This window comes from Castanea sativa, chromosome 4, assembly GCF_040712315.1.
Source record: "Castanea sativa cultivar Marrone di Chiusa Pesio chromosome 4, ASM4071231v1".
NCBI lineage: Eukaryota > Viridiplantae > Streptophyta > Magnoliopsida > Fagales > Fagaceae > Castanea > Castanea sativa.
The window spans coordinates 38,854,990-38,927,078 of NC_134016.1; the positions used below are offsets into that span (position 1 = coordinate 38,854,990).

The following is a 72,089-nucleotide window of genomic DNA, read 5'->3' on the forward strand; positions in this document are numbered from 1 at the left end:
ACACAACACAAAAAAATATATAAATATCAATATGTATCAAACTAACTCTTCCCCTAAGTTAGTTACATAAAAAAATTTCTTCCGTTTAACATAAAGTTCTCCCCCTAAGTCTATTACTCCCCCTAAGGAATGACATTCAATTCTCAAATTTCTCACCATTTTTGACACAATTGTCAAAGGGCATAAAAACCAAAAAGACTTGACCGGGGATAGACAGTAAAACTCGATATAGAGGGAACAAGGAATCATAGACCTATAAGAAAAAGAAAAACAAGATGCTATGGACATTTAAAGAAAAAAAAATGCAAAAGCAAAAGAAAAAATGAAATGCATGCAAGAGGATCTTGATGGATCGAGAGGCGTCGAGATGCTATTGAGCCAACCTCGATGGATCGAGTAAGCTATCGAGGATCTATCGGCCGGACAAAAAGTTTCTCGATGGATCGAGAATGCTGCCGAGAAACTATTGAGATTGTGATAAAAAAGAAGTTATGAAGGAAGTTCGATAGATGGCCTAGGTGTCGAAGAACCGTCGAGATTGCTTTAAAAACGGCTTTTCAAGAAGAGAAAAACACGTATACATGAATGCAATCAAACATGCAACTCAACCAATGATCTAACCAACATTTTAAGCTCTCCAAAATCATCTCTTCAATCAAGAAAAATGTCAAGCATTTAGATCCAAAACACACACACACACACACACACACACACACACACATACTAAACAAGTCTAACCAATTTTATATTTTAAAAAACAAGTTAAGACAGGTTTAATAAGCATACATTAACACAAGTATTCCTTGTGATGAACAAATCACATTGTACATGCACGTGTATCAAAAGTAGTAAAGAATATTGCATGTTGTGTGTGAAAAACATCGCAAGATTGCATAAGTATCTACATGTTATGACGATTTGAGATATGAGCAACGGAAATCAATTTAACTCACACATGATCATAACTCGCTTGATGGAGACTATCACCTTCGAGGTACATCCTATAACTCCCACGTCTCCTAGAATACACACGCTTTCAATTATATTTTAAAGTATTTTGATATTTTTTTGCTTTAATTTTTTTTTTTTTTTTTTTTTTTTTTTTTTTTTTTTTTGCATATTTTCTTTTTTATCATATCATGCATGGGCTAGGGGGTGGCAATTCGTGTTCGCGTGTCGGGTTCATGTCGTGTCAAGTCATGAGTATTCGACTACATAAGTCAACACTAACCCGAGCATGTTTATGCTAAACGGGTCAAGATTCCTCAACCCTAACACGACCCATTTATTAAACGGGTCGGTCGTGTCGACCCGTTTATCGCATTTTATCAAAATGAAAAATAAAAATTAATGAAAAAAAAACAAACAAATAAATATTTTTAATATAAAATTCAAAACTAACGAGTAAATCGCCCCATCACAAAATAATCATTCAAAATTAAAGCATATCCCAATATCACAAATAATCAATCACAATATGTCGAAAAGAAAATAAATCACAACAAATTAATAAGTTTATATACCTAGAGTTTGAAGGGTATATTGGTAAAATATCATTTAATTAAACGGGTCGGACGGGTCAAACGGGTTACTCGTGTTCAACACTAACCCAAACTCATTTATTAAAGGGTTAGTCATGTCAACTCGAATATGACACGAACCCATTTAAGCCTCAACCCATAACCTTTTTGCTAATTTCGTGTGTCGTGTCGTGTCGTGTCGGGTTCCCGGGAATTCGTGTCAAATTTTGCCACCCCTAGCATGTGGCATATAAAAGAGAGAAAAAAAAATCCAATTATGTTAAGTTTTTTTGACATTGCACCTTTACTATGCCGAAGTATATAGATGTTATTTCTTGATTGGCGAGCAACGGTGCAGTGAATTAGTTATTTATGCATTTTTTTGAGGATTTTTTTGTCATTCCCCGTCAAAAAGAGTGATATGAGTGTTAAGTATAAGAGATTACTTAATCTTACCCATCACAAACAAGAGCCACAATACTCACTTGCTCACTTGTTTAGTTGTGCATAGAGATACTCATTTTAAGCTACAAGAGATAAAGTTTAGAAAACTTTGTTTCATTGGCCATTCAAAGTAATGTTAGGAATATGAAATAATCCCTTTAGTTAGTTAGTTAGTTGAGATTAGGATGAGTTAGTTAGGATTTTAGCACATGTAGCTCATGGAACTTTCTTAACATGTGGTTTAATTCATAGATCACATGTTGAATTAATTAGCCAATTATCTTGAGCCATGTGAGCCAATGAGATTATAGCTAGTCTCCTATAAATACATGATTGTAATTCAACATTAGATATCAATTGAAGGATAAAACCAATTTCTTAGTGCATTAGTGCATCTCTACTCTCTTTCTCTCTTAATCTCTCTTTTTTTCTCTATGGAGGAGTGACTACCTCGAATTAAGTCAATTTTCCTACAATTCCTATCAATCCCCATACAATTCATACTCATTCCCATTACGGAACCCTCTAAGTTCCTAACAAGTGGTATTAAGAGTCGTTGATCCGAAGACGACCAATTGTGACCAAAGAAAACTTTTGAAAGAAATACAGCAAATGTTGAACATGTTAAGGACATATTTTATGTAGTTGGCTAATCCTTTGACAAAATACACTTTACTTGTATTTGGATTGATCTAGGATATGTTTAATACTTCAAAGAACATGTTGTTCAAGCCTAGTATTAAAGCCATGAAGATTGGACCAAGAAACAAGTGAAGAAAAGGTGTTTACTAAAGGCTGGACACTTACTAGACACCTCCCTAGACATCTCTCTTTGGACACCATGCGGACCAAGAGTTGCTTGACAGGATAGCTATCTATCGAGGTTTAATGAGGCCTCGACGGATGCTATCTTCATCGAGGTATCTATCGAGGTTACGAAAATCAGAATTTTCAAGTTTGATTTTTGGAAGGCCGGAGTTTTGTATTTGTGTAGGGTTTCTTTTCTAACAGCCCTAGACATATATAAGACTTATTTTAGAGGCCGTCACATAAGAGAATACAAAGGGAGAACATATGCAAAAGGGTGACCAAAGCCTTATTCTCTCGTAAAGAAGGCTACTTTGCTGTCTTTACGCCTTAGGGTTTTGTAACCAAGTGCTTCTTGGTCTTTATTGTTGATGAAGTGAAGAACTTTGCAGCCAACATCTTCTTCTCTAGTTGGTGATTGAAGTCGTGTACTGGGATCCGCGCAATTGGTTAGTCACGTACTGAGATTCGTGCATCAAAGGGTGGCGTTCATATATTGAAGAGTTCAGAGGTTCTGAAGCGGTAGAAGGTTTCTGCTGTGAGTTCATCTACGGGGATTGTAGAGTCTAGGGACAAAGGTTTTGTACTAAATCTGAAAATTCTCTTTACTATAGTGGATTGCCTTTTTGGGAAGGTTTCCCCCCATGTTTTTTACTGTGAAACTGGTTGGTTTAATTGGTTTTCCTAGGTCATCATATCTTGTCTTATTTATTTTTCTGCTGCACTTAGTTTTGACATGATATTGATGTTTTTTTGTTTTAACAAGTTTTATGCATAATAAATATAATTAACAACTTGGGTTTAAAAACTTGTTAATTCTATCAACCGGGGTCTAAATTTCCCAACTGAACAAAGCCTTAGAAGAAGTCAAGGATATTTCCAAGAAGATGAAGGCCTTGGCTGAATCTAACATGACCATGAAGGAAGAACTTTCAAGAGTGCAAGAGGATCTTGAGAACATATTTGAAGAAGAGTTATAATCTCTTGATTCAATGGAATTCGAAGAAGAGATACAACTCCTTGAAGGTACAAGTGACAAGTTAAAGCTTCATGAATCAACTGAACTTACCCATGATTTTGAAGATCCATGGGATAATCTTTGTTGTTCATTAAGCAAAAGTCCTGAGAAGCTCAAAGAACAAATAGTGGTTCTTGAGAATAGTAAATCGACTGCGTTTAGTGAACAAAGAAAATTGAATAATAGTTCCGTCGTGGGTTATCATTTTGGTATAACTCAAACATTCTTCGTCAATGCGGATTACTTAGAGATCAAAATCACACCGGGTGCTTGTGGTCCATTGCATGGGAAGGAGATTTGTTCAAAGGTGAGAAATTCAGAACCTTGTGATATAGTTGGTACTATGGAAATGTTTTGGATTGATATGTACTTCCCATTCACCAACCATTCATTTGAACACCCCTTGGCATTGAGAATGATGTGTGGGTATGAAGTTTTTGAGAAGTTGGCTTTTGTAATTACAAAATGGAGTGGTGAATTTGTTTCAAAGGACAAGGAAATATTGGCTACGTGGAAAGGTATAAAATGCTTCAAGTTCCTTGGTGCTTTGGCTATGGTCTACGCAAAAAAGAAGAAGATGATGTGTACTATGGACAACAAAGAATGATAGAATTTGGTCTTATTGGTCCAGAGGAAAACACTTTCTCATATGTGATGGTGTACTAGTAAACTTTCTTGTTGGGGTTGTTGTGCATGGCTTCAATCATCCAACAAATCAAAGGTCAAGGTTTTGCTAGGAGTGTTCATTTGCTGGTCTAATTTGAAATGAAGCCTATTTACTCTAATTTTGGGTTGTGATTAATTGCTTTGGAATTGTTGGTGTGTTCAACGGTCAAGATGCCTTGAGGTATTGGTGTAGTGGCCGATCACCCCTCATGAAGATTACAACAACACCTTGTGGGCAATGTATTTTCAAGGGGAGGGAAATGTTAGGAATATGAAGTAATCCCTTTAGTTAGTTAGTTAGTAAGTTGAGATTATGATGAGTTAGTTAGGATTTTAGCACATGTAGCTCATTTAACATGTGGTTTAATTCATAGAACACATGTTGAATTAATTAACCAACTATCTTGAGTTATGTGAGCCAATGAGATTATAGTTAGTCTCCTATAAATACATGATTGTAATTCAACATTAGATATCAATTGAAGAATAAACCAATTTCTTAGTACATTAGTGCATCTCTCCCTCTCTCTCTCTCTTAATCTCTCTCTCTCTACGGAGTGTGACTACCTCGAATTAAGTCAATTTTCCTATAATTCCTATCAATCCCCATACAATTCATACTCATTTCCATTAGGAACCTCTAAGTTCCTAAAGGTACACAAGTTCCAATGTACATAAACACACTGTTTTTGTATTTTTTTATTTTTCAATTTTTTTTTTAATTTTGAAAACAAAACAAAATAAAAACTAAACAACTAAATAAAAACAGACAAACAACATGAAAGCATGAAAGAAAGATACATATGCATGAAATCATGATTCCAAAAGCAGATAAGAAATCAAGCAAAGAGAGTCCTACTTTAGATAGGAAGAATTAAAGTAGAGAGGACACCGAAAAGACAATTAAGTCTTAGACTCTTTTCTCACCCACACCACACGAGTCTTTGGCCGTGAAGATGAAAAGACACGTGTCTTAGTATGTCTACTAAAGGATATAGAAGAAATATAATTCTTTTGCAATTGGGTTAAAAAGCTCAAAAATTTTAATAATTCACCGGGAATAGGTACGAGCCTTTAGTCAAAGGATGAGACCTATTTGTCACACAACTTGAAACAATTAGGCTGAGTGTGATTGGAAGCACCACAATGATGACAAACATGAGTAGTTTTCGAACTATTATGCTTCCTAGAAGGAGGTCTAACCTTAGAGGTTGACAGATACCTCAACTTAGGACAATTTGGCCTAATATGACCAACAATATGACAATGATGACAAATTTGGACAAATTCAGATTTTTCATTCAACCTAGGAGGAATTTAAGACATAGGTTTAGAAACTTCAGCGTTAACATCAAATTGTTTACCTTTGTCTATCCTAGCAATATTTGCTTTCAACTCTTGATTATTCATTTTAAATGGAGGAATATAAATTTTTTTTTCTTTTGAGTTAGGCTCGAACAACAAGTTTGACACTAGTTAAATTTTCAACTTCAGTTTTAAATTCAACTAGTTGCTCTTCCAAACTCTTAATTTTTGTCCGCTTGAGATGAAATTTGATTTTTAAATTTCTCATTCAAATTATTTGCTTCATCCAATTTTGCAATCAATTCATCTCTTTCAAGTTTGACCTTTTTAAAATTAGCTTTTAATTTTGTAGAACATTCAAGAAATTTCACACAAAAATTATAAAGCTTTCAATAAGCATCTTGAATATCATCATCATCATTCAACACAAGATCATGCAAATCAAAACGATCAAGAGATTCATTGACAACGGCGGCCAATGGATCACACAGAAAAAATTAAAACCTAATCAGAGTGTGTCTGCTCTGATACCACTTGATAGATCAAAAACGTATTGACCCCTTATAATGGATTAGTTGATTAATTAGCCAAGTTTAATTAATTAATCAATTTAACATGCAATGCACGTGGTAGCACAAACAAATCTCCAACTAAATAAATATGCGGTGGAAAATAAATTGACATGGTGATTTGTTTACAAATGGGAAAAACCTCCAAAGCAAAAAATTTCACCGGGTGATTTTAAGGTCACCACTCACGAGAATCCAATATTTTCAAAACAAGCGGTTACAAGTAAAGGAATCCTAGTACCTTATACCAACTTACAGTTGAACCCTTATACCAATATAAAATTGGACTTGTACTATAGTGACAATCTCTCCTTGTATTGCACGGCTCCTAGAACGTGACTAATCAACCCCGATGCGCGGATCCCAATACACGGCTTACTCCTTTGCATGAATCGCGGTACATGACTAATTTCATAGCAACCCTTCGATTATTGTAGTTGGTTTGTAGCAGTTTCACATAGAAACACCAATAAAATCTTCAATGTTGGTGTAAGAGACTTTTCTTGGTTAAGCTGAACCCAAAGGTGTACAAGAAACGTAGCAAAAGAACTCTTTCTTCTAAATTTATGAGGAGGCTAGAATTTCAAAAAGAAAACCTTATCAAGCTTTCTAGGGTTGGGTTTTTCTTTTTCCACCTCCTTTAAATAAGAGCTTAATAGGCTCTCTTATTCCAAATAGGTTTACACGAACCTTGAGCTTTCCTAGTCCAATAAGGATTATACAAACCCACAAACTTTGGGTTTTCCTAGTCTTGTAAGGATTATACAAACCCATAAACTAATAGCATTTTAGAATAAAAACGTTGCTGGCTATAGTTTAAATCCCGTAAGATCGATAGATCGAGACATGTGTCGAGCTATAATGAATCTCGACAAATCGAGCTTCTGTCAAGAAAGTATCCAGACCTGCTGATTGCACTTTTCTTGAACAATTCTTGAGTAATCTTCATATCTTCAATTTAACTACTTGTAATGATCATCTTGAACCTACTTAGATTTACCTAAATACAAGTAAAATGTGTTTTGTCAAAAGATATGCCAATTACATAAAAATATGTACCTAACACTCTTTAATTCCAACATGCCACATCATTATATAAAATCTCATTGGCTTAAGTAAAAGTTCTCCAAAATCACGCAATACGTTATAATGAACATTATAATACATATCTCAAAGTGTTAGGCACAGCCTGAAGCCAAAATTTTCCAGATACTTTGGTAGCAACACATTAACATTCCACATTACAGAAAAAAAAATTATTTAGTCCTGTAAGATTAGTACCTGTTTGCCGTTGTATTTGGATTGAGGTGGAGAGGAAACTCATTCTAAAAACGACTCCAAATGTATCTCAAAATGTTTGCCGTTGTATCTCGAAATGTATTTTTATTACATTTTGGGTTTTCTTAAATTTTTCCTAAAATAATCAATTGACCGACTCCAAATGTGAAACTCTCAATCTAGGTTATAAAGTATATTTATATTGATTATACATTTTGAAAGCTCAATGTTGACTATTGTATATGTTGTATTTATCACAATGATATAAAAATTTTCTTAGATTACAAGGAAGATTATTATCCTCATTTGAAAATTAGCTTTGCATAGACTTGGGCTTGTGAGTAGTCACTATGAGATTGGGATCCGATATATCTTGTAGTCTCTATGAGATTGTTTTTATGTGACAAAATTAATGGATAAAACTTATGTCCAGTTCCTTAATTGTATGTTAGGTTAGGATGAGTTTGGAGATAATGGAAAAAGGGGAGTGGAAAATAGGAGGAAAAATTAGTGGGCGGAGTGTTGGTTGAGAGGAGGAGAGAAAAATGATGGGATCCAACTATTTTTCTTTGGACCCACCAAAACTTAATCTCCCCAAAATTGGAAGAAAATAGGAGCGAAAATCTAGTGCAAAATTTTGGATTAAAATGCCCACCCACTTGTCAATGTTCACAACATATATGTTGCTTTAAGTGTGTTTTTTTTTTTTTTTTGGTGCCATTTGTTTCTTATAATATCCTAGGTGCTATTCGTTAATTCTTTTTTTTTTCTTCCCATCCATTATGGGTTTTTTTTTAGAAATCAATTTTGGTTTCTTGAAATTTTTTGTGCTTTTAAAAAAAATGAAGTGCCCATTCATATATATATATATATATATATATATATATATATATATATAAAAGTGTTATATTTGGTTTATCTAGTAGGTACATGATTGTAAATTTATACAAATCACATTTTATATCCTTCTATATTTCTTTTCTGCCAAACAAAAATTTCTATCTCTCTATTTTTCCACTTTTTCATTTAAACACAAATGAGGGAAACTAAAATCCCTTCTATCATTTCACTTTTCCATCCTACGAACCAAATGAACCCTAAATGTTATACCATAGATTTTCCAATTAAATCCAGACATATAATTTCTTTGAATTTAATTCTACTTGAGAAATATAATATTATTTGTGCAATTTTGGTCTAAATCATAGCCCATAGACAATAAAGTATTAGCAAGCTCACCTAATTAAAAAGGCTCTTTATTGTTAGGAAAAATATTCTCACATTAGTTTATGTGTGCGTTTGGGTTGAGCTGAATTTTTCAGCTTATCTCCACTTTTAGTTTATTTTTGCTAATATTCGTAGGTTTCACCGTACTATTAGACTAACTTTTAACTTTATCAACATTATTTTCAGCAAAAATTTTTTAGTTTTAGCTAAATAAGTTTTTCTCAAACGGACACTACATCTACTTTTTCACACATTTATCCACAATTGATGTGAAAATGTTTACATTTTAATACATAAAATTGAACGTGAAAACAAAGATGTGAAATAATGGGTGTGAGAGAATCAAAATGTTTCTGTACCCCATAAATAGTAAATCTGAGTATATTCCATAGCCCTAATGAGTTCACAGTTAAAAAAAAGAAAAATATAATTCATTGGTGCATAAAAATGTAATCCATAGGTTCAATCAGCCTTTGATGGAAGAACAAAAATGGTTGCATTCATATGCAAGATTAAGAGTTTGCTTGGGAACAATTTATTTAATTTTTGTTGAAAATATGCTAAAATATAATTGTACCTTGAAAAATTTAGAAAAAGTGAGAAAAAAAAGGGGGAAAAAAAGAGGTTTTAAAAAGCTGTACATAAAAGTTAAAAATTAAAAGCTAATGCCAAATTCATCCTAAGTTTCTTCTAGCGAAAGTCCATACTTGTCCTATAGCCTCATTCACTTCTACTTAGTGCATGTGAGTAATTCTTAAGTTTTTCGGGAGTACGGAGAATGACGCTCTCCTCTCACATTCATGGTAGACCAACTATTAAATTCATGATGAGTCCATCATGAATATGAGAGGAGGAAGACACCGCTTTTCTTCGCGCTCCAAGAGCACCTAAAAATTTTCAAGTGTATGTTTGGATAGTGTTGAAAAGCATTTTTCATCGCTTGCGTCCCACGTTTTACATGTCTCGTGCAATCGTTCACGAGAACTGCAAGATTTTTTCCTTTAAAACAACTTCAAAATTGAGTTTACGACACTATTCACATATTTAAAAATCATTTTGTTATAGTGTTTCGGTTTTCATTTTCATAATAAGCCGCTATTCAAATACACCCTTAAAATCAAGAAAATTACAGAGTATCAAAATCAAATGAATTGGATACAATTCTTTAACGAATGGGTTAATTAAACTGATTAACAGAATTAGTTAGATTATTGACCTATAAGATGACTACAGCTGGATTAATCACCCACATGCAAAGCACGTGTCACAACTAACTTTGCAAACCGATAAATATTACATAGGAAATACGACAAGTAGCACAAGTACGCAGACTAACAAAACGATTGCAGTTTCTGCAGTATAATTTAAACTGCAACTATGTTCATCTAGGATAGCAAAAGTAAGATTAAAAGAACCCGTTTTTCATTTTCCGTTATTATTTGTTAATCGTTATACACAAATAAGAGAGAGAGAGAGAGAGAGAGAGAGAGAGAGAGAGAGAGAGAGAGAGGCTGTCTTGTCACTAGCTTTTGCTAATTAAAGAAACTTCCAAGATTCACCATGAAGATAATTTCCGAGAGGGGTTTTCCACAAGATGACTATGGCGACTATGATGATACACTTGAAGAAAATACTGAGGAGACTTGTGAACATCTATGTGTTTATAGAGTAAAGTGTGTGAGCTGTGAAAGGCTAGCATTCAAGAACGTTCATCAGGGTATGTGGTTGTGGCTTAACAAAGAAGAAATGGATCGGATTCGGAAGGTCGAGTCAGAGAAATTGTTATAAGATAAGAAGACAGTTTTGGTTCTTTATCTAGATCAATCTCTGATTCATTCAACGGAACAAGAAAAATATCTGAGAACCCCTCAAGAACTCTTGCAACATAACTTAAGGGATAGCCTATTCCGTCTGAGTCCACCTTGGGAAAAGATGATGCTCAAGTTGAGACCTTCAGTTCATACTTTTCTGAAAGAAGCGAGTGCCATGTTTGAGATTTATTTGTGCACAACGGGTACACGAAGTTATGCGTTGAAAGTGACTGAGTTTCTTGACCCTGAAAATGTTTACTTCAAGTACTCAAGAATCATTGCACGTGAAGATTTATTTGAAACAGATGAAAAGAGTCTTGATCTTGTGCTAAGGGAGCAACGCATGGTTCTTGCTCTTGATGATACCAAGAGCGTGTGGAGAAAGAATGAAGTAAACTTGATTCTTGTTAAGAAGTATCATTACTTTGATTCAGATGATGACTTGAGTCATGTATCTCTTTCTGCATTGGAAACTGATGAAGATGAGACTACTGGCACCCTCCCCGCTGTTCTCGAAGAACTTAAAAGTAATACACAGACTGTTTTTCAACCCAAAATTTGAAGCTGGTTTAAGTAATAGAAATGTTGGATTCATATTTACTCGCCGTAGCGTTCTCTGAGGGTGTACATTATCCTTCAAACATATTTTCCCTTCAGATTTTATGCGTCAAAATTCGCGTCTCTGGTTGATGGCGGAGGAGTTAGGGGCCAAATTTTCAATGGATAATTTGTTATACCCCATAACACATATGGTCACTTGGTTTGCCACAGCGGAGGAGTTTCAGGAGGCAGAGCGGGAAGAATTTATTTTGGTCCATCCAAAGTGGCTACATGCTTGCTACTATGCAGTCAGTAGGGTATCTGAAAACGATTATCTGATTAAGCCCAAAGATTAGTAGTTGAGATGATCTTTGTTCACTTCTATTAGCAGCACAGGTATAATTTCCACTTTTTTGCAGTTGGTGAAATAGGGTTTTTTTTTTCCTTGACAAAGAAATTCAGGGTTCTTTACTTTTAATTTTTAGAGCTTGATTTAAGTAGTTAATGCTACGTGAGGAATTGAATTCTTCCTCAATAGTTATGAGGAGACATATTTACAATGGTTTATCTCCTTGTTGATGTCTACAATTTCTTATGTGAATGTGGCCTTGGAAATTAAAACGATTCTACCCTGTTGGATGTATCCAAATTTTGCTATTGTTAGATGGAAACTAATTTTGTATCTGCAATTACATGAATTGTTGGAGTGGAAGAGTATTTAGCCAAGTTAGTCTAACATTATGTGGTAAATGGATCTTGAATCATAGTTTAGCATACATAGAAAGTGGAAGCGAAAAGTGATTACTATCACCAAAAGTTAATAAACAGTGAACAGAAGCCACAATGCACCAACACCAGGTTATGCCGAGTGAATCATCATATGCAAGAGACAGCACTGCCTTGGCCACTGGTTTTTCTTTCAATACTAATGTCGTTCATAAATTTTTTAAACTTGCTCATCATCCATCGATCCCTAGCACATGGCATGTCATAGGCTTAGTAATCATATATGTAGTTCACTCTAATCCCATGCACCCCGTGGCCACCATCCCAAACTGCTTGCTTGTTAATTGAACCAGCCCTAGCACTGCGTACACACAAACTAATCCTACGGTGCCCTTTGACCATGGCACTCGCTGCATGCCTTACTCAAGCTGATGCTGCTAAAATGGACATCTATTTTTAGATGTTACTGTAACTACATGCAATTTTTTTTTTTTTTTTTTTTTTTTGCATTTTGCGTAACCAGATTTTAGACTTTTTTGTTGATTTTTTTGTACAATAAAAATTAAAATTTATTAAATTTGATGTTTCATTACCAGATGGTAAATCCAAAAAGCACTTCAAAGACTAGAGCGTGTGAGTAGTTATCGCCTTATCCGATTCTCCTGTATCTCTTAGGATCTATGAGATTTTTCATGTAGCCAGGATTGTAGGAATTATTTTTTAGCTTCCATGATGTCTAATATACAAAGTGTAGTCCTCGGGTGGGTCAAAGGCTGGGTTGAACTATTCAGCCAAAAGGAATAAAAATGGTTCTTTTTGACTTGGTTCCAATATCTGAGATGTAGTACATTATATACTGCAATTGAATGTAAACATTTTGTTATTATTTGTTTTTAATTGGTTAATGCAACTAAACTAGGTATTGAATGTGTGTATATATATATATATTTTGTAACTAAGTTTTACCCAGTAATATTCAGTTTTATATCCTATAATATATAAATCTTTTCATAGTATAAAAAATAATAGATATATTAATAACGCCCATAAACCTAATCCATACGTCCTGCCAACGGCAAGTAAATTTTTTTTTAAAAAAGGTCACAGTCAAATACAAGATTAAAGCTTCTTCTATCAAAATGAAAAAGAAAAAGAAAACCAAAATTTTCTTCAATCACAAACATTATACTTGTCTAACCTCATTCATTTGTATGGAAATTTAATTTAAATGAATATGGGGTGTTATCCATCTATATCTATAATATCTAAAATCTGAAACATAATAATTATTATTGATATGCTCCTCTTGAACCATATCAATGTAGCATTTAGGTTCCTTTAGTTCACTTTAGACTACTTCGGTTCAGTTTGCTCCATTCAGTCCATTTTAATTCAATTTGGTCTAGTTTGCTCCATTTTGGTCCATTTCGGAGCATTCGAGCAATCATAATATTTCCTTGAAAAAAATTGCAAAATTTAAAACACTTTCAAATGAGAAATATAGATAGATTAATTTAAAAAATCTAATATATTATAACAATTATATTTTGTTAGAAAATAATCGCATCGTTTTAAGAAGAGTTTGAGACTAATATTTTATTATAAGAAATACTAAGTAAGAAGAGAAATAGGAGAGAGGTGGGTTACGACAAGAGATTGTCTAGTGATTTTAAGATAGATTAGGGAGGTCCAATTAGAGAAAGAAGAAGAAAAAAGAGTTAAGAACACAAAAGAGAAGAGATATATAAAACATAATTAAAAAAGACATGTTGATCACCACATTAATAGTTTGTAAAAAATTTTGTAGAAAGTTTGTATTCTAACATTACTTTAACAGAATTAGTTAGATAGTTAATAACCTATGAGATAAATACAGCTGGATTAAACACCCACGTACACTGCACGTGACACAACTAACTTTGCTAAAATATAAATATAACATAGTAAAAACGACAAGTAGCCCAAGTACACCGACTAACTAAACGATTGCAGTTTAATTCAAACTGAATCTATGTTGATGTGTGCGTGCAGTCTAAAATAAGGTCTCCTTGCAGTTTTTCCACCATTTCCAATATAAAAGTAAAATTAAAAGAAATAATTTAAATATTTAATCTCAATTATAGAATAAACCCATTTTTCTTATCGGTAAATGAATCAATTCTAAAAACTGAAAACTAAAAAGCTCGAAAACTAAAAACTGAAAACACTGTAGAAAATAATTTTTAAATGTGTGAATAGATCGTAGGGCCCATTTTTAATGAAAAAGTTATTTGAAAAGTGAAATTTGTAGAAGTGAACAGTGCACGAATGCACTGTTCATAGAAATTAGTCAATAACTACGGCTGAAAAAAAAAAAAAAAAAAAAAAAAAAAAAAAAAAAAAAAAAAAAAAAAAGAGCTGAAAATGCTGAAACGCTGAAACGCAGGGATAAGTTGAATCCAAAACCCCCTCTAAGTATACAGGAGAAAAAAAAAGTATATAAGAGTGCGTTTTTGGTTCTCTAAACTATCACACTGTCCAGAAGTATACATTTATTATTCGTTTCGTTACAAGAGAGAGAGAGAGAGAGAGAGGGGTTGTCTTGTCACTATCTTTTGCTAAAGAAACTTCCAAGATTCACCATGAAGATAATTTCCGAGAGGGATTTTCCACAAGATGATCACTATGACGACTTTGATGACACCCCTGAAGAAAATACTGAGGAGACTTGTGCACATCTATGTGTTATTAGAGGAAAGTGTGTGAGCTGTGAGAGGGTAGCATTGAAGTACGTTCATCAGGGTATGTGGTTGTGGCTTAACAAAGAAGAAATGGATCGGATTCCGAAGGTAGAGTCAGCGAAATTGTTAGAAGATAAGAAGATGGTTTTGGTTCTTGATCTAGATCAAACTCTGATTCATTCAACAGAACAAGAAAAATATCTGAGAAACCCTCAAGAACTCTTGCAACATAACTTAAGGGATAGCCTATTCTGTGTGAGTCGACCTTGGGGAATGATGATGGTCAAGTTGAGACCTTTTGTTCACACTTTTCTGAGAGCAGCGAGTACCATGTTTGAGATTTATGTGTGCACAATGTGTACACGAAGTTATGCGTTGCAAGTGGCTGAATTTCTTGACCCTGAAAATGTTTACTTCAAGTCATCAAGAATCATTGCACGGGAAGATTTACTGGAAACAGACGAAAAGACTCTTGATCTTGTGCTAGGAGAGGAACGCATGGTTCTTATTCTTGATGATACCAAGAGTGTGTGGAGTAAGCATCCATTCAACTTGATTCATATCAAGAGGTATCGTTTCTTTGATTCAGATCCTGATAGCTGGAGTGCTGATGAAGTTGAGTACGCTGGCCCACTCATCACCCTTCTCCAAAGACTTAAAGTAATCCACAGACTGTTTTTCAACCCAAAATTTGAAGCCGGTCTTCAGTATAGAGATGTGAGATACATATTTGCTCGCCGTGACGTTCTCCGAGGGTGTGTATTATCCTTCAAACATATTTTCACTCCCGATTTTAGGCCTGAAAATTCGCGTCTCTGGTTGATGGCAGCGGAGTTAGGGGCCACATTTTCTATGGATAATTTGATAAACCCCATCACACATGTGGTCACTTGGTTTGCCACAGCGGAGGAGTTTCAGGAGGCAGAGCTGGAAGGAATTATTTTGGTCCATCCAAAGTGGCTACGTGCTTGCTACTATGCAGTCAGTAGGGTATCTGAAAAAGATTTTCTGATTAAGCCGAAAGATTAGAATTTGAGATGATCTTTGTTCACTTCTATTAGCAGCACGTCTAATTTCCAGTTTTTTGTTGTTAAATGTTCTTTGCAGTTGGCGAAATAGGGTTTGTTTTCCCCTAGGCAAAGAAATTCAGGGTTCTTTACTTTTAATCTTTAGAGCTTGATTTTAACTTGTCAAATCTACTTGAGGAATTGAATTCTTCCTCAATTGTGATGAGGAAACATAGTTACAGTGGTTTATCTCCTTGCTGATGTCTACAATTTCTTATGTGAATGTGGCCTTGAAAATTGAAACGATTCTACCCTGTTGAATATATGCTATTGTTGCTATTTGTTTGATGGAAACTTATTTTGTGTCTGCAATTACATGAATTGTAGGAGTGGAAGAAAATTTAGTTATTTTAGTCTAACATTAAGTGGAAAAACTGATCTTGATTCATAGTTTAACATACATAGAGAATGGAAGCAAAAAGTGTTTACTATCACCAAAAGTTAATAAACAGAGAATAGAAGCCACAATGCACCACCACTAGGTTATGCCCAGTGAATCATCATATGCAAGAAACAGCATCCATCGATCTCAAGAGCATGGCATGTCATAGGCTTAGTAATCACATACGATGATATGTAGTTCACCTCAAGTGGGCCAAGAATTGTGTGTCTTATTCCTGAATGAGGTGCCGGCTACCTAATGCGATTGCAGTCTCCTCAAAGAATTACAGGCAGTGAATTGGTGTGTTAGGTTACTTCTCCAAAGACTATTGTCAATGAAGTCTTTCCGAAATGTTGAAGTTGCTATGTAATTGTGTATGATGATTGCATGGTAATTAGAAGTATAAAATAGAGAGCACACATAAAGGTTTATGTAATTCGGTCTAACTGCTTATGTCTATAGTAAGAAAGCCCTTGACAAGTACATGAACTAACCATAAACTAAGTTAAAGTTAATATGCTTGTTCTACAAATACATAAACTTACAATTGGTTTGGGCCACTTGGGCCATAACATGCTAACACAAAAAAATTCATTGGCAATGGAGGTCATTACAACTAAATAAATCATCCTAATACTTTATTTAATAGTGATCATCAATTAAAAAAAAATGAAAATGACTGATTTGCAATGCTAAAATTATAATTTTGGGCGACTTTCTAGAGGAATTGAGCCCGTAGCCTGTTCAATTCAGCACATGGCAAGTTTGCCAATATCTGAGGCTAGTCTTGCACGTAGTGTTTTCAAACTATGGATGCATAATCTAATGTAGAACCTGTAGATGTCCCAAACAATTCCTAGAGCCTCTTTTTAATAACAATACCAGATTTTCAATTCAATATGTCAACTTATAATTTAAACGAACATTAAAATAATAATAATAATAATAATAATAAATCTGAAACAATAATCCCAGAAGTCTTTGTTCTCTTCCATCAATGAATAATCTCTTCCATCAAATTTTGCGAAGAGAGACCACATTTTGCATGCAGAAAACCTGAAAATTTGTGTGTGGGAGCATCATTAGTCTTTGCAAAAGCACCGACCCTTATGCTGGTAAACCATCAATTTTCCATCTTTGTAGCATCATTTTCTCATTATATATAGCACTATTTTCATCAGACAAAAACCTTTAACAACATGAACTGAAAAGTCACACAAATAAAATTGTATTCTTAAATTTTTCCTAAAATAATCAAGTGCTGACTCCAAAAATAAATTGAGTATACATTTATTTTTATATTGAGTATACATTTTGAGAACTCAATGTTGACTCTTGTCTAGGTTGTGTTTTTCACTATGATAAAATTTTTCTTAGAATACATTGGAGACCATTATTTTCATTTGGAAATTAGCATTGCAAAGACTTGGCTTGTGAGCACTTATTGGGCTTTGAAATATATTCTAGTCTCTGTGGAATTCATCCTTTGTTTTTTACTTTGTTGAAGCTGAAGAATTTACTTTAAAAATAATGTATATATAAAAACAATGCCGGGAATGCTACAGTCAAAGCAGCTAATTTAATCATTTGTTTTTTCCTAGGTTTTTTTTTTTTTTTTTTTTTTTTTTTTTTTTTGGTGACAAAACTAATGGATAAAACTTAAGTACGGCTTTATTAAGTGCTATATCTTAGATTTCTCAACTAAATCCTAACACATATTTGCTTTGAATTTAATTCTACTTGTAAAAATTAATACTATTTTTTTAGTATTGGTCTAAATCATACCCATAGACAGTAACAATAAGCTCAAGTTGCTCATCTGATTGAAAAGATTATTTATTGTTGGGAAAAATATGGTTTCACACAATCCTATCTAGGTGAGGAAAATGCATCCTTCTGTGATCTCATTTCGCTTTCCTCCAAACTCCAATCTTAGACAAAAAGGGGCATTCTTATTCAAATCGCCTGAAAATCATCGCTCGAGGCAGCCCCTCTCTCACATGCTAAAGAAAATTTTTCCACATCAACTTGATTTGCAAATCAATTCTTCCTTTATGAAAAAAGAAAGGAGGATCGGCTATGTTTGGTATACTGATGACATGATCATTGCTAAAGCGGGGTCTATTCAAAAGAATAATATATGATAAGTTTTAGAATTTGGTTTACTTCTACTATTTCACACACATATCTATAATTGATATGAAAATGTCCACGTTTTAACACAAAAAAGGAATGTGAAAAAAGAGATGTTAAATAGTGGATATGAAATGTCCATAAATATGTACCCATAAATGGTAGTCTCAGTATAATCTATAGATCTAATGAGTACATAGTAGAAAAAAGGGTAATTCATCGGTGAATGAAAATTTATTCCATAGGTCCAAGTAGCCTCTAGCAAAGGCAGCCCCACTTGAAGCCTAGAGGTTCAAGAATAAAAAAAAAGAAAAAAGAAAAAAAGGTCATATACAGGATTTAATTTCTTCAAACGAAACTCCATAATTGTCCAGCCTCAATAAATTCTACAAAGAATTAAGAAAACGGAAATTGAGAATCAACATCTAATGAATTGGATAAAATTCATTAATGAATTAAATAAATACATTGGCCTCTGTTTTATATATACAACTAAAACAGAGAATCTACACTTGATCTTAGCGAAAGGTGCTGCTAATTCTTTTGACTTGTGCAACTTCCCCCCCTATGTTAGCGATATTCAAAGGGTTGAGGCCAGTTTAGCATTTTTGTTTGTAGGCTTGTTTCTTGCTTTCAATAAGATCTTTCTTTTCAGCAAAAATAAACTAAACAAAGAATCCAACCAACTTAACAGAATTAGTTAGATAGCTATCCTATAAGATGACTACAACTGGATTAATAACCCACGTGCACTGCACGTGACACAACAAACTTTGCATAGGAAATACGACAAGTAGCCCAAGTAAACAATGTAACTAAACGATTGCAGTTTATGCAGTATAATTCAAACTGCATCTATGTTGATCTGTGTGCGCTTCCTATAGCCTGCTCTTCTGAGATAGAGAATGAACCCATTCTTCTTAGAGAAATGATATGTCCACAACATTTTTACAAAAAATCCTACGTGGCAGATTGTTACTGGTTATTATTGTTGGGGAAATTAAGTAATTTTAGTATTAGATTCAATTTTGAACTTATAATAATTAACTACCTATGATTTGTTGTAAAATTGTTGTAAAAATATTGTAGACGTAAGACCTCTCTTTCTTATAAGTAAAAGAACCCATTCCAAATATATAGGACTTAAAAAAGTACATAAGAGTGAATTTTTGGTTCTCTAATTAAACCACAACACACTCCAGACGTTTCAGTTATTATTCGTTAAGAGAGAGAGAGAGAGAGAGAGAGAGAGAGAGAGGTTGTCTTGTCACTATCTTTTGCTAAATAAACTTCCAAGATTCACCATGAAGATAATTTCCGAGAGGGGATTTCCACAAGATGACTATGAAGACTTCGATGATACACCTGAAGAAAATACTGAGAAGACTTGTCTACATCCATGTGTTTTTAGAGGAAAGTGTGTGAGCTGTGAGACGGTAGCATTGAAGTACGTTCATCAGGGTATGTGGTTGTGGCATAGCAAAGATGAAATGGATCGGATTCGGAAGGTAGAGTCAGCAAAATTGTTACAAGATAAGAAGATGGTTTTGGTTCTTGATCTAGATCAAACTCTGGTTCACACAACAGAACAAGAAAAATATCTGAAAAGCCCTCAAGAACTCCTGCAACATGAGTTAAGGGATGGCCTATTCCGTCTGAGCCGACCTTGGGAAAGGATGATGCTCAAGTTGAGACCTTCTGTTCATACTTTTCTGAAAGAAGCAAGTACCATGTTCGAGATTTATATGTGCACAACAAGTACAAGAAGTTATGCGTTGAAAGCGACTGAGTTTCTTGACCCTGAAAGTGTTTACTTCATGTCATCAAGAATCATTGCACGTGAAGATTTACTTGAAATTGACGAAAAGAGTCTTGATCTTGTGTTAAAGGAGGAACGCATGGTTCTTATTCTTGATGATACCGTGAGTGTGTGGAGTAAGCATGAATCAAACTTGATTCCTGTTAAGAAGTATCGTTACTTTGATTCAAATCATGACTGGAGTGTCGTATCTCTTTCTGCATTGGGCACTGATGAGGGTGAGACCACGGGTGCGCTCACCACCGTTCTTCAACAACTTAAACTAATACACAGACTGTTTTTCAACCCAAAATTTGAAGGTGGTCTTCAGGATAGAGATGTTAGAGACATACTTAATCGCCTTAGGGTTCTCCAAGGGTGTACATTATCCTTCAAACATATTTTCCCTTCTGATTTTAGGCCCGAAAATTCGCGTCTCTGGTTGATGGCAGAGGAGTTAGGGGCCAAAATTTCTATGGATAATTTGATAAACGCCGTCACACATGTGGTCACTTGGTTTGCCACAGCGGAAGAGTTTGAGGAGGCCAAGATGGAAGAAATTATTTTGGTCCGTCCAAAGTGGTTACGTGCATGCTACAAAGCATTGGAAAGGGTATCTGAAAAAGATTATCTGATTAAGCCGAAAGTTTAGAAGTTGAGATGATCTTTGTTCAGTTCAATTAACAGCACAGGTATAAGTTCCATTTTTTTGCTGTTAAATGTTTCTTGCAGTTAGTGAAATAGGGTTTTTTCCTAGACAAAGAAATTAAAGGTTCTTTACTTTTAATTGTTAGAGCTTGATTTTAAGTAGTTAATGCGACGTGAGGTATTGAATTCTTCCTCAATTGTGATGAGGAGAAATTGTTACAGTGGTTTATCTCCTTGTTGATATCTACAGTTTCTTATATGAGTGTGGCCTTGTAAATTGAAACGATTCTACCCTGTTGAAATATATGCTGTAGTTACTATTTGTTAGATGGAAACCTTATTTTGTATCAACAATTACATGATTAGTTTCATCTACTATTTGGTAAAACTGATCTTGAATCATAGTTTAAAATACATAGAATAGAAGCCACAATGCACCATTACTACGTTATGCTCAGTATATCATCCTATGCAAGAAACAGCACTGCATTGGCCACTTGTTTTTCTTTCAATACTTAGTGTGGCTCATAAATTTTTTAAACTTGCTCTGCAACGATTGATCCCAAGCGCATGTCATGCCATAGACTTGTTAATCACATACGATCATATTTAGTACACCCCAAACACAATTTATAGCTTTATAGGCTTAATAATCACTTACGACGTTATATATATGTAGTTCACTGTAATTCCTTGCACCCCACCACTCTAATCTGCTTGTTTGTCAAAAGAAACAGCCCAAACACTGCGTTCACACAAATTAATCCTAACGTGCCCTTGACTATGGCACTCATTGCATGCCTTACTCAAGCTGATATCATAAATTTAGGGGACTTTCTAGAGGACTAAAGCACCTGGCCAGTTCAATTCAGCACATGGCAAGTTTTCCAATATCTGAGGCTAGGCTTGCATGTAATGTTTTTGAACAATGGATGCATAATCCCAAGTCAATTAATATTAAAAGGGTGAAATACAATTAACATTCATGAGGTTTGAGTTATTGATGATCAAGTTCAAGATATTTCAAAACTGGTAAACTTATCTTTAATCACCGATAGAGAAATAGAGGAGAAGAATGAACAACAATTTAGGGACTAAGTTGGTCTTAAATTTGACTTATATTAGTTTAAACTTTAAGGGTGTTGACTTTATTTTACCCAATATTAAAAATATGAAAAAAATCTGAAACCATAATTCCAACAATTAATAAATGGTATTCTTGTATGGAAAATGTGAAACAATCCCAAGGTAAAAGAAATCCTGGTGTTCGTACCAACTGCTCCACACCAACTGCTCCAGGTGGTATAACTGAACTCAATCTAATGGAAATTTATTGGGCGTTGAGCATTGTAATGTGGTGCTCATTCCTTTCGTATGCATGGTATATCCCATATTGAATTTAATTAATAAAATCTATTATGAATGTAAAAAAATAGATCACTTCATCACTATATTCAGAAAGAAACTAATAATTAATTTTTGTAAAACTTTATGTAGTCTTGTATCAAATCAATTAGCATTGAAAATTAAAATTCGCCATCCAACTTCACCGAGTGAGCTCTACTTGATTTGAAACATTTGGTAGTGCTCCAATATTTTATGACTTATGACCAAGCAACTATAAGTCTTCTCTGGTGAACAACATACAATCTGTCTCTGGTCCTCCTTGTCATCAAATTACCAAAAGGCTCTGAATCACTCATCCCTAATGAAACATCCTACCGATCATCAAGGACAGGGTTGGTTGTGGAGGGCTTAAACTTAAACTTAAAAAATAAAATTGAACAATAAAATAAATAGTAAAACTTTGAAAAAAAAATTTAGGTTATACATATCGTGAAAAAGAAATTGTGTAAGACCAATTTTTTTTCTTATAAAACAAAAAATTATAATATATTTGAATAATAATATAATGAAACTCCTTATAAATTTTTGGAGAACTTGAGCAAAAAAACGTTTGAGATGAAAGGGTTAACTATATGTCAAATTGGAATGCTTTAACTCAAAATTAGTATTCCGATAGGCAGACAAAATGAGGAAATTGATACTCTCTGAGCTTTTGAAGCCTGATTTTGACCATGTTGCTCAATATTTTGTTTTTCGTTCTTACCATTTTTTTGGATAAGTATGAGGTGGAAGAGTTTATATCAAAGTCTTAAGTCTTTGAGACCTCTTCCATCTATATATAAGGCAAGAACCAACAAAAAACATAACATCAGATTTTGCAATGAGTAATTTTGCGAATAGAAAACCTGAAGCTTTCTCTGTGTTAGGGTACGTATTAAAACCCACGACCCTAAGGACCCTTAGGTTAGTAAAACACCATCTTCATAGCATCATTTTCTTATTACATAAACCACAAGTTTCATCGAACATAAAGCTTTAACCACATGAATCGAAAAGTCACTAAAAACACGTTCTAGTTCTCATCCTAGCTTTGTGTTCATCTAAATTTCAAGAAATTCAACCTTCAACCCATCATCAACTCCTCAAATTCATTAGTTTCAAGACACATCAAGATCATCTCGAACATAAAATGAAAAAAGTTCTGAATTGGGTCAGATTGAAATCCCTCCAAATCATCATGAGGTGGTGAAGGCACAATTCTTTCATTAAAAGATAGGGAAAGAGCTTGTGATTTGGTAATAGAGGAAGTAGCAACACCATCTTCTGTATAGCTTCATCCATCCTTGAAGATAATCCACCACTTGTTTCTTTACAAGAGGTAGTGAAGGTGGATATAGCACCCTAACATTTTTGCATTATTTAATTTTATGCATACAACATGTTTGGATTTGATGATAATGAATATATAGTTAGATTATGAACCTGACATGATGAAATATGGTATGATGAGATGATATGTGATGAACATGGTTGGACCAAATTGGAATGTAATTATCTGTGATTCTGGTATGAAAAGTAATTTCATGACAAACATGATAGTATGACGAACATGATTCTTGTTTATGAATGTTGAAGCTCTCTTTAATGATATTTTGCATAATGATGGCATGAAATAGATTGTCTGTTTATTAGACTGTTGCATGCTATATATAACCATTAAATTTTAGAAGTTTGACATTCGAAAAAAGGTAAAATGAGTGCGTAAACCCTTCACATCTTGTGAGAGGCTATAAGATTAGATTTTGGGTTCTTGATTAGTTATTTTCCAAAGTAAATTTATGTTCTTAAAATTAGTTTATATATATATATATATATATATATAAAATTTTTTCTTTAAATTATAATTAGGAAAATAAACCATATAATTATTTGTTTAAATGTATTTTCATTAAAGACATGTAGTTTTTATTCTTATTCAAATAAAATTGTATTTTTATTAATTTTCGGTTTTCTTAAAAAATTCCTTAAATAATCAAGTGGCAACTCCAAATATAAAACTCTTAATCTAGGTGGTAAAGTTTCTCACAATGACATGAAATTTTTTATAGAGTAAAAGGAAGACCATTATTTACATTTGGAAATTAGCATTGCATAGACTTGTGTTTATGAGTAGTTATTGGGCTTTGAAATATATATATATATATATATATATATATATATATATATATATATATATATATATTGTAGTCTCTATGAGATTTTTATACATGATAGAACTAATGGATAAAACTTATGTACAGGTTCTTTAGTTTTATACCTTAAATTTTTCAATTAAATCCAAATATATAATTCCTTTTAAACTAGTTCTACTTGAGAAAGATAATACAATTTGTGTAGTATTGGTTTAAATTGTAGCCTATACACAATAAAGTATGAGCCAGCTCAACGGTTTAATTAAAAATGTTATTTACTATTTGGGAAAATATTTTTTTCACTCTAATACGTATTGGCTATTTCACACATATTTCACACACATATTTTCAATTGGTGTAGGAATATCCATATTTTAATATATAGAAGTGGATTTAAAAATTAGAAGATGTGAAATGTCCACAATTGTGTACCCGTAAATCTAACCAACGGAAAGAATAACTAACTAATAACAGAATTAATTAGATAGCTAACCTGTAAGATGACTACAGCTAGACATATCACCCACGTGCACTGCACGTGTCACAACTAACTTTGCTAACCAATATTACATAGGAAATACGACAAGTAGCACAAGTACACGGACTAACTAAACGATTGCAGCTTATGCAGTATAATTCAAACTGCATCTATATATGTTGATCTGAGTGTGCTTCCTTTAGCTTGTTTTTCTGAGATAGCGTTCCCAAAAAAAAGTGAACCCATTTTTCAGTTATTATTCGTTATACACAAATAAGAGAGAGAGAGAGAGAGAGAGAGAGAGAGAGAGAGAGGGGTTGTCTTGTCACTATCTTTTGCTAAAGAAACTTCCAAGATTCACCATGAAGATAATTTCCGAGAAGGATTTTCCACAAGATTCATCCATCAACGTGGATGTCGATGACGACAATGATGATACACCAGAAGAAAATACAGGGGAGAATTGTGCACATCTACGTGTTTTTAGAGGAAAGTGTGTCAGCTGTAAGAGGCTGGCAATCAAGTACTTTCATGAGGGTATGCGGTTGTTGTGGGTTACCAAAGATGAAATGGATCGGATTCGGAAGGTAGAGTCTGTGAAATTGTTACAAGATAAGAAGATGGTCTTGGTTCTTGATCTAGATCAAACTCTGATTCATTCAACAACAAAAGAAAGATACTTGAGAACCCCTCAAGAACTCTTGCAAAACAACTTAAAGGATAGCCTGTTCCGTCTGAGTCAACCTTGGGAAATGATAATGGTCAAGTTGAGACCTTCCGTTCACACTTTTCTGCAAGAAGCAAGTACTATGTTTGAGATTTACATGTGTACAATGAGTACACGAAGTTATGCGTTACAAATTGCTGAGCTTCTTGACCCTGAAAGCGTTTACTTCAAGTCAATCATTACACGTGAAGATTTAATTGAAACAAGCGAAAAGAATCTTGATCATGTGCTAAGGGAGGAACGCATGGTTCTTATTATTGATGATACCATAAGCGTGTGGAGTGAGCATGAATTAAACTTGATTCATATTAAGAAGTATCATTACTTTGATTCAGACGATGACTGGAGTGTTGTATCTCTTTCTGCATTGGGCACTGATGAAGGTGAGACCACTGGTAAGCTCACCACCGTTCTTCAACAACTTAGACTAATACACAGACTGTTTTTCAACCCAAAATTTGAAGGTGGACTTCAGGATAGAGATGTTAGAGACATACTTGATCGCCTTAGTGTTCTCCAAGGGTGTACAATATCCTTCAAACATATTTTCCCTTCTGATTTTAGGCCCGAAAATTCGCGTCTCTGGTTGATGGCAGAGGAGTTAGGGGCCAAAGTTTCTATGGATAATTTGATAAATCCCATCACACATGTGGTCACTTGGTTTGCCACAGCGGAGGAGTTTCAGGAGGCAGAGAGGGAAGAAATTATTTTGGTCCATCCAAAGTGGTTACGTGCTTGCTACATTGCATCAGAAAGGGTCTCTGAAAAAAAGTATCTGATTAAGCCGAAATATTCAAGTTGAGATGATCTTTGTTCACTTCTATTAACAGAACAGGTATAATTTTCATTTTTTTTTTTTTTTTTGGTTAAAAGTTCTTTGCAGTTGGTGAAATAGGGTTTTTTTCCTAGACAAAGAAATTCAGGGTTCTTTAGTTATAATTTTTAGAGCCTCATTTTAAGTAGTTAATGCTACGTGAGGTATTGAATTCTTCCTCAATTGTGATGAGGAGACATAGTTACTGTGGTTTATCTCCTTGTTGATGTCTACAATTTCTTATGTGAATGTGGCCTTGGAAATTGAAACGATTCTGAATATATCCAAATTATGCTATTGGTACTATTTGTTAGATGAAAACTTATTTTGTATCTGCAATTACTTGTATTGTAGGAGTGGAAGAATATTTAGCCATGTTAGTCTAACATTAGGAGGTATAAGTGATCGATCTTGAATACTAAATGTGGCTCATAAAGTTTTTCAACTTGCTCGGCATCCATCAATCCAAAGCGCATGGCATGTCATAAACTTAGTAATCACATAATTAAGGTGATATGTAGTTCACTTTAATCCCATGCACCCCAACCCAAATTACTTGCTTGTTAATTGAACCAGCCCAAGCACTGTGTGCATACAAATTAATCCTAACGTGCCCTTTAACCATGGCACTCTCTGCATGCCTTACTCAATCTGATGTTGCTACAAGTGGGTATCTATTTAGAGATGTTACTGTAACAACTGCAAAATAATTTTTTTGCATTTTGCATAACCGGATTTCATACTCTTTTTTTGTAAATTTGATGCTACAGAAACATTTAAAATAGATAAAAGTACATTTTGCATTCTTTAAATAGGAATGCTCATAGCACTTAACGGATTTGAACTTGTGAGTGGTTGACGCCTTATTGGGCTTCCATGTATTTCTTAGGCTTTATGAGATTTTTTATGTAGCCAGGGGTGTAGGAATTACTTTGTAGCTCCCATGATGTCCTATATACAAGGTGTTGTCCTCGGGTAGCTCAAAGGTAGCTAGGGTTACAATTCAAAGGGAGGGGGGGGGGGGGGGGGGTTGTTATATAACATTAGCTCAAAAAATAAAAAGATCAATTTTGGCTTAATTACAATACTACATTATATACTTCAATTGAATTCAAACACTTTGTTGTGAGTTTCAGTTAACTCAATTGATAAAGTCTTTGATAATTGAATAAGAGATCTGAGATTCAATTTCTACCTACATCAAAAACTGATTGACATTTGGATTTAATGATAAAATGCTATCATCAGGAACAGAAGTCATCGGTTGAAACTCTAGATATATAAAAAAAAACACTTTGTTATTATTTGTTTTCAATTGGTTAATGTAACTAGTTGTTGAATTTAATTAAAAAATCTAATGACTAATGTACTGTACTTTTATTGTAGTAACTAAGTTTTACCTAAAGGTAATTTTATTTTTTATACCCTATAAATCATAAACCTTTTTTCATAGTATAAAAAATTTATAATAATAAATTGGTCCATAAAACGTAATCCATAGGTCCTGCCAATTCCCAGTATAAAAAATAAAAATAAAAATAAAAGAAAAGAAAAGAAAAGAAAAAAGGGGTCACACTCATAGTTACAAGATACAATCTGATTATCCTTAACAATTCAACTTATCACTAATTAGGGTTAAGGATAGATTTCTACAAACATAAGATTTCTATTTGATGTGGCTGCCGGGCCGGATATGTCCTTATCTGTATCTCTTTGTATTTAAATTCAAACTGGTTGGATGAATGCGATCAAGTGGAATGGCCCCAATTCTTGAGAGAGAGAGAGACACAATCTTCGGCTAAAGTAACTTAGAAGATTCACAATGAAGATCATGTCCGAGATGAGCTTCCCACAAGATTCATCAGATAACCCGGATTCCAGTTCAGTTAGCAACATGGGTGTCCATGCTTGTATGGTTTGTGAGAGTCAAGAATTCAAGTACACTGATAAGGATTTGTGGCTTAGCCATGATGAAATTGCTGGGATACGGATGGTAGACTCAGAGAAATTGTTGAATGATAAAAAGATTGTTTTAGTTCTTAATCTAGATAATACGTTGCTTCATACAACAAAGGAAAAGAGACATCTGAAAACCCCTGAAGAAGATATGAAACATACTAATAAGTACAATGATAGCATAATCTCTCTGAAAAGTTTGGGGATGATGACCAAGTTGAGGCCTAACGTTCAAACTTTTCTTGAAGAAGCAAGTACCATGTTTGAGATGTACATATATTTGACCCAGAAAAAATGAGTCTTGATCTTGTGCTAAGGCACAAACGTTAACGCATGGTTCTTATTCTCGATGATAACGAGAATGTATGGAGATATGATGATGATGATAAACCAAACGTGTTTCGTGTTCAGAAGTATCATTACTTTGATTCTAGATGTGATAGGAGTATTGTATCTCTTTCATCATTGCATACTGATGAACGTGAGACAAATGGGGTTCTTGCCACCCTTCTCAAAAGAATTAAACGAATACAAAGAATGTTTTTTACTCCAAAATTTGAAGGTGGTCTTGAGTATAGAGATGTTAGATTCATACTAGCTCGTAGCTAAGTAGGGTTCTCCAAGGGTGTAAATTATCCTTCAAACATATATTCCCTCAAGATTTTAGGCCTTAAAATTTGCGTCTCTGGTTGATGGCAGAGGAGTTAGGGGCCAAATGTTCTACGGATATGTTAATAATCCCCTTCACACATGTGGTCACTTTGTTTGCCACAGTAGAGGAGTTTCAGGAAGCAGAGCTGGAAGAAATTATTTTGGTCCATCCAAAGTGGTTACATGCTTGCTACAATTCATTACAAAGGCTATCTGAAAAAAATTTTCCGATTGAGCTAAAAAATTAGAAGTTGAGATCATATAATTTCACTTTATATTAACAACAAACGTAAAATTTCCAATTTTTTGTTGTTATGTGTTTTTGGCAAATCAATTAACTAGATATTAGGTTCCTAACTTCTATGTTTTAGAGCTTGATTTCAAGTAGTTAATTGCTATATCTAGGTATTCAATTCTTCCTCAGTTGTGATGAGGATAAATGATTACTATGGTTTTCGATAATCTAGATTATCGAAAACCATAGTAATCATTTATCTGTGATGAGGATCTGATTCATTTATCTCCTTTTCTTTTTTGACATCCACAAAATTTTTTTTTCTGTGAATGTGGCCATGGAAATCAAAATAAGTCTACCCTGTTAAATATATCCAATTATGCCATTGTTAGATAGAAAACTTATTTTATTACAATTCAGCCAAAAAAAGAAGAAGTTACAATACCTTAGATCTAGCAATTATAACACCTCAACTAAATTCAAACATTTTGGTTACTATTTCTTTTCTTATTAATATTAACCAGTAATTACCTGTGTGATGCATGGATAATTTTATGATATTTTATGTAAGATGTTTTGGAGAATGTTGTACATATTATAAAGAAAATGTAATCTAAATTATAGTAAAGAAACATATACATTTTGAGATATTAAAAATTATTTTAGTACCTTCATTGCACATTTGTAACCTTCTCAAGTTAAGATTACTTTAAAAAAAATCATGAAACCAAAAATAAATGCAAAAAAGTAACAAGACTATGAAAATCAACTAATTTGTGTTTTGTTCACAGATTACATATCATGAAATGAAAGTATGCTGAACTCTCTCACTGTCTTCCACTCATTGATAATACAACATTAAGACATGGTGTGGGCAAGTGAGTATGTATATGTCTTATAGATGATTTAAAATCATGGTAGAGTATGACTTTACATTGCGCATCAAATATTCTTTCTACTTTTATACCTAAAACAAAAACTATTCAACCAAACTACCAAAACTTAAATCATATTTAAGCCCCTAATTTTTTTTTTAAATTACTCGTAGGGATTTCAGCAGCTTAATGGGAGGCCAATGTGACAAAGGTGACAACCCCTGAGATTTCTCTTTAGCTTGATGGGAGGCCAATGTCATAATTTATTTTGGTAATAGTGAAACAGTGTGTTTCATTTAATAATCCACAACATTTTTATATCTCTCTATCTCTCTCCAAGCCTTATCTAGTTAGTTAATAATAATAATAATAATAATAATAATAATAATAATAATAATAATATTATTATTATTATTATTATTATTGCTTTTGTTTTTAATACTAAAATAATGCATATGATATAAGACTTAAAGAAGAGAGAAAGGTGGGGTGCAAGTTCAGGCAATTAATGAGATAAAAGTAAAAATAAGTTAATGTAAACTTTTAGATAATATTAAAAAAACTTAAGGAATAAAGATAAAAAAAAATGCTAAATGCAAAATTAGAGCATCATATGACACGATCTTTGCTTATTGATTGACTGATTAATGTGTATTTATTTATCTTATTAATATTAATTAATGCAATAGGTGTTTGAATTTAAGTGAAAAAATATTACAATTATAAATAAATAAAAAATATTAGAGAATCTAAGTATACTTAAGGTATTGTAATTAAGTTTAATCTAAAGGTTATATAGTTTTATACTATAAACCGTAAATCTTTTCATCTCGAAAATTAAAAAAATTAAAAAAAGAAAAAGAAAAAGAAAAAATGGGTCACACTCATATACAAGTGTAAGCGCACAGTTGCACCTGGACCCAAAGATAGACATGGTCTCAGGCCCAATGAGCCTTAAATAATAAGATTTGTAGAGTGTGGATTTGAAATCTAGTTTAGGGGTGTTGAAAACTTGACAAACAGGCTAGAATGCCACAATCTTTGCAAATAATAAACAAATATGACAAGGAACCTCCTCGGACGTAAGCCGATGACGATTTATGTATAGTTTCTCTTTTATGCCAGAATTACAATTCTTAGTTCTTTTTCTGCTAACTCACCGACCTCTTTCCACCACCTTCTTCCAGTTCTTATATAATAGCTAGAAAGTTTTTATTCTACTGTCCAGGGGTCATTTCCCCATTAATGCAGCCAGGAAGGTAGGTGTAGGGTCTTTAATGTGGAGGTAGCAGCATTTTCATAAGATATTTCCCTCACACCGTTGCGTCTGGAGGGCGCTTAAGTCCCCCTTTTAACCAACGGTTTTTACGTAACCCTGCCTTGATCTTTTTGGCGAATCCCAGGGTCATCGTGGGTCTGTCCGAGGAGATATTCGTCATCGGACGAATCCTCGGGATCTCATCTCGCGGGCCGAGCTACAGTTCTAAGAGGCTTTTAGTCTAAAATAAACTAGAGCCCATCAACTAAGCCCGAGGCCCAAATACTTGCTTAGGTCCTTTTAGTCCCCACAATAGCCCTTAAAAACTTTATTTTTCCTCATCCGAGGAGAAAAATAGGGTTTTGATCCAACCAGAGCTCCCTCCACACGTTTCGTACATCACCACGCGAGTGGGGGTCGTTTCATTCCTAAAAAATGCCGTTTGGCGCTTCGACTTCCAGAACGCGCGCATTTATGACTGGAAGTTACACCCTGTTCCCCACGTTCAACGGTGAGATGAACATCCAACGGTCCTCATCACCCCCTGAAAATTTGGGCGGGAAAAATCCAACTTCGAGGCCGCCTCCCGCACGTCATGACGTTTGGAAATCTGCGCCCTCATTCATTTCTTCAGAATTCAATCACATCAAAGCATCAATCATCATCTTTTCTCTTCAGAAACCCGTGGAAACTCGCATAACTGCAAACTCGTAAGTCCTTGCTTCCTCTACCTTTTTCTTCTCGGATTCTGTCCTCGGCTTCCTTCTTAACCCTATTCTTTCTTGAAGCCTGCCTTTTACTTTCTTTTAGATGGGTAGATTTAAGTGTTTAGTTGATACCGCCGCTGGGATGGAAGGCTTTAGGGCCAAATACCACATTCCCAGTGACGTAGGTTTGAAATATTGTCCGGCAGAAGCCATAGGTGATTCTAGGAAAACGGGAGAGGTCATTATCCCCATGATTTCCTTCATAGAAGGTGGGATGACCCTCCCCATGAGAAGCGTAACTAGGGAATACCTTCGCAACCACAGGTTGTGCCCAGACCAGTGCGCACCCAATGTATTTAGGGTCTTAGGAAGTGTCGACGCTCTAAATGAGCAGATGGGCTTAAACCTTACTTGGCACGACGTTGTGTTCATGTATGAGTGCCACAAACTTACAAAAGTAGGTTACTACATCAAATCATGGTCCAGTGTAGTTAGGCTGATTTCCTGTCTGCCCAAGTCCAATAAAGGCATGAAGGACGACTACCTCATCGCCTCAGGCAACTGGCATGATGGCCCTCACTACCTGGTCGTATGGGGAGACCCAGGTGTGACTCTTTAGGAGTTCATTTCTCTACCCCGTACTTCAATTTCAAAAATTTCTATTTGTTCATTTCCTTTTACACATCATCCAGTTCGATTTCTCATATGCATTGCAGATCTAACCGTGCTTGGCTTTGTTGGTATTCTTTCTTATAGATAAACAACTTGTGCGCCCTCATTTGAGCCACTGCAACGTTGCTGATCTGAATCGCGTCCTGCGCTCAGAAGTATTTGTGAGTGAAGACTTGCAACTTAGAGCGGCCCATCTGATACTAGGCTACGACCCAATATCCTCGGACTTCCAGGAGATAGAGAACGCCATTATCGCGGGGGATAGAAGGCGTAAGAGGATTCACGTAGCAAGACCGCACTTTCTTTCCGACCACGACATTCCCGACGACCCCAACACCATCCTCTACACGCAACCTATCGCGGCGATCCCTCTCTCGACGCACTCTCAAGCAACTACTGTTCCGAAGGAGCAAGTATCCTCTTCGCACACGTTGGACGACGAGATAGACCGGTTTCAACTCGAGGACGTCGAAAGACCCCGAGGGAACCAGTTTGTTGTGCTATCTGACGAGGAAGAAGAGCCTGCCGAGGCCTCCGGAGTTGCAGGCTTAATAGTTGTCTGTCTTGAAGATGATTCCGAAGAGGAAGAGATGGATGTACTCAGCGGCCTTCTAACCAAAAGGGGCGAGAGAGTCGCCCAAAAGAGAGCGGGAAGGTCCCAAGTTCCCCCGGCTTTGCCACCTCCCCCTCCTCCAGCCGATCCTAAACCTCCAGTTGAGGAGCCAAAGAAGAAAATGAAGGGGGAGGCCGAGGAGGCTGGTGGTGAAAAACCAAAGAAGCCCAGACAGCAGCCACAACAAGCCCCGCAGCAGAAACTGGACAAGGGCAAAGGACGTGCCCATTCAGTTGAGAGTAGGGAGATTAGGGATATGGCCGAGGTGCGCCGAGCACCGGCTACCTGGTCTCCTGACTTGAGATTGGACGGAGCACCAATCTCTTGCCAGTCCAGCATCAGGGCACTCCAGCAAGGCCACACCCACCATCTGGCCGAGGCGTTGGAGCGCTCTCTTTTGTTGCCCAAGGATATGGATGCCTTGGAGAAGATGAGCCAGCCTCAGCTGTTCCTTTCTCTGAAAAGGGACTTAGCCCTGGTATGTTTCTCTTTGTGCGCATACTTCATTATTTATAATATCTGGCTATTTGTAAATATTTTACTACTCCTAACCCTCTGATACTTTGTCACAGGCCGTTCAAGAGGTCTTTGCTGCTGAGAAGTTCATGGAGGATTCTCAGAAGAGGGCCAGAATGGAGCAAGAAATTCATCTGGAGACTGAGAAGTCTTTAGGCCAGGCCCTAGCTGAAAACGAGAGACTCTCCTCTCAGTTGGCCAACTTAAAAAGAGAAAGAGACGGCGCCGAGGCCAATCTGAGAACGATGAGGACTCAAGTAGAAGGGCAGCGCAAGCTTCTTCATCAAAAGGATGATGAGCTCTCCCAAGCCTAGAAGGAACACTCGGACTTAGAGAAGGAGCTTGCGCGATTAAAAGAGGAAGCTAGCACCTTCAAGCATTCTCTGGAGGCTGCAAAGCAGGCTAGTTACAAGGAAGGGGTAGCTGCAACGGAGGAACAGCTGACAGAGGCTTTCGCGGCCGTGTGCCGAGAATACTGTCAGCAAGTCTAGGGGGAAGCCCTAAATGTAGCAGGAGTTCCTTCAGCCTCCGAGTTGAGGAAGTCTGAGAACATTTGGCTTTCCCTAGACATACAGGAGATAGAAGAGACTCCTGCTGCTGCTCCTGCCCCTGAGACAATTCCTCCTACTGTTCCTCCTATGATTCCAGAGCTTATTCCGGATCCTACAGAACCTTTAGGTTCCAACAAAGAAAAGGAAGGGAGTGGCGGTGCCGAGAAGGGCTTGAGCCAGAGTGTAGAACCTGTGATCCCTCCAACCACTACAACAGACAAAGGAAAGCAAGTTCTGTCTTCCTTTGAGCTGGAATTAAAAGACACTGAGGCTACCAGCACTTCTCAGCAAAACCCTCCTCCAAAAGCTTAGGGTCATACATAGGTTTATTATTTATTTTATTTTATTTTATTATTTTTTTTTTTGCTTAGAACTTTCCATGTAGTGAGACATGTATCAACACAATTAATAAAAGACAGTTGTATTTGATTTTGATCTGTATTGTGTTTATTTCATTCTTTGCTTTTTATGCTTACCCCAAAAGTTCTCATTAGCACACAACAAAAGAAAGAATGAGATAAATAACTCTACTTTCAGCAGTTGACCAATTAAAACTTTAAACAGCAATAAACATATTTGCCTTATGAGGTAAAGCATGAAAGAACCTAACAAAGATTGACCTGGTTTGGCTGGTAAGTAGTACCTTCTTTTGCAAACCCATGTAATATTTAAGACTTATAATCTGAAATGCTAAGTCTAGTAAAGTGTGGGGTCCGAGGATCCTTCCTTACCAAATTTCTGCCTGACACTTAAAGATATATAACATAAGACCCAATTCTAACCACGATTTTATTCAACAAACAATCAGATATAAATTTCCATTAGGTATTTAGTCCGAGGATCATACATGAGCAAGTTTCTGTTTGATATTTAATAACAGTAACTTAAGATGTTAATTTTCCCAAAGTAGAAGGCCTGAGGACCCAACATAACTAAGATTCTGTTTAACAAATAATAAGATATCAATTTCCACTGGGTATGTAGTCCGAGGACCATACATAACCAAATTTCTGTTTGATACTTAGTAAAAGTAACTTAAGATGTTAATTTCCCCAAAGTAGAAGGCCCGAGGACCCGGCATAACTAAGGTTCTTTTTAACAAATAATAAGACATCAATTTCCACAAGGCATTTAGTCCGAGGACTATACATAACCAAGTTTCTGTTTGATACTTAGTAAAAGTAACTTAAGATGTTAATTTCCCCAAAGTAGAAGGCTCGAGGACCTGGCATAACTAAGGTTCTTTTTAACCAATAATAAGACATCAATTTCCACAAGGCATTTAGTCCGAGGACTATACATAACCAAGTTTCTGTTTGATACTTAGTAAAAGTAACTTAAGATGTTAATTTCCCCAAAGTAGAAGGCCTGAGGACCCGGCATAACTAAGATTCTGTTTGACAAATAATAAGACATCAATTTCCACAGGGCATTTAGTCCGAGGACTATACATAACCAAGTTTCTGTTTGATACTTAGTAAAAGTAACTTAAGATGTTAATTTCTCCAAAGTAGAAGGCCCGAGGACCTGGCATAACTAATGTTCTGTTTAACAAATAATAAGACATCAATTTCCACAAGGCATGTAGTCCGAGGACTATACATAACCAAGTTTCTGTTTGATACTTCAAGAGTTGTAATTGATAGGTCCATATACATTTATAACTTAAATCACAAACGACAAAAGCACCCTTTATTAATAATAATACCTTCGAAGGTTGTTTACATTCCACGGACGCTGTACAACTTTTTCATCTAAATCAGCTAGTCGATATGAACCTATACCTGCTACAGATATAATCCGATATGGTCCTTCCCAGTTCAGTCCTAATTTACCCTAGGCCGGGTTTCTAGCAGTACCCACAACCTTTCTCAAAAGCAGATCCCTCGGCGCGAGTGGTCTGAGCTTCACATGGGCATCATACCCTCGTTTAAGCTTTTGCTGATAATAAGCCATTTGGACCATAGCTTTCTCTCGCCGTTCCTCAACTAAATCTAGGCTCTTTTCCAGGAGGCCGTTGTTATTTTCTAGGCTAAAAGTACTCGTCCTCAACATGGAAAAACCAAATTCTAAAGGTATCACCGCCTCGGCCCCATAAGCCATAGAAAATGGCGTTTCTCCTGTGGATCTGCGCGGCGTAGTTCGATACGTCCATAGAACGTGTGGTAGTTCCTCTACCCATTTGGTGAAGTAGTCGGTCCTCACAAGCAACCACCTTTTGTTTCCCACAGCCCTCGAAAATGGTCCTACTATGTCTAATCCCCATTGAGCGAAGGGCCAAGGACTGGACAGAGGGTTAAGTACTCCTCTAGGTTGATGGATGTTAGGAGCGAACCTCTGGCATTGGTCACACTTTCTAGCATAGTCCTGAGCTTCCCTCTGTATATTGGGCCACCAATATCTTGTGTCAGTGCCCTATGAGCTAGGGACCTTCCCCTAGTATGGCTTCCACAAATTCCCTCATGTAGTTATTCCAAAAGCGCCTCCGTTGCTTCAGGGTCGACGCATAACAAATATGGTCCGGAGAAGGACCGTTTATACAATTTCTGATCCTCGGACAACCAGAAACGCGGTGCCTTTCGACGGATCTTGTTTGCTTCAGACTTGTCATCGGGAAGAATGTCGTTTTTTCAGAAAAGATATCATAGAATCGATCCAATTAAGTCCAGGCCTTATCAAATGGATCCGGGCTGCCCCCATGGTGGTAAGGGATGGCGTTAGCAAATCTTCGACAAGGATAATCCTAGGCAAACCCTGAGCCGAGGACGTCGCTAAGGTAGCCAAAGAGTCTGCATGTGTATTCCCACTTCTGGAAACGTGAGACAAAATAAAGGAATTAAATTTGGATTGTAAACGTTTAACCTCGGTCAAGTATTCTTTCATCCTGGGGTCCCTAGCCTCCATGGTCCCCGTCACCTGACCGACCACTAATTGAGAATCCGAGAGCATGTAGACTTCCTTTCCGCCCAACTTATGTACCATGCTCATGCCGATCAAGACTGCTTCGTACTCGGCCTCATTATTAGTAGCCGAGAACGCCAACCTTAAGGATTTTTCGAAGACAATCCCTTCGGGGGATACCAGGACGAGTCCGATGCCAGACCCTCTCTGGTTAGCCGCCCCATCAACGGATACGTTCCAAGTCAAAGGTCTTTCGTTTGTAATCATGCCAACTGATTTCTCATCCACGTGTGATTCCTTCAAAGTTTCTTCCAACATTGGTTTAGCAAACTCTGCCACCAAATTTGCAAGAACCTGGCCCTTCACCGAGGTACGTGGCCTGTATTTGATGTCAAAGGCTCCCAAAATAGTTCCCCATTTAGCCACCCTTCCAGAATAGTCGGCACTACGCAACACTGACTTGAGAGGCAGTTGGGTTAAAACTACAACGGTGTGGGACTGGAAATAATGAGGAAGCCTCCGCGTGGCATGAACTACGGCTAGAAGTGCTTTCTCCAAAAGCAGATAACGCACCTCGACATCATTCAGCGTCTTGCTGACGTAATAGACCGGCCTTTGCACCCCGCCGTCATTCCTTATAAGGACCAAGCTGACCGCATGGACGACCACTGCCAGATACGCAAATAGGACCTCATCTACCTCAGGCCGAGACATAATGGTTGGCCGGGAAAGATATTCCTTAAGTTGTTGGAAGGCTACAACACACTCATCGGACCACTGGAACCCCTTCCACTTATTCAACAGTTGGAAGAAAGGCCTGCATTGATCAGCTGACCGGGAGATGAACCGGCTAAGAGCGGCAATCATTTCGGTTAACTTCTGAACTTCCTTTGGATTCCGAGGTGGTTGCAAGGTTTGAATAGCTCTGACCTGTGTAGGATTCACCTTTATTCCCCTATGAGTGACCATATAACCTAAGAACTTCCCAGAACTCACACCAAAAGAACACTTCGAGGCATTAAGACGCAACCTGTACTTTCTAAGTACTTGAAAAGTGTCGTCCAAATCTTTCAGGTGCGCAGATATCACCTTGCTCTTCACTACCATGTCATCCACATATATTTCAATGGTCTTTCCAAGCTGGAATTCAAACATCCTAGTCATCATCCTTTGGTAAGTAGCCCCAACGTTCTTCAACCCGAACGGCATCACCTTATAATGATAATTGCCTGTTGGAGTAATAAAGGCAGTTTTCTCCTGATCCTTTGCCGCTAGCGGAATTTGGTGGTACCCTTGGAAGGCGTCCAAAAAACTCATCCGAAGATGGCCGATCGTGGCGTCCACTAGTTGGTCGATGCGGGGCATCGGGAAAGAGTCCTTTGGGCAGGCCTTATTTAAGTCTGTAAAGTCTACACACACTCTCCATTTTCCACTCTTCTTTTTAACCACGACCGTATGCGCCAACCACTCTAGATAAAAAACCTCCTTAATAGCCCCAAATTCTTCGAGCTTCGAGCACCTCCTCTCTAACGGCTTTGGAATGCTCCTTCGAGGAACGCCGTTGGGCCGCCTTCTAGGAGGAATAGCGGGATTGACATTCAAATGATGACAAATGAAGCTTGGGTCAACACCGGGGCCTCATAGGGGTCCCAGGCAAAAACATCAATGTTATTCTTCAGAAACTCCACTAATTCCATCTTCTCCTGGTGAGGTAAACATATCCCAACCTGAAAGAATCTTTCGGGATCATCCGATATCAAGAACTTTTCAAGGTCTTCGCACATGGCCTCCTCTGCTGTCACCGCGTCGGGTGCATCCAAAGTCGTTAATTGCTACAAGTCTTTCACAGCCGAGGTCGAGGACTGCGGTTCGGTTTGATGCAGTATTGCGGCCGATATGCATTGCCTGGCCATCAATTGGCTGTTGAGAATCTCTTCAATGCATTCTCCCGAGGGGAACTTCACCTTAACATGCAAGGTGGAGGAAAGTGCTCCCAAGGCGTGCAGCCAGGGCCGAGCAAGGATGGCTGTGTATGGGGAATATGCATCGACCACGATAAAATCCACCTCGACCGTCTCGGAGCCAGACTGCACGGGTAGGCGAATTTGTCCCTTAAGTATAACGGCCTTCCCTTCAAAACTTATCAACGGCGAGTCGTAAGGGGTGAGGTCCTCTAATTTCAACTTTAGCCCTTTAAATAAATCAGGGTACATGATATCTGCGCCACTGCCTTGATTAATCATTACTCTTCTCACATCGTAATTCCCTATCCTTAGCGTAACCACCAAGGCGTCGTCATGGGGTTGGATGGTCCCAATCTTATCTTCCTCTGAGAATCCCAAGACGGGCACATTTAGCTTCAATCTCTTTGGCCTGGAGCCCCCCTCCTCGGCTTGGGAGTCCGAGATGGCCAGCACCCTAGTAGGACATGAGCCAGTCTTGCCCGGCGCCGCAAAGATAACGTTGATCGTTCCCAAAGGAGGCTGAGATGAGTTATTCCTCTAATTATTCGAGCCGGACTGACTGCCCTGCCTGCTAGGTTGGTACAGGTGCTACTTTAACTTCCCTTCACTAACAAGCTGCTCCAAGTGATTCCAGAGGGTCCGGCAGTTCTCGGTAGTATGACTCACGTTTTGATGGTACTGACAAAAGAGATTCTGATTCCTCTTGGCAGGATCTCCTGCCATCTTACCGGGCCATCTGAAGTAGGGTTCTTTACGAACCTTCTCCAGTAGCTGGTGTACCGGCTCTCGGAACACAGTATTAACTGTCTGAGGTGCCGCCAAGCCAGACTGCCCGGAGTAATCTCTTCTCGGCTTGCTATTGTGATACCTGTTCGACCTGAAATCCCTTCTCTCCTGCGGGATAACCTTTGCCTTACCCTTCCCCTGCTGTTGGTCTTCCTCAACCCTTTTATATTCGTCGATACGGTCCATGAGGCAATGTACGCACCGTACGGGTTTTTTAGTCAATGACTTTCTCAAGTCATGATCAGTTGGAAGGCCCACCTTGAAAGTATTGATCGCCACCTCATCAAAATCACTATCTATCTCATTAAACATCTCCCAATACCTGTCGGAGTATGCTTTCAACGTCTCGCCCTCCTTCATAGCCATAGACAACAGTGAGTCCAACGGTCGAGGAACTCTACTGCATGTAATAAATCGTGACGCAAATGCTCTAGTCAGCTCCCCAAACGAACTTATAAACCCTGATTTAAGACCGTTGAACCACCTCATAGCAACAGGTCCTAGGCTAGAAGGGAAGACTTTGCACATCAAAGCCTCATTGTGAGAATGCACAGCCATTCTCTGGTTAAAATGGCTCACGTGTTCCACCGGGTCAGTCCGGCCATTATAAATGGTGAAGGTGGGCTGGGTGAACCTCCTGGGGAGCCTCCCATTCTCAATCCTGCGCGAGAATGGCGATTTGGAGAGCTGGTGCAACGCCCGGCTTATGGCATCGTTCCCTAAGCCCCTGGAGGGGAGCTTCCTACTCCTACGACCCGATAGGCCATCCTCTTCACCAAAGGACGCTCTGCTGGGGGGTGACCATGACCTAGAGCTGTAACTACTTCCCCGGGATCTCCCGGAAGAGACACTGGATGAGGGTGAAGCATGCCTGCGCTTGACGCGGCGCAGCTTCTTCTTAAGGTGATCAATCTCCTTCTGCATGGCTTTAGCACCATCTTCATGGGCGGTACCGGCGCCTCCAGTGTGAGTACGACTCGTCCTAGGATACTCAGTGTGAACGCTACCTTCTCGATCCCTCCGGTGTTCAAGGCGTTCGAACAAATCCTCTAGTTGCGATCCCTGAGATTCTGCATGGTGTGAGCCTAAGCCTGCTATAGTGTTCCAGTTCCTTTTCAGCATTAGATCCCCACAGACGGCACCAATTGTAAGCACATAGTTGCACCTGGACCCAAAGATAGACGTGGGCTCAGGCCTAATGAGTCTTAAACAATAAGATTTGTAGAGTGTGGATTTGAAATCTAGTTTAGGGGTGTTGAAAACTTGACAAACAGGCTAGAATGCCACAATCTTCGCAAATAATAAACAAATATGACAAGGGAACCTCCTCGGACGTAAGCCGATGACGATTTATGTATAGTTTCTCTTTTATGCCAGAATTACAATTCTTAGTTCTTTTTCTGCTAACTCACCGACCTCTTTCCACCACCTTCTTCCAGTCCTTATATAATAGCTAGAAAGTTTTTATTCTACTGTCCAGGGGTCATTTCTCCATTAATGCGGCCAGGAAGGTAGGTGTAGGGTCTTTAATGTGGAGGTAGCAGCCTTTTCATAAGATATTTTCCTCACACCGTTGCGTCTGGAGGGCGCTTAAGTCCCCCTTTTAACCAACGGTTTTTACGTAACCCTGCCTTGATCTTTTTGACGAATCCCAGGGTCATCGTGGGTCTGTCCGAGGAGATATTCGTCCTCGGACGAATCCTCGGGCTCTCATCTCGTGGGCCGAGCTACAGTTCTAAGAGGTTTTTAGTCTAAAACAAACTAGAGCCCATCAACTAAGCCTGAGGCCCAAATACTTGCTTAGGTCCTTTTAGTCCCCACAACAAGATTAAAATTTCTTTAATTACAAGCTCTATACTTATTCAGCCTCATTTAGTTCACTTATACGGAAATTTAAGTAAAATCAATATGGTGCTATCCAGTACAAATAAAAAGCAACAGTAATGTAAGAGTGCCTTGTTTGTCGTTGGTTCTCTAAACTGTAAAACACTACACAAGTTCACAAATCAGAGGCGACGTTTTGGTTCTAATTTGTTATACAAAAATATAAGAGAGAGAGAGAGAGAGAGAGAGAGAGAGAGAGAGAGAGAGAGAACTTGTCACAATCTTGGGCTAAAGAAACATACAAGATTCATCATGAAGATCATTTTCGAGAAGGGCTTCCCAAAAGATTTATCAGACTTGGAGTCCAGTTCATCCAGTGACTTGGATGTTGATACTAAGACTTTTGCACATCTCAGGGTTGTAAGAGGAATGTGTTGGGTTTGTAAACGTGAAGTATTCAAGTATATCGATAAGGATTTGTGGCTTAGCCCTGATGAAATTGCTGTAATACGGATGGTAGAGTCAGTAAAATTGTTAAACGATGGAAAGATCGTTTTAGTTCTTGATTTGGATCATACTTTGCTTCATTCAACAAAAGATAGCAAACATCTGAAAACCCGTCAAGAACTTTTGGAACATAATATCAACAAGGATGGCCTAATTTCTCTGAAACATTTGGGGATGATGACCAAGTTGAGGCCTTACGTCCACACTTTTCTTAAAGAAGCAAGTACCATGTTCGAGATGTACATATATACAACTGCTGATCGACGCTATGCATCGTTAATGGCTGACTTTCTTGACCCTGAAAATGTTTACTTCAAGTCAAGGATTATTGTACGTGAAGATTTATTTGCCCCAGATGAAAAGAATCTTCAACTGGTGCTGAGGCACCAACGCATGGTTCTTGTTCTTGATGATACAAAGCATGTGTGGAGATATCATCCAGATAACTTGATTCTTGTTAAGAGATTATTTCTTTGATGCAAGACATGAAATTGTATCTCTTTCTGCAATGAACAATGATGAAGGTGAGACCACTGGCGTTCTCGAGACCATTCTCAAGAAACTTAAAATAATCCACAGACTGTTTTTCAACCCCAAATTCAAGGGTGGTCTTGTGCATAGAGATGTTAAATTGATACTTGATTGCCTTAAGGTACTCCCAAGATGTAAATTAACCTTTGAAGGTATTTTTCCTTCCGATTTCAAGCCCCAAAAGTCACGTCTTTGGATGATGGCAGAGGAGTTAGGAGCCATTTGTTCTACGAGTAGTGTTTTTAACTCCACGACACATGTGATCACTTTGGTTGCCACGGAGGAGGAGTCTCGGCAGGCAGAGCTGGACGGAATAATTTTGGTCCATCTAGCTTGGTTACATAGTTGCTATGAATTAGCCAAAAGGTTTCCTGAAGCCGATTGTCCGATCAAGCTGAAAAATAAGAAATTGAGATCATCTTAGTTCACTCCTATTGACAGCACTGGTATAATTTCCAATTTTTTGTTGTTAAATGTTCTTTTCAATTAGTGAATAGAGTTTTTTCCCCTTGGACAAAGACATTTAGGTTCCTAGCTTCTATTTTTTAGAGCTTGATTTCTAGTAGTTAATTGCCATGTCTAGGAATTGAATTCTTCCTCAATTGTGATGAGGAGACGTGAATACATTGGTTTTTGATAATCAGATTCATATATCTCCTTTTTTGAGGCCTACATTTTCTTTTCCTGTGAATTTGGCCATGGAAATTGAAACAAGGCCCAAGTGAATATGTCCAATAATGCTATTGTTATATAGAAAACTTATTTTGTATCTGCAATTGCATGAATTGTAGGGGTGGGAGAATATTAAGCCATGCTAGTCTAATATCAGGTGGTTAAACTGATCTTGAATCATAGTTTAACATGCATAGAGAGAGAATGGAAGCTGAAAGAGTTTTACTATTGCCAAAAAGTGTTTATAAGCACTTGCTGCATGCTTTACTCAAGCTGCCATGCCAGGAACAATAATTGCTAATAGGTGGTCAAATCTTGAAAAATTAAGAACAAGAATATGGTCTGATTTGACCTACTAAAAGCATTCTAGCATTATTGAACATGAAGTTGAGCTGCCTGGACATGATGATCTAGATATTATCGATTGTTTTGGAAGCCCAAGTGATGAAAAGTTACCAAGGAAAATGACAACCTAACCTAGACTTGCAGTTTGTGGGATCCCCAGCTCAATTAGACTATGAAGGTAGTAGGGTGAAGAGGATTAACAACTACAAAATGCACGTCAGTATGAGAATGCATAAATTGGCACACCTAATACATGGTAAGTGCAAAGTCAGGATATGTGAATGTTAAGTATTGTACACCAACAATGCTACCTAATGGAGTGAGATTAGATAGAATGTTGCCCTTAGTTTTTTCAAGTCATAAGGTAGTAGTGTAAGGAGTAGTGCAAGGCTTACAGTCAACATATTATGCTTGTGAAGAAGATCATCCGCAACATATTTTTCTTGATGAACCTCTTGAGAAGTATGTTTTGAAAGGAATTCCTTTTAGCCTAGAAAATGTTATGTAGCGGATTATTAGGTTAATTTATGTATTTTTTATTGAACAATTTAGTTATAATAATTAATACAACGGAGCAATCATCATATTTTAAAGCAATAAATAGTAAAACATTTGATAAAGATAAGGCAACGAAGTGGAAAACCGATGGATCAATACCCTTGAGGAAAACCTATTATGAAGGAAATCTTCCCCAATAAGCAATCCATTATACTAAGAATTTTTTTACAATCTAGTATAAAATATTTATACCTACATGCTAGATGATGAATAAACAATCCATATACACCTTCAACTAGTTCATTACTTTCAAGAAAAACATAATAATATGATGAATATGATTTTTCTTTATAATGTTAAAGTTCTTTTTCATGATATGTTCAGTGTTTGTTCACGTGATGATGAAAAAGAAAAAAAATTGTATATTTGTTTGACCACAATATGATATGGTCTTTAAAACCAAGTAGATCATCTTTGAGTTGGGTAAGATGAGTATCCAACAATATCCTATCTTGTGACGTAACATTTAAGCTTAGATTTTGGTTTCTAAATTAGTGACGTTTCAATGTAATTTTTTTCTTTTTAAAATGTATTTAGGAGTCAAAATAATGTAAATTTTCCTTTAGATTGTAACAAGATAAAATAATATATAGTTTTTACGTATTTTCACGGAATATAATGTAATTTTTAATTTTATTCTATTAAAGATGTATTTTTGTTACCTCTTTTTTTTTTTCCTTGATTTTATCATGAGAAAATCAAGTTTTTACTCCAAACTTAAAACCCTCAATCTAAGGGGTAAAGTATAATCAATAAAGTTTTATTATTTTGAAAAGTCAAATTTAACTCCCACAGTCCCACTTGGATCGTGGTCTCACACGATGTCACGATGATATGAAAATTTTCTTATAATATACAAGCAAGACCATTGTCTATATAATGATCTACATTTGGAAACCTTACTTAGCATTTCACGTATTTTAGCTTGTGAGTAGTTATCGGCCTTCTATATATCTCGTCGGCTCTATTGATGTGGCCAGTAGTGTAGGCATTAGTTTTTATCTTCCATGATGTCTTGTATAACTAATTAAGTCTCCGGTGTTTGTTTCTCTTAGGCTCTGTTTGGCATATATTATTTTTGCTAATTTTTCTTATTATTTAGCTTATTTTTGTTATTATTCATAGATCTTACTGTATTTTTTGGTACTATTTATGGGTCTTAGTGTACCATTTCAGCTAACTTTTACTTTTATCTACAGTATTTTCAGCAAAAGAAATTTCAATAAAATAAAATAAGCAGATCCTAAACGGATACTTAAAGGCGAAAAAAAAAAAGTCTCCCCGGTGGCTCAAACTAATAGAGTGGGTTACAATATATTCAGCAAAAAGAGAGAGAAAAAAAAAAAAGTGTTATGTAAGACATAACATTAGCTTAAAAATTAAAAGGTTAATTTTGGCTTAAAAAAAGATCTATAAATTATAATACCTCAATTGAATTCAAACATTTGGTTCCTATTTATTTTCTTATTAATATTAATTAATGAAGTTAGTTGTTTTAATTTAATTAGAAAATTTAATAATTATAAATTTCAAAAATTGAAGAATCTAATATAGTGTATTCAAACCCTTTCCCCTCAGCCCAAAGGTTATTTAGTGTTTTGTATCCTAAACCATAAATCTTTTCATCATTAAAATAAATAAATAAAATAAAAAAGGAAAAAAATGGGTCACACTCATATACAAGAGTTTCTTTAATTACAAACTCTATACTTTGTTCATCCTTATTTAATTCCATAGCACGGTAATATAGTTCTATCCATTTCCAATAAAAGGTAAGAGTAAAAAAAATATTTATAAAATGGATAAAGCCGTTTCTCAAAAATAATAATAATACGGTTAAAGTCTCAACAATAAAATAAATGATTAAAAAAAAAAAAAAAGTAAATAAAGGAAGAAAAGGAAGGTATAAGAGTGCGTTCTTGGTTCTCTAAACTCCATAACACTACAGAGTACGGACGTTCACAAATCACAGGTGACGTTTTGGTTCTAATTTGTTATACACAAGTAACACAAATATAAGAGAGAGAGAGAGAGAGAGAGAGAGAGAACTTGCAACAATCTTGGGCTAAAGAAACATACAAGATTCATCATGAAGATCATTTCCGCGAAGGGCTTCCCACAAGATTTATCAGACATGGCTTCCAGTTCATCCAGCAACTTGAATCTTGATACACGTAAAGCAAATATTGGGATTGAAAGGGTAGAGTCTACGAAGACTTGTGCACATCCTAGTGTTGAAAGAGGAGCGTGTATGGTTTGTAAGAGTCGAGTATTCATGTACATTGACAAGGATTTGTGGCTTAGCCCTGATGAAATTGATGGGATACGGAAGGTAGAGACAGAGAGACTGTTAAGCGATAGAAAGCTCGTTTTAGTTCTTGATTTGGATCATACTTTGCTTCATACAACAAATGAACCCAAACATCTCAAAACCCGTCAAGAACTTTTGCAACATAATATCAACGAGGATGGCCTAATCCCTCTGAAACATTACGGGATGATGCTCAAGTTGAGGCCTTTCGTCCACACTTTTCTTAAAGAAGCAAGTACCATGTTTGAGATGTACATATATACAAGTGCTGATCGACGCTATGCATCGTTAATGGCTGAGTTTCTTGATCCTGAAAATGTTTACTTCAAGTCAAGAATTATTGTACGTGAAGATTTACTTGCCCCAGATGAAAAGAGTCTTCTACTGGTGATGAGACACCAACGCATGGTTCTTGTTCTTGATGATACCGAGTGTGTGTGGAGAAATGATCGACATAACTTGATTCTTGTTAAGAGATATGATTACTTTGATGCAAGACATGACCTTGTATCTCTTTCTTCAATGAACAATGATGAAGGCGAGACCACCGGCGTGCTTGCTACCATTCTCAAGAAACTCAAACTAATCCACAGACTGTTTTTCAACCCAAAATTCAAGAGTAGTCTTGCGTATAGAGATGTTACAATGATACTTGATCGCCTTCAGGTACTCCGAGGATGTAAATTAACCTTTGAAGGTATTTTTCCTTCCGGTTTCAAGCCCCAAAATTCGCGTCTTTGGATGATGGCAGAGGAGTTAGGAGCCATTTGTTCTACGAGTGTTTTTACCTCCTGGACACATGTGATCACTTTGGCTGCCACAGAGGAGGAGTGTCAAGAGGCAGAGCTGGACAGAATGATTTTGGTTCATCCAGCTTGGTTACATTATTGCTACGAGAAACCCGAAAGGTTTCCTGAAGCGAATTATCCGATTAAGCTGAAAAAATAGAAGTTGAGATTATCATCTTAGTTCACCTCTATTGACAGCACAGGTATAATTTCCATTTTTTTGTTACATGTTCTTTGCAATTAGTGAAGTAGAGTTTTCTTTTTCCTGGACAAAGACATTTAGGGTTCCTAACTTCTATTTTTTGGAGCTTGGTTTCAGTAGTTAATTGCTATGTCTATGAATTGATTTCTACCTCAATTGGGAGGAGGAGACATGATTACTATGGTTTTTGATAATCTGATTCATATATCTGCTTTTTTTTTGAGGTCCACAAAATTTTTTTTCTGTGAATTTGGCCATGGAAATTGAAACAAGACCCTACTTAATATATATCCAACTATGCTCTTGTTAAATAGAGAACTTATTTTGTATCTGCAAGTGCATGAATTGTGGGGGTGGGAGAATATTAAGCCATTTTAGTCTAACATCAGGTGGTTAAACTGATCTTGAATCTAGTTTAACATGCATAGACAGAGAATGGAAGCTGAATGAGTTTTACTATACCTGAAGTATTTATACAAAAAATGGGAAGCTACCATATATCCACTACTATGGCACTTGTTTTGTCAAGACCACTTGTTTCGCTTTCAATACAACCTCTTTTAATACCAAGTGTGACCCATAAAGTTTTTCAACTTGCACGGATCCATTGATCCCAAGCGCACGACATGTCATAAGCTTACTAATTAATCATCATAGTAGTTAACTCTAATCTGGCTAAATATTGTCTTATGCTTGGTTATTGAACACTTTATATACACAATGTTCATCACCTCAAGGGTGATATGCATATTTTTTATTTATTAATATTTACATTTAAAACGTGAAATAAATGATGTGTATTGATAATGTACATTGATGAGTGTGCCAAAATAAATGCTCTCTAATCCCATGCACCCCACTCTAAACTGCTTGTTTGTTAATTGAACTGTAACCCAAGCACGGCATATATACTTTTGACATAAAATAATCAATGCACCTCTTCTCACATAACTAGCAGCCGCATACACCATGGCAATTGCTGCACGCTTTACACAAGCTGCAATGCCGGAACAATGATTGCAAATATGTAATTAAAGCTTGAAAAATAAATATCAAGAATCACCTGATTTGACCTACCAAAAAAATCTAGAATTATTGAATTACATGCAGACAAGTTGCCTCTGATTTTGGACCATCCATTATGAAAGAGTTCTTACATGAAAGATTTGAATTTTTTATGCATATTCCTTCTCGAACTAATTGGGTTATAAGCATAGTTTTGGTTAGAGGTGGCTACACACTACTTTCTGAGCAAATTTCGGAACTAATCGAGAGTCAACCGAGATTTTCAGTTTGAATTTCAATTTTGCACGGCTGAGATTGCATTCTAACAACCGAGCATGTCATTCTTAAACACCAAACAGAAGTTTCGACCTTCAACCTTCATTAATAGTATTACATTACAGTATCAAAACCCAACAATACAAATAAATTTTTCATGAAATCTTTTAGTACATAAATTGAGTCACACAAGTGGGACTCAATTTGCTGGAACCGAAGAGTACGTATCACCAAAAAGAGCAGTGGAAGAAATCTTTTAGTACATACATGTACATCGCCTACAAGCTTGTTCCATACAAAAGCAACAAGAGAACTAATTTCCAAATCAAATGCTATATTTCAATTTGAGAATTTAAAATGAAAGTTCCTTGTTTAGACCCTAATGTAGCTTGCCATTGAATTTAATCAATTTTAACTTAACTCAGTCATTAATTAATCCAAATTTAGTTTGCAAGATTAAAGCGGGTAAGCAATGACAGTAAAAAATTATGACTCACAGAAAGGGACAAAATAGGAAAAAATGCTGTGATACTCTCAAACTTTAAGGTAGTGGTCATCACACTCTATAAAAAATTTTATAGCCAATTTATTTTCTAAACTTTACACATGTACTAAATTAATACTTCTGTTCATTTTACCATTTGAGCTAACTAAGGCTCATCATTTGTTAAGTCTAGATTATTCCATTATCCAAAAAAAAAGAAGAAGAGATTATTCTACTAATAAATTATGTTCATAAAGCCTATCTTATCATCAAATCAACTTAGCCATGAACCAAATTTCAGTAGCTTCACCTGTTGTATCCCTTGTTTCTTTTTGTTGGTTTTAAAGAAATGTCTTTAAGATAAAAATAAAAAATTATAAAACAAAATTCAGAAGAATAACATTCAAAATTCCAACATGGCCATGATTTCATCGGGTAACAATTGGAAAATTAACGGAAAAAGCACAAAAGTAGAAGAGTGAGAAAGCAGTTGAGTCACACTTGAGTAGTCTTCACCGCACCAGATTAGAGCAGGCTAGGTGGCTGTTGCTGTCAAACGGCTCCGCACCAGATTTTGCAATGGTTCAATTGAAAGATCCTGTCCCTCTCTCTCTCTCTCATTGGTTTGGGTTTTCTTTATTTTGTCGACGGGTGTGTCAAGTGAGAGACATTAATTTATTTAAATGGTAAACTTAACAAAAGTATCAATTTGGCACGGGTAAAGTTAAAGAAGTAAATTAACTAAAATAAAAGTTCAGAAATATGATAGCCACGGCTCTAAAGTTAAGGTGGTGTTTGAGAAATTTTACGGACAAAAACCAGTAGTTTTTTAAGGATATTTGACGAGGATTCATCTATGAAAGGAGCTTACCAACTAAGCGTCATTCTAAACTAATGCCTATGCCTATAGTTGATGGTCCTCTTAAATTTCTTCAATGCATTGGTGAAAATGCATACAAAGTCAAGCTTCCAGGGGATTATGACGTTTCAGCAACGTCTAGTTTCTATCATTCACCGTCCAATGAGAAAAAGCAAGCAAGACTTGAAGGAGAGTCTTTTTCAACTAGCCAGGGGGAAGGACAAGTGTTTTCCAACCAGGAGAGCTTGACACCGAAGTCTCTCGTGACCAAGTAAATAACTTGCAAAAATAGAATGAATCAATGCAAAATAATTAATCCGCAAGCCATATACGATCGGAAAGATGTATGTTTCTAGTTTACAAATGCATCAAACGGTATGCCCTATGAATACTCTTTTTCAACTGGAAGAATAAATTCGGAAAACTATACAAATTTTAAATGATCCTGTTATTACTTGTGTCTATTTGCTTTTAATAGGCCAAAAATGTATTGACTCATTGTGATAAATTAATTGATTAATTAGTCAAGTCAATTAATTAATCTAATTAACATACAAAATGCGTAGTAGCACAAATAAATCACCTACTAAGTTAATATGCAGTGAAAAATAAAGTTGATATGGTGATTTGTTTATGAATGGGGAAAATCACTGAGGCAAAACTCCAATGAGTGAATTTAAGATTACCACTCCTGAAAATCCATTATTATCACAACAAGTGGTTACAAGTAAAGGAATCCCAGTATCTTATACCTATAGTAACAATTTCTTCTTTTCAATGCACGGCTCCCAGTATGTGACTAACCAATAAATGCGCGGATCCTAGTACGCAACTTAATCACCAACTTGAGAAAGATGTTGGCTACAAATTTCTTCAGTTTATCAACACGATGAAGATCACGAAGCTCCTTGGTCACAAAACCCAATGGCGTACAAACACAATAGCTTCTTCAAGAAAAAGATGAACTAGGGCAAATTCTGTCTCTATTCACAATTTGCATGAACAAAACTTTGCTCTACACTCCTGCAACATTTGACGACCCTTAAAATAATCTTTATATATATATGTAAGGTTGTAAGAAAAGAAAGCCTAAACATGTACACACGAATTGGAGTGAAATTTGATATGAAAAATTGATTTTTATAATTCTCGATAGATAGGGTATCTATCAAGCAACTGTTGAGCATCGGGCTAAAGCAGCCTTTAAACCTCAATAAATGCTATCTATCGAGCTAGCTATCGAGTTTTAAAATCCCAGTTTTTCTTCATTTGTTTCTTGAACAGATTTGCATGGCTTCAATACTAGGACTTGAACTTTTGTTCCTTGAAGTATTAAACATATCCTATATCTACCCAATTACAAGTAAATTGCGCTTTCAAAGAATTAACCAATTCTAAATAACATATGTTCCTAACATCATTCACATATGTCCTAACAATCTCCTCCTTTGGCAATTTGTGACAAAACCACAACAAACAAATTACCATATGAGAGAAGTCATAAATCACTCAACTCCTACTCAGTTGTTGAATACAATAAAATCTATCCTAACACAAATTCTTAAAAAAAATTTGCAAGAAGAGAGTTCATGGCAAGAAAGACTTTGACAACCTATATTTCTGAAACAATTTAAACAAAACTTATCTTGACATCTTAGTGTGAAACAAAAATAAAAGATTGCATAAAAGTATAAGAAGCATGTGCATAAAGAGAGAAAAGAAACAACACATAAAGTAATATGTGAAAATGTAATAATAGCCTATATATATATATATATATATATATATATATGAAGTGATATGTGAAAATGTAATAATAGCCTATATATATATATCAAAATGAATATAAGGTTTGCTATCACAAAGTAATAACAATGTATTTATAAAAGATAGAAAAAAAAATACATAAGTCCTCACTACATCTCTCAAAGTATAGACATTCCCCCTAACAAAAATATCTCCTATACTAACTCTCCCCCTAAGTAAATGACTACTATCATACCCAAACTACTTCCCCTTTTTGTCACGAATGAGAAAGGGTAAGTCACTGAGAAGCAGTCATCTCCTCGTCACCGGAAGAGCTAGCACCATCATCCTTATCACCATCAGAGTCACCATCATCGTCCTCATCCTCAGAAGTCTCCGAAGAAGGAGTGGGAGACTCTATGAGGCCACCAAGGCGAGCTTGTTGTCATGCAATATGACCGACATGGGTGTTCACCTGACACAACTCATCGCTAAGAGTTTTAAGGAGAGCATCCATGCGCTGAAGCTGCGCCATGATTGCCTCAAAGGTCACACCATTCGCATAAGAAGAAGGAGTAGATGTGGATGGAGCTGAATAAGCTAGAGGAGTCGCCGTCTCGGTTCGTGGCCGCTTCGATCGAAGTTGGACCTCACTCCTTCTAACAATCGCCTCATCAATGGCACACATGACAAAGAAAGGATCCAAAACAGGAAAGGAGACAGAAAAGTGGAAAAGGATCCTCGTGATAACTGAAGGAAAGATAAGCTTATCACGGGTCGCTGTATACCTATATACATCTATAAGGGATAGAATGAAGTGAGAATGAAAGTCTATAGAGAGGTTCTCTAGGAGGGATAATTAAAACCGAGCACGAGACTCTGTGATAGAGTTATAGTAAGACAATAGATGGAGAACGAATGTCATCACCATGTTAAGAAATCTCGAACCTTTCGCAAAGGCCGAGCAACGAGTGTTCTATGACCACCCCAAATGACCACCCCAAGAAGAAGAAGTCTCACAAAATAGAGACATAAGTTCGTCTTTAGACATAGTCTTTAGACGATCATAGCCGGGGTAGTCAGGATCCGCTACCCTTGGTATGTGAAGCACTTCGAATACAAGATCCGGAGTGACCATAATGCGCGTACCTCAAACACGAGTGATAAATAAGGTATTGAATAATCGAATTCGTGCATATTGAAGTAAAACTCCTGTATGTTCATAAAGGGACAAGTGACCGGGATGCCATAAAGTGCCTCCCAACCCCTAGTGTAGATGACAGTGGGAAGGTTAGTAGCAAAAAAATCCGATAAGATGACTTGGCGTTTCAAATGAATGCCTCGTCGAGAAAAGTTCTTTGAGAAGTCCTTATAGGCTTTCTCATCAAGGAACCGAATATGAGAAAGGGTAGAATTAGAAGAAGATACCCCAGAATGAAGAGGATTCCAGGATAAAGTGGACTTAAGTTTCGGTGCCATGATGCAGACTGAAAGAATGTGAGAGAGAGAGAGAGAGAGAGAGAGAGAGAGAGAGAGAGAGAGAGAGAGAGAGAGAAGCAAAAAAGCACCAACACAATTAATATCAACAGATAGAAAAAGGAAGGTACGTATGCATGAAAAATGCATGAGCATATGACATGCAACAATAAAAACATTATGGACTCAACCCAATCCAAACTGTTGGAAAATTTAAACCCTAGTTGATAGAATTAACAAGTTTTAATCTCAAGTTGTTAATTAGATTTATTATGTATAAAACTTATTAAAACAAACAAACATCAATATCATATCAAAATCATATGCAGCAGAAAAGTAAATAAGAGAATATATGATGACCCAAGAAAACTAATGAAACCAACCAGTTTCACAGTAAAAAACCTAGGGGGAAATCTTCTCGAAAAGTAATCCACTATAGTAAAAAGAAGTTTCAGATCTAGTACAAAACCTTTGTTCCTAGACTTTATAATTCTCGTAGATGAACTCACAGCAAAAACCTTCTACCGCTCTAGAATCTCTGAACTCTTCAATATATGAATGCCACCCTTTGATGCACGGATCCCAGTACATGACTTACTCCTTTGCACGAATTCTAGTACGTGACTCACTCACCAACTTAAGAAAGAAGAATGTTGGCTGCAAAGTTCTTTACTTCATCAACAATAAAGATCAAGAAGCACTTGATTACAAAACCCTAAGGCGCAAAGATGTAGTAGTTTCTTTTTTAGAGAATAAGGCTTCAATCACCTTTTGCATATATCCTCCTTGTATTCTCTCATCTGATGGCATCTAAAATAAGCCTTATATATGCCTAGGGTTGTGAGAAAATAAGGCCCAAAAACACATCCACAGATTGGAATTAAAACAAAACTCAAAATCTGTTTTTCTTAAACCTCGATGGATAGAGGTGTTGAGATGCTGTCGAGCAGTTGTCGAGCCATGGGACTAGAACGGCTCTTTAAACCTCAACACATGCTAGCTGTCGAGGTTTAATGAACTTGCACTTTTCAGCTTGTTTCTTGGATAGACTTGATGACTTCAACACTCGATCTTGAAACACAGTTTCTTGAAGCATTAAACACATCCTAAATCTTTCCAATTACAAGTAAAGTACGTTTTGTCAAAGGATTAGCCAACTATATAAAATAATGACATATGTTCTAAACAAGTGAAACACATATGTCCTAACAATCTTCCCCTTTGGCAATCCCTGACAAAAGCACAACTAACAAATGAACATATAAGAGAAGTCATAAAACACTCAACTCATAGTCACTTGTTGAATACAATAAAATCTATCTTAATACAAACTCTTGAAAAACTTTGCAAGAAGAGAGTTAATGGCACGGAAGACTTTGACAACCTGTATTTCTGAAACACTTGAAACAAAACTCATTAAGGCATCTTTATGTGAAGCAGAAATAATAGATTGCATACAAATAATAAGAAACATGTGTATAAAGAAAGAAAAGAAACAACACATGTAGAGATAGGTGAAGAAAACATACATCATCACATATATATCAAAGATAAGCACAATGTATATAAACATGGTCACAAGACCTAAGGTACAAGAAGAAGAAGCTAAAAGAAGCTCCTACAACAACAAGGAGAAGCTAAAAGAAGCTCCTACAACAACAAGGAAGTAAACACTCCCCTAACAAGATGAAACACATCTCCCCCTTACAAAGGCATGTATTTCTCCCCCTAACTTGTAGAATCTTAAAGAAAGAAATCACAAATTCTCCCCCTTTTTGTCACGATTGACAATGGTACAAAAAGCTAGCTAGAAAGCTTCACTCGAGAAACATAAAGATGATAAAAAATGATCAAGGGGGTACAAAGAATCCATATAAATGCATGAATGTAATGAAACAATATGCTATGGATGACAAGATAAAAGAAACATGCAAAACGTGTGAAAAACAATGCATGCAGAGGATCTCGATCAATTAAGAGGTATCAAGGAGCTATCGAGCAGACCTCAATGAATCGAACAGTTATCGAGAAGTTATCGAGAGGACAGGAGATTTCTCGATCAATCCACATGTGTCGAAAAGATGTCAAGATTGCGAAAAGAAAAAGCTAAGAAGCTCGACAGACAACCAGGTATCGAGAAGGTGTCGAGCCAGCTTTTAAAAACAATTTTTCGAGAAGGGAAAAACACAAACATGAATGCAATCATGCATGCAACTCAACCAATGATCCAATCAACATATTAGACTCTCAAAATCATCTCTCATCAATAATTTTAAGCACATGGATCTCAAAACACACACACACACACACACACACACACACACACACACACACACACACTAAACAAGTCTAACTGATTTTATATTTCAAAAACAAGTCAAGACAGTTTAATGAGTATACATCAATACATGCAAACCTTGTGATAGCCAAATTACATTGTACCTGCACATGTATCAAAAGTAGCAAAGAAGATTGCGTGTTGTGTGTGAAAACATTGCAAGAATGCATAAGTGTCTCTATGTTATGATGATTTGAGATATGAGAAAATCACTTTAACTCGCACACAATCATAACTGTTTGATGGGGACTATCACCTTTGAGGTACATCCTATAACTCCCATATCTCCTAGAAAACACGCTAGGAATCATGTTTTTAAGCATTTTGTTCTTTTTGCTTTTATTTCTTTGCATATTTTCTTTTTATTAAGCAAACCATGCATGGGTATACAAAGGAGAGAAAAGAAATACTCAATTATGTTAAGCTTTTAGATATTGCACTTTTGCTATGCCGAAGCATACAGATGTCATTGACATTGCACTTTTGTTATACCGAAGCATACAGATATCAAATCATAATTGGCGGGCAACAATGGTGAGATGGTTATTGATGCCTTTCTCTTAGGATTTTCTAGTTCTTCCCGTCAAAAAGAGTGATACGAGTGTTAAGTACAAGAGATCACTTAACCTTACTCATCACAAACAAAGAGCCACAAAGCTCACTTGCTTAGTAGTGCATAAGAATGCTCATCTAAGTTACAAGAGATACAAAGTTTAGAAAACTCTGTTTCAATGGCCATTTTAAGGTTCACAAGAACCAATGTACACATGCACACACTGTTTTTGTATTTTTTTTTTTCTCATTTTTATTTTATTTTGAAAACAAGACAAAATAAAAACTGAACAACCAAAAAAACAGACAGACAACATGAAAGCATAAAAGAAAGATGCAAATGCATGAAGACATGATAGAAGAATGCAGATGCATGAATGCATGATTCCAAAAGCAAATAAGAAATCAAGCAAAAAGAGTCATACTTTAGATAGAAAGAATTAAAGCAGAGGACAAACAGAAAAGACAATTAAGTCTTAGGCTCCTTTCTCACCCACACAGCACGACTCTTTGGCCGTGAAGATGAAAAGGTACGTGTCCTTGTATGACTACTAAAGGACATGGAAGAATTAAAATTCTCTTGAAATTGAGTTAAAAAGCTCAAAAATTTTAATAACTCTCTAAACAAAGGTGTAGGTCCTTGAGAGGAAGCTTGTGACCATTTGGACACTTGCTTTTGAGAATACAACTTAAAGCAATTAGGACGAATGTGTCCAGAAACACCACAATGGTGACAAACATGAGCAACTTTAGATCTACTCGACTTCCTAGAAAGATATCTAACCTTAGAGGTTGACAAAGATCTCAACTTAGGACAATTTGGCCTAATTTGACCAACAATGTGACAATGATGACAAGTGGGGACAAAAACAGATTTTTCTTTCATCCTCGGAGGAGTTTTAGACATAGGTTTAGAAACTTCAACGTTAACATCAGATTGTTTACCTTTGTCTATCATAGCAATATTAGCCTTCAACTCTTGATTATTCCTTTTAAATGGAGGAATATAAAAATATTTTTCTTTTGAGTTAGGCTCAACAACAAGTTTGGCACTAGTTAAATTTTCAACTTCAATTTTAAATTCAACTAGTTGCTCTTCCAAACTCTTAATTTTTTCCACCTAATATGAAATTTGATTTTTAAATTTCTCATTCAAATTATTTTCTTCATCAAATTTTGCAATCAAATCATCTCTTTCAAGTTTAATCTTTTTAAATTAGCTTTTAATTTTGTAGAACACTCAAGAGATTTCACACAAATATTATAAAGCTCGCAATAGGCATCTTAAAAATCATCATCATCATTCAACACAAGATCATGCAAATCAAAACAATCAAGAGCTTCCATGACAAGGGAGTCAAGGATCACACTCAAGAAATTAATCCAATCAGAGTGTACCCGCTCTAATACCACTTTTTGGAAAATTTAGACCCCGGTTGATAGAATTAACAAGTTTTAATCCCAAGTTGTTAATTAGATTTATTATATATAAAACTTGTTAAAACAAACAAACATCAATATCATGTCAAAATCATATGCAGCAGAAAAGTAAATAAGACAAGATATGATGACCCAAGAAAACCAATGAAACCAACTAGTTTCATAGTAAAAAACCTAGGGGGAAACTTTTTCGAAAAGCAATCCACTATAGTAAAGAGAAGTTTCAGATATAATACAAAACATTTGTCCCTAGACTCTACAATCCCCGTAGATGAACTCACAGCAGAAACCTTCTACCGCTTTAGAACCTCTGAACTCTTCAATATATGAACCCCACCCTTTGATGCACGGATCCTAGTACGTGACTCACTCACCAACTTAAGAAAAAAGAATGTTGGCTACAAAGTTCTTCACTTCATCAACAATGAATATCAAGAAGCACTTGGTTACAAAACCTTAAGGCGCAAAGACGCAGTAGCTTCTTTTTTAGAGAATAAGGCTTCGGTGACCTTTTGTATATGTTCTCCTTGTATTCTCTCATATGACGGCCTCTAAAATGAGCCTTATATATGCCTAGGGTTGTGAGAAAAGAAGGTCCAAAGACATATCCACGGATTAGAATCAAAACAAAACTCAAAATCTGTTTTTCTTAAACCTCAGCAGATAGAGGTGTCAAGATGCTATCGAGCCAACGGGCTGGAACAGTTCTTTAAACCTCGACACATGCTAGCTGTCGAGCTTTAATGAACTTGCACTTTTCAGCTTGTTTCTTAGACAGACTTGATGACTTCAACACTTGATCTTGAAACACAGTTTCTTGAAGCATTAAACACATCCTAAATCTTCCCAATTACAAGTAAAGTGCGTTTTGTCAAAAGATTAGCCAACTACATAAAATAATGACATATGTTCTAAATAAGTGAAACACATATGTCCTAACACAAACCTACTAGCTCACATCATTGCAACAAAATAAATATACATCTAAAATGCATGAATCATTGTTAAAATGCAAATGTGATGCAATACATGATGATTTAAACAAAAACCAACCAAAAAATTTTGTGAAAAACTCATCAATTCAAAAAACCCCAATTTTTTCAAAAAAATCCCAAAAGTTAGGTCAAAAAGATGAAATGCATGATAAGATGAGTGAAATGAGATCATACTAGAAGAAAAAGAAGATCTTTAGGCCGAAAAGCTTCTGGGTTTGAAGTTTAGAGAGAGAGAGAGAGAGAGAGAGAGAGAGATGAGTTTGGGAAGGTGAGGAGATAAGTTCTATCGAGAGAGATCGGGAAGAAATGAGAGAAATTCACATTGACCCTATATATAGAAAAATACGCAACTCAATGGATCGAGAGGTGTCGAGAATTAAAATGTGACAAAAAGAGCTATCGAGAAGCTATCGAGAGGTGTCCATAACAAATAGACATTAACGGATCGAGAAGCTATTGAGGAGATAGAAACTTTCTCGATGGATCGAGAAGCTGTCGAGAAACTATTAAGACAAATTCTCAAAAACTTCGATGGATCAAAAATGTGATAGCAGCTATCGAGAAAGGAAGATCAAGAGCTTGATAGATAGCCTAGCTGTCGAAAGATATTGAGAAGCTATCAATATTGCTCAAAAACAGTTTTTCAAATGAGAGAAAAACACAAACATGAATGCAATCAATCAAGTTACTCTACCAAGGATCTAATCAACATTTTAAACTCTCAAAAACATCTCTCAACAAAAAAAATGTCAAGCATATAGATCCATAACACACACACACTAAGCAAGTCTAACCAATTTTTAAATTTCAAAAACAAGTTAAGACAGTTTAGTCAGCATACATTAATACATGTATTCCTTGTGATGACCAAATCACATTGTACCTGCACATGTATCAAAAGTAACAAAGAATATTGCGTGTTGTGTATGAAAAACATTGCAAGATTGCATATGTGTTTACATTTTATGACGATTTAAGATATGAGCAAATCTATTTAACTCACACACGATCATAACTAGAGACTATAACATTCGAGATATATCCTATAACTCCCACATCTCCTAGAAGACATACTTGCAATCATATATAAAGCATATTGATTCTTTTTGCTTTTGTTTTTCTTTGCATATTTTTCTTTTAAGCATATCATATATGGACATATAAGAGAAAAAAAAGAAATACCCAATGATGTTAAGCTTTTGACATTGCACTTTTGCTATGCCAAAGCATACAGATGTCATTGACATTGCACTTTTTCTATGTCGAAGCATACAGATGTCATTTCATGATTGGCAAGCAATAGTGATGAGATGGTTATTTATGCATTTCTCTTAGGATTTTCTATTCATTTCCGACAAAAAGAGTTATACGAGTATTAAGTACAAAAGATTACTTAATCTTACTTATCACAACCATGAGTCACAAAACTCACTCACTTAGTTATGCATAAAGATGCTCATCTAAGTTACAAAAGATACAAAATTTAGAATACTTTCAATGGCCATTCAAGGTACACAAGTACTAATGTATACAAACACACACTGTTATTGTATTTTTCTGGTTTTTCAAATTTTTTTATTTTATGAAAAACAAAATAAAGCAAAATTGAAAACAATGAAACAAAAACATGTTAAATAAAGCAAAACATAAAACTAGACTAAATCAAAACACACAAGTAATGCAATCAAAAATAGAGGGAAAGATAGAAAAGTGACAAAATCACTTTGAGCATTTTTCCTTCCACACTTTGGAAGAACCTTTCCTTTACACGAACCCTTGAATTGGCGATGAGAGAGATGAATTGATACCGGTCAAGTTTGAAAGGAACATGAGGGCTTTAAGTAGATCTCTAAAAGGAGCAAGAAAGGATGGAAACTAATTCTGGTTTCCCGATGAGATCATACTATTGCTCTGTTGAGTGGCTAACCACTTATAGCAATTTGGTCGAATATGTCTGGTTGCTCCACAGTGATGACAGAAATGCTACTTCTTCTGTTTAGACTTTTGGGTATTACCCTTTTTAGCTCTAGGGTTTTTAGTCTCTTTCTGATTAAGCTTAGGGGGTGCTCCTAAAATAGATTTACCCTTGTCTATTTTCTCACTAGCTAAAACAATTTTGACACCAGTGTTCTCAGATTCAACATTATTAGCAGGAGAGACAAAAACAGTAGTACTAGAGGAAGCAATATTAGGAGAAGAGAAGTCATACCCTAAACCAGTTCGATGGCAGATTTCTGAAGGCTGAGCATCTCATTAAACTTTACACTTGAGGTCCTCTTTAGCTGAGCTCTGACTTGGAACAACTCTGCCTCAAGCTTCTTGGTCTTTTCAGCAGCGAAATTGTTCTCAAATCTCAATGCTCCAATAGTTTGATTAGCTTCATCAAACTTTGTGGAGATTTCTCCTCCTTCGAGCTCCACATCACTGAGCTTCTTGGTGGCTAACCTACACAACTTCTCATGCTTTTCCGAGACCTTGTATAATTTTGCATAGGCTATATGAATGTCATCTTTCTCATCCATCTTTTTAAACTTAGACTCCACCAAGTCCTCTTCTTCATCCATATCTTCAACAATCCCCTCAGTAGGATTTATAGTGGTAGTGAAGGCATTTAGGATTCCATCATCCTCATATTTTGAATCATCCTCAGGTTCGGTGTCGCTCAATGTAGTAGTGAGTATCTCGCTTTTCCCAATGGTCTTGAGATACGTAGGATACTCTTGTTTCATGTGTCTAAAGCCTTGACACTTGAAACACTTGGGTCCTAAAGGAACAATGTACTGACCACAATCCCTAGCATCTTTCTTACCTTTGTCTTGGCTTTTAAACTAAGAAGAACTAGATTGACTATGGTCCTTGTCAAAGCCTTTCCCATTGGCATTCTTCATGGACTTCTTAAATTGCCTTGTGATGTAGGACTTCATTTTAGAATCTTCATCGTCTGAAGACTCATCCATGTCACTGCTCTTGGCCTTCAGTGTCATGCTTTTACCCTTACTCGATTTCCTAATTCTTGTTAAACCTAACTCATAAGTCTACAGATTGCCAACTAGCTCTATTAAAGGAATTTTATCAATGTCCTTCGATTCCTCAATTGCGGTGATTATGGCATGAAATCTCTTGGGTAGACATCTGAGTACCTTTCTAAAAATCTTGGGTTTGGGAATGGTTTCCCCAAGATTTAAGGCTAAGTTCACTATGTCCTTGAGCTTGGTATAGAACTCATCAAATGACTCATCCTCCTCCATCTTGATATCTTCGAAGCTTATAGTAAGCCTCTGAAACTTTGAATCCTTAACAGTCTTGGTTCCCTCATAGGTTGTCTGGAGAATGGTCCATGCTTCCTTGGCAGTTTTAGTAGAGGATATCTTCTTAAACTCCTCATTTATGATCGCACTTAATAAAAATTCAATGCCCTGCTATTGAAGTTAGCTGCCTTGATCTTAGCATCATCCCAATCGGCTAACGCTTCCTTTGGCTTAGTCCAGCCTATCTCCACAGCTTACCAGACTTTTTCATCTAATGACTGCAAGAAATCTCTCATATTTATTTTTCAATATGCATAATTAGTGACATCAAATAAATAAGGTATAATAAGTGACTATCCTCTATCTGTGACAAACAGGGGTCAATGGATTACACAGCAAAGATTAACTCTAATCAGAGTGTGGCTGCTCTGATACCACTTGATAGACCAAAAATGTATTGACTCCTTGTGATAATTAATTGATTAATTAGCCAAGTTAATTAATTAATCCAATTAATATGCAAAACACGTGGTAGCAAAAACAAATCACCAACTAAGTTAATATGCAACGAAAAATAAAGTTGACATGGTGATTTGTTTACGAATGGGGAAAACTACCAAGGCAAAATCCCACCAGGTGAATTTAAGGCCACCATTCCCAAGAATCAACTATTATCACAACAAGTGATTATAAGTAAAGGAATCACAGTACCTTATACCAACCTACAATTGAACCCTTACCCCAATACACAATTAGATTTGTTCTGTAGTGACAATCTCTCATTTTCAATGCACGGCTCTTGGTACGTGACTAACTATTAGGACATATGTGATTGAATGTTAGGAACATATGTCACTATTTTATGTAATTGACTAATCCTTTGACAAAATACACTTTATTTATAATTGGGTAGATTTATGATGTGTTTAATACTTCAAGAAAACTTGTTTCAAGATCAAGTGTTAAAGCCATGCAAGTCTATCCAAGATTCAAGTGTGATAAGTGTTGTTAATTAAAACTCGACAGCTAGCATCTATCGAGACTTGAAGAGCTATTTTAGCCCGTGGCTCGAGAGTAGCTCGACAGATAGGGTATCTGTCAAGGTTTATGAAACTCAAAATTTATGGTTTATTTTTCATCCAATCTGTGATTGTATGTTTAGGCTTTCTTTTTTCACAACCCTAGACATATAAAAATGATTATTTTAAGGGCCGTCAATGGTGACACAGCCAAGAGCACAATTGCATGAGAGCTTAATTCTTTAAGTGTGACTAGAGACCTAGTTTTGCCCTAATTCATCTTTCTTATGAAGAAGCTGCTGTATTTGTGCACCATAAGGTTTTGTAACCAAGAAGCTTCTCGATCTTCATCGTGTGATGAGCTAAAGAATTTTGTAGCCAACATCCTTCTTTAGTTGGTGATTGAAATCGCGTATTGGGATCCATGCAATTGGTTAGTCACATACTGGGAGTCGTGTATTAAAAGGAGAGATTGTCACTATAGAACAAGTTTGATTGGGTATTGGGGTAAGGGTTCAACAGTAGGTTGGTATAAGGTACTGGAATTCCTTTACTTGTAACCGCTTGTTGTGATAATAGTGAATTCTCGAGAGTGGTGACCTTAAAATCACCCAATGGGTTTTTGCTGTATTGATTTTCCCCATTCATAAACAAATCACCGTATCAATTTATTTTTCGCTGCACTTTAGTTTATTGGTGATTTGTTTGTGCTACCATGCATTTTTGTATGTTAATTTTATTAATTAATAAACTTGGAAAATTAATCAATTAATTTATCACAAGAGGTCAATAAGTTTTTGGCCTATCAAGTGGTATCAGAGCAAGCACACTCTGATTAGGGTTTAATCTTTACTGTGAGATCCATTGACCCCTGTTTGTCATGGATAGAGTACAGTCTCTTATTGTACCTCCTCTATTTGATGGAACTAACTATGCATATTAGAAATTACACATGAGAGCTTTCTTGCAAGCCTTAGATGAAAAGGTGTGATAAGCTGTGGACATAGGCTGGAGTAAGCTAAAGGAAGCTCCGGCCGAGTGGGATGATGCTAAGATTAAGGCAACAAACTTCAATAGTAGGGCATTTAACGCTTTATTCAATGCAGTCACTAATGAGGAGTTCAAGAAGATATCCTCCACTGAAACAGCTAAGAAAGCATGGACCATTCTCTAGAAAACCTATAAGGGAACTAAGGTTGTCAAGGATTCGAAGCTTCAGAGGCTCACTACAAACTTCAAAGAGATTAAGATGGAAGAGGATGAGTCATTTGATGAGTTCTATGTCAAGCTCAAGGACACAGTGAACTTAGAATTTAATCTTGGAAAAACCATTCTAGAACCCAAGATTGTGAGAAAGGTGCTTAGATCTCTAACTGAGAGATTCCATGCCAAGATTACTGTCATTGAGGAATCAAAAGACATTAACAAAATTCCTTTGACAAAGTTGTTGGCAATCTACAGACCTATGAGTTGGGTTTGACAAGGATCGGGAAATAGAGCAAGAGCAAGAGCATGGCACTGAAGGCCAAAAGCAGTAACATGAATGTGTCTTCCGATGATGAAGATTAAAAAATGAAGTTCTACATCACTCAGCAATTCAAGAAGTTCATGAAGAATGACAATGCAAAGGGCTTCAACAAGGAGCGTAGGCAATCCAACTATTCTCAATTCAAGAGCCAAGACAAAGGAAAGAAGGATGCTAGAGATGGCGGTCAGTACACTGTTCCTTTATGGCCTAATGGTTTCGGCTGTCAATGATTCAGTCATATGAAACAAGAGTGCCCCACTTATCTCAAGTCTATTGGGAAAAGTAAGGCACTTGCTGCTACCTTGAGCGACACCGAACTTGAGGATGACTCCGAAAATGGGGATAATAGAATCCTGAATGTCTTCACCGCTAATGTCAATCCTACTGAAAGGATTGTAGAAGATGTGGATGAAGAAGAGAACTTGGTGGAGTCAAAATTTAAGAAGATGGATGAGCAAGATGACATCCATACTGCCAATGCAAAGTTATACAAGGTCTCGGAGAAATATGAGAAATTGTATAGGTTGGCCACCAAAAAGCTCAGTGATGTGGAGCTTGAACGTGAAGAACTCTCCACAAAGTTTGATAAAGCCAATCAAACAAAAGGAGCACTAAGGTTTGAGAACAACTTCTTGGCTGAGAAAACCAAGAAGCTTGAGGCAGAACTATTCCAAGTCAGAGCATAGCTGGAAAGGACTTCAAGCGCTAAGCTCGATGAGATGCTCAGTCTTCAAAAATTTGATTCCGATCAAATTGGCTTAGGGTATACTTTCTCTTCTTCTAATATTGCTTCTACTAGTACTATTGGTTTTCTTCCTCCTAGTAATAATGTTGATATTGAGAATACTAATGTCAAAATTGATTTAGCTAGTGAGAACATAGACAAGGACAAATCTATCTTAGGAGTGCCCCCTAAGCAGGATAAGAAAGAAGCTAAAAACCCTAGGGCTAAGAAGGCTAACTCTCAAAAGCCTAAACAGAAGAAGTAGCATCTCTGTCATCACTATGGAGTAGCCGGTCATACTCGACCTAATTGCTATAAGTGATTAGCCACTTAACAGAGCAACGACATGATCGCATCGGGAGACCAAAATCAGTTTCCATCCTCTCTTGCACCTCTTGGAGATCTTCTCAAAGCCCTTATGTTCCTTTCGAACTTGAACGGTTTCAATTCTTGCCCCTTACTGCCGACTCATGGCTTTGCTTAAAGGAAAGGTTCTTCCAAGGTGTGGAAGGAAAATGGCTCCAAGTGATTTTATCACTTCTTTTCTCTCTTCCTCTATGTTTTTTATTGCATTACTTGTATGTTTTTGCTTTCTTGTTTTGAGTCAGTCTAGTTTTATGCATTGCTTTGCTTTGTTTAACAAGTTTTTGTTGATTATTTTTAGTTTGTTTTATTTTTTTTTTCATAAAAATTTAAAAAAATGAAAAATCAGAAAAATAAAAAAACAGTTTGTGTTTGTGTACATTGGTGCTTGTACACTTTAGATACCCATTGAAACAAATTTTTCTAAATTTTGTATCTCTTGTAACTTAGATAAGCATCTCTATGCACAACTAAGCAAGTGAGCTTTGTGGCTCGTGTTTGTGATGAGTAAGGTTAGGTAATCTCTTGTACTTAACACTCGTATCACTCTTTTTGACAGGAATGACTAAAAAAATCCTAAGAGAAAGGCATAAATAACCATCTCACCAATGTTGCCCGCCAATCATAAAATGACATATGTATGCTTCGGCATAGCAAAAGTGCAATGTCAAAAAACTTAACATAATTGGGTATTTCTTTTCTCTCTCTTATATGCCCATGCATGATATGCTCAATAAAAGAAAAATATGCAAAGAAACATAAAAGCAAAAAGATCAAAATGGTTTACATATGATTGCAAGCATGTATTCTAGGAGATGTGTGAGTTATAGGATGTACCTCGAAGGTGATAGTCCCCATCAAACAGTTATGATCGTGTGTAAGTTAAAAGTGATTTACTTATATCTCAAATAGTCATAACATTGAGACACTTATGCAATATTGTGATGTTTTCACACACAACACGCAATATTCTTTGCTACTTTTGGTACATGTGTAGGTACAATGTGATTTGGTCATCACAAGGTTTACAAGTGTTAATTTATACTCACTAAACTCTCTTAACTTGTTTTTGAAATATAAAATTGGTTAGACTTGTTTAGTGTGTGGTTGTGTGTGTGTGTGTTTTGGGATCTATATGCTTACATTTTTCTTGTTGAGAGATGTTTTTGAGAGATCAAAATGTTGTTTGGATTCCTGGTTAAGTTGCATGTTTGATTGCATTCATATCTGTGTTTTTCTCCTATTTGAAAAACTGTTTTTAAGCAATCTCAACACCTCTCGACACTAGGCTTATCTATCAAGCTCCTCAGCTTTTTCTTATCGCAATCTCGACATCTTCTCGATAGCTCCTCGATCCATTAAGAAAGTTCATGTCCCCTCAACAGCTCCTTGACAAATTCTCGATCCATCGAGATTCATTTTTCCTTGGACACCTTTTTGATAGTTGCATCTATCGAACCCTTTAGAGATTAACACCTCTCGATCTACCAAGAATTATTGAGCTTCTATATAAAGGGCCTTCGCGATCTCAGACTCACTTTCCTCGATCTCTCTCGACTACTCTCAACCGTTTCACCTCCCAAACACATTCTTTCTCTCTCTAAACCTCTTCCTCAAGGATTCTTCGACCTTAATCGAGTTTTCTTCACTTGGTAAGTGTCCTAATATGTCATTTTCATGCATTTCATCTTTTATGACCTAACTTTTGGGGTTTGCTGCAAAATTTGGGGGTTTTCCGAATTAAAGAGATTTTAGCCAAATTTTTGGGATGGGTAGTTTTGATCTTAAAACTTCATGCATTGCATCTCATTTGCATTTTAACTATATTGTCATGCATTTTAGATGTGTGCTATATATGTTACCTGATTGTGTGCTGGTAAGATTGGATTGGGCTGAGCCCATGATGCAATTACCTTAGCATGTCACATGTTCATGCATTCTTATGCATACATTCTTTCTATTCAATATATTTTGATATATTTGAACTACTTAGGACTTTGCTGATTGTCTCTTTCTCCCTCTCTCTCTTCTATTTGCGTTAGTCTGCTTCTATGGCACCCAAACGTAAATCTGTTTTGTCCTGAAATCCTCTCCGTTCTGGGGCGTCCACTTCTTCTGATCCTACTCCCTCACACATTCGGTTCCGCGATAAGAAGGCCAAATCAGACTTCTTTGAGAAATTTTCCCGACGAGGCATTCATTTGGAATGCCAAGTCATTTTGTCGGACTTCTCCAACACTAACCTTCCCACAGTAGGGAATGAGAGTCACTGTGTGGCATCCTAGTCACTATGTGGCATCCATGCTGATCTAGAAGTTCTACTCCAACATGCATGGATTCGATTATTCAGTACCTCAGTTTTCCACTAGCGTTCGAGGTATGCGCATCGTGGTCACCCTAGATATTGTATCCATTGTGCTCCATGTCCCTAGGGTAGCGCATCCTGACTACCCTAGTTGTGAGCATCTTAAGATTGTGTCTAAAGACAGCTTATATTGGCTTTTTGTGAGTGTCCTTCTGATTGGGGTGAGTATTAGTTCACTTACTGTTCAGGCTTTGCTAAAGGCCCTCGGTTTCCTAGCATGGTCATGACTTTTGTGTTACATCCCTTATCTCACTATAACTATATTACAGAGTTCCGTGCTCGGTTTTTGCTTTCCTTTCTTGAGCATCTTAATTTAGATTTTCCCTCTCATTTCATTCTTTCTATGATAGATGTGTACAAGGATTTAACGACCTGTGATAAGCTCATCTTCCTTTGGCTATCGCGAGGATTTTACGCCACTTTTCTGTTCCCTTTCTCACGTCCGATCACTACCCTGTTATGGGTGTTATAGATGCCACTACTGTTAAACGGAGCGAGGCATAACTTCGATCAAGGCGGTCCAGGTCAACAGCTCCTCCCACTCTTTCAGCTCCATCCATATCCGCTCCCTCTTCTTCTACGAGCGGTGTGACTCTTGTGAACATCATGGTGCAGCTTTAGCGCATGGATGCTCACCTCAACATTCTTAGTGATAAGTTGTATTAGGGGAACACCCGTGTTGGTAGTATTACACGACGGCAGGAAGTCATGGGTGGCTTCGTTGCTTCTCCTCCACCTACTTCAAAGGCTTCTGAGGATGAGGATGATGTTGATGATGCTACTGCTTCCGATGGTGAGGATGATAGAGATGCTAGCTCTTCCAGTGTTGACGAGATGTCTACTTGACACTCTTACCCTTTGTCACTTATAACAAAAAAGGGAAGTAGTTTTGGGTTATGAGAGTAGTCATAGTTAGGGGGAGAGTTAGAATAGGAGATTTTTGTTAGGGGGAGTGTTGATATTGAGAGATGTAGTGAGGATGCTTTTATCTTTTCTTTTATTTCTGGTTTAGATACAATATCTCTTGTGCATGGGTCTTATGACCATTTTGACATTCATTGTACTTAAATTATTTATATGCTGATGTATGTTTTTCACCTATCCTTACATGTGTTGTTTCTTTTCTCTCTTTATGCACATGCTTCTTATATCTTGTACACAATCTATTATTTTTGTTTCACTCTAAGATACCTTGATAAGTTTTGTTTAAATGTTTCAGGAATATAGGTTGTCAAATTCTTCCTTGCTATGAACTCTCTTCTTATAAAGTTTTTCAATAGTTTGTGTTAGGATAGATTTTATTGTACTTAACAAGTGAGTATGAGTTGAGTGATTTATGACTTCTCTCATATGTTCATTTATTTATTGTGGTTTTGTCATGGATTGTCAAAGGGAGAGATGGTTTGGACATATGTGATTGGATGTTAGGAACATATGTCACTATTTTATATAATTGGCTAATCTTTTAACAAAACGCACTTTACTTATAATTGGGTAGATCTAGGATGTGTTTAATACTTCAAGAAACTCGACAACTAGCATCTATCGAGACTGTTAAAGTCATGCAAGTCTGTCCAAGATTCAAGTGTGATAAGTGTTATTCATTAAACTCGACAGCTAGCATCTATCTAGACTTGAAGAGCTGTTCCTGCCCATGGCTTGACAATAGCTCGACAAATAGGGAATCTATCGAGGTTAATGAAACTAAGGATTTATGGTCTATTTTCATCAAATTCGTGATTGTATGTTTGAGCTTTCTTTTCTCAAAACCCTAGACATATAAAAGGATTATTTTAAGGGCCATCAAAGGTGACACAGCCAAGAGCACAATTGCATGAGAGCTTAATTCCTCAACTGTGACTGGAGACCTAGTTTTGCCTTAGTTCATCTTTCTTGTGAAAAAGCTGTTGTGTTTATACACCATAGGGTTTTGTAACCAATGAGCTTCTCGATCTTCATTGTGTGATGAACTGAAGAATTTTGCAACCAACATCCTTCTCTAGTTGGTGATTGAAGTCATGTACTAGGATCCATGCAATTGGTTAATCACGTACTGAGAGCCGTGCATTAAAAGGAGATATTGTCACTACTTAATAAGTTCAATTAGGTATTGGGGTAAGGGTTCAACTATAGGTTGGTATAAGGTATTGAGATTTCTTTACTTGTAACCGCTTGTTGTGATAATAGTGATTTCTCGAGAGTAGTGGCCTTAAAATCACCCGGTGGGTTTTTGTCATGATGGTTTTCCCTATTCGTAAATAAATCACCGTATCAATTTATTTTTCGTTGCACTTTAGTTTATTGGTGATTTGTTTGTGCTACCACGCATTTTTGTATGTTAATTTGATTAATTAATAAACTTGAAAAATTAATCAATTAATTCATCTCAAGGGGTCAATAAGTTTTTGGCCTATCACTAACCAATAGATGCATGGATCCCAATACGCGACTTAATCACCAACTTGAGAACGATGTTGGCTGCAAAGTTCTTCAGTTCTCGATAGATAGGGTATTTATCGAGCAGCTATCGAGTATCAAGCTAAACCAGCCTTTAAACCTCAATAGATGCTATTTGTCGAGCTAACTGTCAAGTTTTAAAATCCAACACTTCTTCACTTGTTTCTTGAACATATTTGCATGGTTTCAATACTTGGACTTGAACTCTTATTCCTCAAAGTATTAAATAATCCTATATCTACCCAATTACAAGTTAAGCACGTCTTGTCAAAAGATTAGCCAATTCTAAATGACATATGTTCCTAACATCATTCACATATGTCCTAACAGCTTTCCAAAATATCCTTTTCAATTTTGATGCATGTCTGGTTAGAGGGTATTTTTAGTTGTATTTTGTCAACTTTTTTATTTTTATTAGATTTTTATGTCTTGAAATGTAAGTTATTATTAGCCTAGACGTACTAGCGAATGTATGGAAGCATATCAGAAAATATTGATTGCTATTTTCAACCCTTGCTTTTGAGAAGAATAATTTCTTTTGTTAAAAACAAAAAACAAAAAACAAAAAAACAAAAACAAAAACAAAAACAAAAACAAAAACAAAAACAAAAACAAAAACAAAATCTCTCTCTCTCTCTCTCTCTCTCTCTCTCTCTCTCTCTCTCTCTCTCTCTCAAAATTAACAAAGGATAAGGCTTAGGGAGAAATCAAATAGATAGCTACATAGTCATTAATACATCCAAAGTACAAGTATAAATGGGGAGAACTTACATTCTTAAACTAAATAGGATGCATGGTTATTGTGATCTTTCAAATGTAAAAGCCTTTTATTTTGGCCATGGATGGTTAAAAAATAGGTCTAAGCATCCATAATTTATGTCAATTTTATAAATATACTTCGGTTTTATTCATTTCACACTTTTGAATACTTCTCATTCATATTTATAGTTTCAAATGTATGTTTTTAATTCTACTACAACCAAATTATCCTGGTATTTACTTTATCATTTGATATCTAAAAGTTTTTACTTACTGCGTTCAAGTAAGAAGAATGCCTCAATGTTTACTTCTTCTTTTTTTGGTATTTACTTATTGCATGTAACTAAATAAAAATCTCAATTGTTTTCTTGAGGCCATTGCATTTAATTGGTGTTAAAATATAAAAAAAATATATGTTTTTTTTAGTGGCATCATCAAAAAAAATATTTTAAAAAATTGATGACTTTTAGAAATTAAAAAAAATAAAAAATAACTTGAATTATATTTGTTAATTGAGTTTGGATTGTGCAGTGTAAAGCCCAAAGTAAGCCAACTATGTTTTAATTTTCTTTTTTACCCAAAATGTTTTTGAAAAAATGGGTTGAGTCACGGGTTAACTAGGTCGAGTCAAGGTTGATTCGCAAAAAATTGGTCAGGTCATACGTCAACCTATTTTTTATTTAGGTCAATAAATTTAAGTCTAGGTCAAGTTAGAAAATACCAACCCGTTTAGCCATGTCTAGCTAGAGGATCCATCTCCTGTATATACCCTCAATTTAACACCCTTAGGGCATTAGCATCAGTTTTGCTATGTC

At 36.2% G+C, this 72,089-nt stretch overlaps 5 protein-coding genes across 5 annotated transcripts; all 5 read left to right on the plus strand.

Annotated features, from left to right (window-relative positions):
* The first annotated feature begins 10,394 nt into the window (after nucleotides 1-10,394).
* Nucleotides 10,395-11,541, plus strand: LOC142632858 (RNA polymerase II C-terminal domain phosphatase-like 4). Its single transcript, XM_075807179.1, has 3 exons — nucleotides 10,395-10,551; nucleotides 10,654-11,172; nucleotides 11,303-11,541. The coding sequence occupies exons 1-3, from the start codon at nucleotides 10,395-10,397 to the stop codon at nucleotides 11,539-11,541; spliced, it is 915 nt and encodes a 304-aa protein (XP_075663294.1).
* A 2,991-nt stretch (nucleotides 11,542-14,532) lies between these two features.
* LOC142632859 (RNA polymerase II C-terminal domain phosphatase-like 4) lies at nucleotides 14,533-15,660 on the plus strand. Its single transcript, XM_075807180.1, has one exon. The coding sequence runs from the start codon at nucleotides 14,533-14,535 to the stop codon at nucleotides 15,658-15,660; it is 1,128 nt and encodes a 375-aa protein (XP_075663295.1).
* Nucleotides 15,661-19,517: 3,857 nt separating this feature from the next.
* On the plus strand, nucleotides 19,518-20,663 carry LOC142632860 (RNA polymerase II C-terminal domain phosphatase-like 4). The gene has a single exon (XM_075807181.1). It carries the CDS (start codon nucleotides 19,518-19,520, stop codon nucleotides 20,661-20,663), a length of 1,146 nt encoding a protein of 381 aa, XP_075663296.1.
* Nucleotides 20,664-25,038: 4,375 nt separating this feature from the next.
* On the plus strand, nucleotides 25,039-26,205 carry LOC142632861 (RNA polymerase II C-terminal domain phosphatase-like 4). The gene has a single exon (XM_075807182.1). It carries the CDS (start codon nucleotides 25,039-25,041, stop codon nucleotides 26,203-26,205), a length of 1,167 nt encoding a protein of 388 aa, XP_075663297.1.
* A 1,834-nt stretch (nucleotides 26,206-28,039) lies between these two features.
* LOC142632862 (RNA polymerase II C-terminal domain phosphatase-like 4) lies at nucleotides 28,040-28,471 on the plus strand. The gene has a single exon (XM_075807183.1). It carries the CDS (start codon nucleotides 28,040-28,042, stop codon nucleotides 28,469-28,471), a length of 432 nt encoding a protein of 143 aa, XP_075663298.1.
* Nucleotides 28,472-72,089: the final 43,618 nt, after the last annotated feature.

Coding starts and splice junctions, on each gene's coding strand:
- LOC142632859 (XM_075807180.1), top strand. CDS start 14,533: ATGAAGATAATTTCCGAGAGGGATTTTCCACAAGATGATCACTATGAC.
- LOC142632858 (XM_075807179.1), top strand. CDS start 10,395: ATGAAGATAATTTCCGAGAGGGGTTTTCCACAAGATGACTATGGCGAC. Junction 10,552..10,653: donor ATTCAAGAACGTTCATCAGG/GTATGTGGTTGT, acceptor TTCTTTATCTAG/ATCAATCTCTGATTCATTCA. Junction 11,173..11,302: donor TGTTCTCGAAGAACTTAAAA/GTAATACACAGA, acceptor TTTTCCCTTCAG/ATTTTATGCGTCAAAATTCG.
- LOC142632860 (XM_075807181.1), top strand. CDS start 19,518: ATGAAGATAATTTCCGAGAGGGGATTTCCACAAGATGACTATGAAGAC.
- LOC142632861 (XM_075807182.1), top strand. CDS start 25,039: ATGAAGATAATTTCCGAGAAGGATTTTCCACAAGATTCATCCATCAAC.
- LOC142632862 (XM_075807183.1), top strand. CDS start 28,040: ATGAAGATCATGTCCGAGATGAGCTTCCCACAAGATTCATCAGATAAC.